The sequence below is a fragment of the Lissotriton vulgaris genome, chromosome 4_1 (genome assembly GCF_964263255.1).
Source record: "Lissotriton vulgaris chromosome 4_1, aLisVul1.2, whole genome shotgun sequence".
NCBI classification, from domain to species: domain Eukaryota; kingdom Metazoa; phylum Chordata; class Amphibia; order Caudata; family Salamandridae; genus Lissotriton; species Lissotriton vulgaris.
Genome location: NC_141691.1, coordinates 1,686,076,479 through 1,686,148,567, shown reverse-complemented (window position 1 = coordinate 1,686,148,567; position 72,089 = coordinate 1,686,076,479).

Here is a 72,089-nt window from a genome sequence, read left to right as displayed (position 1 = left end):
CCGTTTATGCACTCATGACCTGCAGGCACACGTAAAAGCACGTTTTACCATGAGTGAAACATGATTAAATATAAGCAAAATAACATTTGTGTGTGATGAAACTATTGTTTCTGTTGCCCATGTTAGTGTATACATAATGCAGAAAGTGACAGGCTCTGCATGTCGTTTTTGCACTCGTGACCAGCAGGCACACGAGAAACATGTTTTAACATGAGTGAAACATGATTAAAAAACATGGGTAAAGACACAGTGGGTTCTGCCCAAGTGGGCAAAGTGACACCCGGGAAAAGCGTCCTATAGATCCCCTGTGTGGAAGTAGAAGGTACAGTCTTTAAGGTTTGCTGGTTTGGCGCTGACCCCCACCCGTTTCCATGAGTGGTGGAAACAGGGATTTAAACTCAGAAAATAGACAAAGATGAAAAGGCTGATCTCTTCAGTACAAGTGGGGAGAAAGCTCTGTGCTTTATTCAGGAAAAGCAAGGCAATGTGGTCTAAAGTGGCGAGGTCTGTGTCATGGTTAAGTCCTATTGTCGTTTTGTGATAGGAGTGAATACAAATTTAAACAAAAAAATAAGTGTATATATGTAGGTTAAAAAATGTGCAAAAGATGGTGAAGCTAGATGTTATGCAGCTAATGGGTTTACTATTTGTGCGCGAGGGGTTGCTTTAGACATTATGATAACACTAAAGTGCAGTTACAGATGGACACTGAGTGCTTCATCAGCGTTGTGCCATTCGGAATCTTGGGGTTTAGCTGAATAATGTATTTGGACTTTAAACGTCTCAGTGCTTGTAGTCTGTTTCCACCTCTTGGATTTGGTGCCACATTGTCAATTACGAAATATGTGAGGTCATCTTTGTTACCCTTATGGTGTGCGTTTATATGTCTGGCAAAAGGGTAAGCGGGGTCATCATTGCTGATGGCGCACGTGCTGCAAGATTCTGACATGGACTGGATGGATCGTACTCCCCACATATAGTTTCTTATAGGTACAACTGAGCACATACACTGTCTGGTCAGTCTTGCAGGTCAAGGGTCCTTTGATTGTGTAAGGTATTTTCCTGAATGGAAATTCTACTGTTTTGGTTTTAACCCCATGTAAACAGGCTTTACACTTTGGGCACTTAAAAAAACCTTTCTGAGGCTGTAGCCAAGGCATGTTTTTATTCATGGTTTTGTTTATAGTGGGCGCATAGTTAACAAGTTCCTGTCGCATTGATATTGCTCTGCGGAAGGTTAACTGAGGTAGCTTAGCACAATTCTGTCCAATGGTGGGGTCCATTTTTATGAGTGAACAATGCTTATACATGATTCTACGGAGGTCCTTATGGTGTTTACTGTAACCTGCGATCATTCTGGGAGTGAAGGGTTTGCTGTCACTCAGGCTAGGTGCTATCTTTGGTTTCTCTTTTAGCAAGTCTTTTCTGGTGAGTTTTTCACTCTTTCTCTTAGCTTGGTCTAGAGTATGCTCTTTGTATCCTCTATCTCTCAACCTAGAAAAGAGGCTCTCTGTGCTATCACATAGGTCAGTTGCTAGACTACAATTTCTTTTCATGCGGAGGCATTCCGCATATGGTATGCTCTCCTTCAATTTGGCAGGGTGGAAACTTGATGCATGTAATATTGTATTACCTGCTGTCTCCTTTCTGTATGTTCTGGTTTCTATTCTTCCATCTCTCTGAAAAACTTCTAGGTCTTGGAATATAATTTTTGTGGAATCTGTGGTGCATGTGAACTTAAGGTTCAGACTGTTTTCATTAATCGTTTTGACAAAATCCCAAGCACTTTCCTCTGTCCCCTTTCACACCATAAAAATGTTGTCTATGTACCTCATGTATAGGACAATTTGGTTGAGGTATGTGTGGGTATGTTGGGCCATGAGAACTTGCTCCTCCCACCAGCCCATATGCAAATTCGCATAGCTGGGAGCAAAGCAAGTACCCATGGCCGAGCGAACGTTATTTTCTATGGCCTACGCAACATTCAAACTCCCTGCCTCTACACCGTACAGACTGCTTAAATTAACTCCACAGTGTTCCTTGTATACCCTATACTCCTTTCAACTGAGTCACAAAATGGCTGCCAACACTACCTAGTTTCAACCGATCACAGCCAATGAGCCGCACGCTCCATGCTCGTAACCGCTCAGCCAATCAGGTGTCAGAATTCTCAAATATCAGTATCTGTAAAATTTCATATTTCTCAAAAACTACTGAGCGGATTTACCCCATTTGAACAAAAGTGTGCTTTCTGGACCAAGATCTTTCTCCGTGCCAAATGTGGTGTAATTCCGTTTAGCAGTTTGACCTGTAGCCTTGTCTAAAGCTTCCTATGAAAATTGCATTAAGAAAACACGTTTTGGGACCCCCATTTTCTCTCAGCCCCCCTTGACCAATCACCCCCCAACTTTTAAAATAGGAGCTGATCAAATAAGAGACACTTTCTGGAAAATTTCGTAAAGATTCGTCAAACAACACTAAAGTTATACGCACATGAAAAAATGCTCTTCCTATGGAAACTTGGTCCTAACTATAACTACCTACTGGTGACTGCCAGTAGGTAATATATATATATATATATTACCTACTGGCGGTCGCCAGTAGGTATATATAGTTAGGATTTTTTCCCTATGGCATTTTTGAAAATTCTATGTCTAATAACTTTGGCGTTTGTGGACGGAATCGGCTGAAATTTTCAGGAAAATGGCACATTTTGTTTCTGAGCAGCTCCTGGAAATTTGGGGGGGTCGTCAAGGGGGGGCCGAGAAAAAAGGGGGGTCCCAAAACGCGTTTTTCCCATGTTAATTTCCATAGGGCGGTTGGACTCACTTTTAGCCCGAACGGCTGAATGGATTTTCACGAAACTTGGCAAAATTGTAGGGACTGTTAGCCCGATGTGCCTTTGCTAGGTCTCAATATATGTGCTCCAGTAGTTTTTGAGAAATTAACGTTCAAAACAAGATATATATCTGTAACAGCGCTCCGGGCAGCGATCCGGTCCGCTTACTTTTCGCGAAACGGAACTTTGCGCGCAGAAAGCTGATTGGCTCTCCGGTGTCTGTCAACATTCTAAACAGTCTGGAGCGGCCGCCATCTTATCTCTCGGTAGGATCGAGAGAGAAGAAGAGGTGAAAAACGAAGGGGGAATTTAATGAAAGGGGGCAAGGTATACCCCTCTTGACCCCCTAGGATTGTTGTTGGGGTTATTAAAGGGTCCCGTGGGGAAAATAAAAAAAAATGATTTTTCACGGTAGAAGCGCTTCACGGGCCGCGAACTGGGCCGCAAACTGGTAGCGAAACGGGAATTCGCCATTTTGTGCTTCGTTTTAATTGTTTAGAGACAAAAATTATCGCTGCACATTGGCCACAATGCATGAATATCGCTGAAAAGTCAGCGATATTCATGCATTATCCAGCAAATGCTCTTAGCCATGTTATCCACCTTCCATTGGATAACAGAAAGCTGATTGGCTCTCCGGTGTCTGTCAACATTCTAAACAGTCCGGAGCGGCCGCCATCTTATCTCTCGGTAGGATCGAGAGAGAAGAAGAGGTGAAAAACAAAGGGGGAATTTATTGAAAGGGGGCAAGGTATACCCCTCTTGACCCCCTAGGAATGTTGTTGGGGTTATTAAAGGGTCCCGTGGGGAAAATAAAAAAAAATGATTTTTCACGGTAGAAGCGCTTCACGGGCCGCGAAATGGGCCGCAAACTGGTGGCGAAACGGGAATTCGCCATTTTGTGCTTCGTTTTATTTGTTTAGAGACAAAAATTATCGCCGCACATCGGCCACAATGCATGAATATCGCTGAAAAGTCAGCGATATTCATGCATTATCCAGCAAATGCTCTTAGCCATGTTATCCACCTTCCATTGGATAACATGGCTAAAAACTGCTCTGTGCGTGAGCTTTTTTTTTTTTTTTTGCTGCGTGACGTTTGTTAACGTTCGATTCGATGGAAATCAGGAAGTGTTGACCACCATTTTGTCACTGCGAGTAAATATTTTGTTATAAATGAATCCTTATTGATAAACATTGTCTGCGCCATCTTGCGTTTTTGTCCAATGCCACAATTTTGTCGTGCATGGCAGCCATTTTAGATGCCTTGACCAGGGCCACTCTCTGCACGCCGCCGATCCTCAGCATGGCTCCCCACCCTCGCAAGCATCTCCCCCACGCACTGGTCACCCCCGCTCTTTCTCTCATGCATGGGCCATATACTTCCCCCCATCTGCGCTGCTCTTCTCTGAGAATCACACCCTGTGCCCGCCCGACACCTCCCTTTCACCCTATTCACTACCGCACCCTCTGACACTCCTCTTCCTCTGCGTCCGATTGTCCAGGCCAGACCTAGGCTATCACCTAGCCCTGCGGATGTAGTTTATGGCCCCAGCTGTAGAGTATCCAGACATGCCAACCTTCCCGATTCAGGCGTGAGACTACTGATTTCAGTGCTAGTCTCCCGCCTCCCGATTCCTGCAAGCAAAACCCGGGGGCATATTACCAACAACTAGCGATAATTTTTGTCTCTAACTTGTTTAGAGACAAAAATTATCGCCGCACATCGGCGAATTTTATCGCACATAAACCTCGCTATTAGCAAGGTTTATCGCAAATGCGATAAAAAACGGCCGCAATGCATGAATATCGTTAAAAAAGTCAGCGATATTCATGCATTATCCAGCAAATGCTCTTAGCCATGTTATCCACTTCCCATTGGATAACATGGCTAAAACTGCTCAGGGCAGGTGTTAGGTTTTGGAGATATTCGCGCTTAGCGCGAATATCTCCAAAAGTTGGTAATAGGAGATAGCGATGGTTAGGGACTGTTTCCAGTCGCTAAAATCTTGGCACGCCCACTTTGCATGTCATTAGTGATAAATATCACTGATATGCAAAGCAGGCCCAAGATGGTCGCTATCTCCTTTTAGCTGTCACTAACTGGTGTTAGCGACAGCTTGGTAATAGGGAGATAATTTTATCTCTTTTTTTTTTGGCTTTTAAAGCCAAAAAAGCGGAAATAACCCCCCTTGATAATATGCCCCATGATTTCTCGGGGGTTTCAGCTGACAGGGCTTGGTATTGTGTTACGTGCTAATTCTTCCAGGAAACGTCAGAGGGTCGATGCAGGGGTTCTAGAAGGGGTGATAAACCATTTAAGCCTCATGAACAAGCGCATGGTCTTTAAAAGATTTATGAAGTACTCGGGGCGGCGGTGTGTGTGTGCCCTCTTTCAGGAGCGGGCGGGGGGGGCACTGCCAGCAACTTGCCAGGCCAGGCAGTGTTCAACACGTGCATCACCCTTTCTCTGCCTGCTATTGTGGTCCATGCTTCGGAAAGGTAAGAAAAAGAACGTGCATTTGAGTTTGAAATGTCTGATCTTGTAGCAGTACACTTGCAAAGCCCACACATGACAATAATCCGATTCAAGGCCCCATTCACCCGATTTTTTAAACATATATAGCACTCAAACAAAGTTAGATTTTAAAACTTTATTAACATTTAACTATAATGAACGGAACAAAAACTGTAAAAACATTTAAACATTTTTCACCCAAAAAAGCAACAATGGTCAGAAGCTGTCTTTTGTGCGAATAGTCCCAAGGCAGCACAACGTGCAGAGTTCTGGACGGCACCCAGGTGATGTCGCCTGGGTGCCGCACTGGTTTTGGTATCCTACAATGCTGCTCCGAAAATTGGCGTGGGGCGTCCCGGGTGGTGCGGGGGGAGGCCTCGTCAGTAGCGGTCTGTTGTGCGAATAGTCCCAAGGCAGCAGAACGCGCTGAGATGTTGATGGCACCCAGGTGATGTCCAGTAAACTGCCGCACTGGTTTTGGTATCCTACAATGCTGCTCCGAAAATTTGCGTGCGGCGGCCCGGGGGGGGGGGGGGGGCGCGTGGGGGAGGCGGCGTGAACGGGCCTCCCCAGGTGGCGGCCATCCAGCTGAGTTGCGCCCGCTCTTGCGGCTACAGCGTCTCGCTCACCATGTTGTTGAGTTGCTCCCACTCTTGCAGTGCAGCGATAGGCGCCTGCCACATGACTCTTAAAATGGCGGACGGCTCTTCGGTTTTGGGCCTGGTCCACTGAAATGGCCCTGGGACACCTTGGAACTCGGACGCTTGCCTGCTAGGGCTTGGGCTCCATTCTCGAAAAGCGTCCCCTCAGCCGTGAAGATTCTACAAAAGTCTTGGGGGCCCCCGACTCCCGCAGGCTTCCGGTGGGGAGCGGCTGCCATGATTGCTCGCGGAATGACCACGACGGAGCCACGAGATGGTGGTGCTCTCATGCTGACGCCAGCTTCAGTCTGAATGATCCAGAAACAAGGTGGGGCTTTCATCGTTTGGGAAAAAAAAATGTTCTAAACCAATGAAAAGTGTTATTTTTAGGTCATATGACCAAGCCTTCCATCTTTAGGAAACCAAAAGTAAAATGATCCAATGAAAAGTTTTATAAACAAGTCACATGACCTGTTATGCGGCATAGGGCTACAAAAAGCGTAGAAAATCCGTTGGCACGTGAGGCGGCGTCAGTAGCGGACCGATGTGCGAATAGGCCGAAGGCAGCACAACGCGCTGAGATCCGGATGGCACCGAGGTGGTGTCAAGCAAATTGCCGCACTGGTGTGGCCATCCTACAATGCTGCGCCAAAAGACGGCGTGTCCAGCTGAGTTCCGGTCACTCTTGCGGTACAGTGAGTCGAACGTGCCGAGATCCGGATGGCACCGAGGTTGTGTCCAGCAAGTTGCCGCACTGGTGTGGCCATCCTACAATGCTGTGCCGAAAGTCGGCGTGGGGTGCCCCGTTGGCTTATGAGGTGATGTCAGTAGTGGACCGATGTGTGAATAGGTCGGAACCAGCACAAGGCGCCAAGATCCGAATGGCAAGTCCTGGATATTGAGTGCCATAGTTGAGAGTTCTGAGCAGTGCTTGTAAGACTATCTGAAGCTTATTTGCACCTGCTGCAGCTTCACTGTTGCCCAAGGTGGTGTCCAGCAAATTGCTGCAGTGGTGTGGCCATCCTACAATGCTGCGCCGAAAGACGGCGTGTCCAGCTGAATTCCGGTCACTCTTGCGGTACAGTGAGTCGAACGCGCCGAGATCCGGATGGCACCGAGGTTGTGTCCAGCAAGTTGCCGCACTGGTGTGGCCATCCTACAATGCTGCGCCGAAAGACGGCGTGACCAGCTGAGTTCCGGTCACTCTTGCGGTACAGTGACTCGAACGCTCCGAGATTCGGATGGCACCGAGGTGGTGTCCAGCAAGTTGCCGCACTGGTGTGGCCATCCTACAATGGTGCGCCGAAAGTCAGTGTGGGGTGCCCCTTTGGCTTATGAGGTGATGTCAGTAGTGGACCGATGTGTGAATAGGTCGGAAGCAGCACAAGGCGCCCTGCACTGTTGAGCTTTTTTCAATGCCTGTTTTTTGTTGTTTCCCCTCCATCAAAAACAAAAAAAAAATATAAAACTGTGCAAAAATACAAAAAAATGTTTAGAAAAGCAGTGCTTGTAAGACTGTCTGAAGCTCTTTTGCACCTGCTGCAGCTTCACTATTGCCCTGGTGTGGACAAAGATCGCCCATGACTTAGGCTGATTGAGAGTTTGTAGAAAAATGGCTTCAGATTTTCCACATATTACTCTTCAAAATTCTTCCTAAATGTAACAATGTGAGACTCACTAGGAGAACGGCTGTTTATCTTTCCTTTCAAAATGCTGCCAACAATATTTTCTGAATGGAAGACACCATCTTGTAGCATAAAGGGCCGAAAGGGGTTCTGGTCTGGCCGATTGTTGGTGGAGACATTTTGACTATATCTTGGACCTGCTCGGCCTCGCCCAAAATGGCGCCGGTATAAATGGGACTCGTAACTCCTTGCCCGCAAATGTATATCTAGAAAATTTTATTGTAAGTGGCCCTGTCTTATTTTAATTACAAAATGTACGTCCACCGATTCCGCAACTGTTAGACACCTTAGTTCTTGCAACCTAATGGCCCGCTCGTTACGTTCCTCTACAGTGTAAATGTCTCCTCATCATATACGATTTCAGTTTGCTCCGTGGCCGGCCCAGGTGGTTATAGGCCCGTATTTGTATACTGACATTTTCACAATAAAGGTTTTTAAATCAAACACGGTAGTAGTATTTACATTGGTAAAGTTTTTACTTTTAGTCACTGTTTTCGAATCAGTAAAAGGCAAGTGAAATAAAGCAGTCCAATTACATGACGGATAAAAGGTATAATATGTAGGAACGTAGTAAAGATAAATGGTCAAGGGCAGTTGTGTTTTCCACTCCTGCAACATAAAGTGATCGATAAGAATCTGATAATCAGGCGTATCGGCGACTAAGACAGCAGGCCCAGTCTCTTTTACTCAACGGCTCCGTCATGGAACGAAGAAACGCCCTTTTTCTCGAAAAAGGAATATATTTTACTTGCAGGACAGTTGTAAATTTTCCGGGAAAGTACATTAGCCTGGAATATTATAACATATATGTTTTAAAAAAAATAATGTTCGAAAAAAATAAAAAGCGTAATTTTTAGGTCATATGACCAAGCTTTTCATCATTAAAATAACAAAAGTAAAATGAACCAATGAAAAGTTTTATTAACAAGTCACATGACCTGTTATGCTTACGTTACGCGCTGCGCGCCGCGCCCCGGATCACTTCCGGGTGCGCTAACGCGGCGTGTCATATAACGCATTACGCGACAACGTAGGTCAAGAATATAGTCAAAATGTCTCCACCAACCAGCGTTCGGAACACAACCCCTTTCAGCAGTCCAAAAAGTTCTGTTAAATGACAACAGAGGGGACAGGCAACAAGAACCATCAGTCAAAGAGGGGAGGGCAAGTTCTTCTCTTCCGGGTCATGTTGGGGCGCTACCGGAACTGATCGAATTGGTAGTATACAGTGTTTCTGGATGTTTCAGACTAAAGCTGGCGTCAGCATGAGAGCACTACCATCTCGTAGCTCCGTCGTGGCCATTCCACGAGCAATCATGGCAGCCGCTCCCCACCAGAAGCCTGCGGGAGTCGGGGGCCCCCAAGACTTTTGTAGAATCTTCACGGCTGAGGGGACGCTTTCGAGAATGGGACCCAAGCCCTATCAGGGAAGCGTCCGAGTTCCAAGGTGTCCCAGGGCCATTTTAGTGGACCAGGCCCAAAACCGAAGAGCCGGCCGCCATTTTGAGAGTCCTGTGGCAGCCGCCTATCGCTGCACCGCAAGAGCGGGAGCAACTTAACTACATGGTGAGCGAGACGCTGTAGTCGCAAGAGCGGGCGGTAAACAGCTGAATGGCGGAAGAGGCACAGTGTAGCAAAAGCGGGCGGAATGGCAACTAAAATGGTAAAGGGGCGCCCCACTACAGCGTGTCTTCAGGTGAAACGGATTGTGGGACAAAGTCCAGAATAGAAGAGTCATCAAAAGGCAAAAAGTTCCGCCGGACCCCGGGAGCCGGCCGCCTATGTCGGGGGCGATCTCAGGCTACACCAGTGCTATAAGACTTGGGGAGGGGGTCGGAGCCAAGCGTCTTCTCCGAGTCAGTGTCATCACACCGCCCCTCGGGGGCCTCCGTCAAGCGGTTTAGGGAGGTACCATATAACATTGTTTTCAAATGCAGTCAGGTCCACAAACGACCCTCACTTACTTTGAGAATAGTGAAGCTGCAGTAGGTGGAAATAAGCTTCAGACAGTCTTACAAGCACTGCTTTTGTAAACATTTTTTGTTTTTTTTGTATTTTTGCACAGTTTTATATTTTTTTTTTGTTTTTGATGGAGGGGAAACAACAAAGCACAGGCATTGAAAAAGGCTCAAACTCAGAACTCTGAACTATGGCACCCAATATCCAGGACTTTCCATCCGGATCTTGGCGCCTTGTGCTGCTTCCGACCTATTCACACATCGGTCCACTACTGACATCATCTTATAAACCAACGTTATGTAAATAGTTATTTAATAAAATGTTTTACCCTGTTTCTTTGCTGGTGTGTTGTCTATATTTTTAATATTTGCATAGGGTTTGTCGTTATTTTGGGCGGGATGGGTGACGGAGCCGAGCTGTCTTGCAGCCCTCATGAAATCAATCAAATGGAGAGACAAGCAGGCAGGACGGATTACAACGGGGGTAAAGGCCTGGGTTAACTACTCTTCACTATCTGCAAAGAGAGAGTACTACTAAGAGAAAAGAGGGGAGGGGGGCAGCGTTCAAAGCACATCAGCGTGCATAAATACGAAAATGTTTTTATCTATCACGTACTTGACATTTTAAAGCTTTTCATATTTGCTATTAAAAAACCAATGAAATTCACAGAAAAAACCATAGGTTATAGTGCATATATAGTTAGGAATTTGCATTTACAAAACCTTGAAAATTCAATGAAAAAACCATTGGTTTTAGGCCATATATAGTTAGGAATTTGCATTTACAAAACCTTGAAAATTCAATGAAAAAACCATTGGTTTTAGGCCATATATAGTTAGGGATTTGCATTTACAAAACCTTATTTTACTCGCATAAAACCATTGAAATTCCATATATAGTTATAAGCGCTAACTATATATCGCGCACCCGCAATCCACTGATGATGATGTCACATATTACATCATTCATGACATGGTTAGTGACATCACTGATGACATCACTGATGACATCTCAAATGACATCACTGATGACATCACTGATTACAACATCCAGTGACTGTATGTTTCTGTAAAGTTAAAATATGTTTTACATATTGAAGAATGAGTGGATATATAAGTGTCTGGATGAAGGATTTACTAGGTGCATGACTGACTGACTGATTGAGTGGGCGACCAAGGGGACAAGCAAGAGGCAGAGCAGATCGCAGAAGAGAAGACTCAAGCTCCAGCAGAGAAAACGACAAGAGTTCAAAGCCGATGGGAACCAAAAGGGGCGGCTACCGAAGAAGGCGCTAACCATGAACGACGAAATGGTAAACAAAACTATCATAAACTTATCTTCTAGAACATTGACTCTAAAGGAAAAGCGTACACTCTGTCTAGGATTAACTTTCTGCCCTAGTGAATTGTTCAGCTATTCAGACACTAGAATAGACATCTACAAGTTTGGTAGGAAACTTAAGCTCCAAAAATGGCATTCACTTAGACCAGCTGTAGGAACACATATATCTACCATACCAACAGATATACCTGAACTTACCATTAATGATCATGACCTATTACTTGATGTATACTCATTGGGGGGCATACCAGTAGATAGTCAAACAGATAACTCCATTGTAGGAGTCAGGGACTCTAACACAAATAAGGCTGCATGTACCAGTTTCAAACCCAAGTCTATCTTTTACCCCATAATGCCACATGACCCCATAGACACCTTTCAAGAAGTGGTAAGCAAAGAACTGGTCAAACTTAAACACCAACAGCACAATAGAAATAACTGGAATAGGAACCTTACCAAACAAGAACGTGAGTTCATCCTTTCCTTAGCAGACGACAAGTCTGTGATATTAAGACCCTCTGACAAGGGAGGGAATATTGTGCTATGGGGTAGGGAATTATATGTCAAGGAAGCCCTTCGACAATTGGAAGGTGACATCTTCTACACCAAATCCAATTGTAATGAATACTACTCTAGTATAGAAGAAACATGGAATAGACTCCATGATTGGCAAAAAGAGGGGCTCCTCTCATGGCAAGAATTCTGTTTCCTTAAATGTGATTATCCCAAATTACCCATCTTCTATCTACTCCCTAAGGTTCATAAAAATCTCTCAGAACCCCCAGGAAGACCCATCATCTCCTCTATAGGGAGTGTCAATGAAAATTTGTCAATATACATTGATCACTTCCTCAAAGAATATGTCATCAAACTCCCCTCCTATATTAAGGACACTACCGATTTTCTCAAAAAAATAGACACCATCACACTGACAGAGGGCTCCATACTTATCACCATGGATGTCAGCGCCCTTTACACTATCATTGACCACACGCAGGGTATGGAGGCCTGTTACCATTTCTTAAAAAGCCGTGATATAGGATTTAGAAATCATACTGTAATGATAATTGAGATGATGAAGCTATGCCTACGCAATAATATCTTTATGTTTGATGGTAATTATTTCAAACAAATACGCGGGGCAGCCATGGGTTCGGCTTTTTCTCCCAACTTCGCCAATCTGTTTCTGGGAAAATGGGAAGAAGAAATCATGACAAATGTAGATCTCATGGAGGACTTCAAAAAAGTACACATATGGTCTAGATACATAGACGACCTCTTTGTAATTTGGCAGGGCACAGAGGCCGAAGCCGTGTCCTTCATTAACAAGCTGAACCATAACAGCTACAACATCCATCTGACCTATAATATCAGCAGAGAACGGGTGGAGTTTTTGGATACCACCATTGAGAATCATAATGGCACATTAATTTCTAAACTCCATAGAAAAGACACTGCAGGTAACAGTTTACTGCATGCCCTCAGCTCCCATCCTGAACCTCTCAAATGGAGTATCCCCTATGGTGAACTCTTAAGAGCTAAAAGAAACTGCACTAAAGAGGAGGATTTCATACATGAAAGTGACACCATACTCAAACGGTTTCGGGAGAGAGGATATCCTGAGGGGGTACTGACCAAAGCCTTCACGAAAGCCTCGAATGTCCCAAGATCAGAGACCCTTGATCCCATGCCCAAACCAACTGATCCATTAGATTCTCCCAGAATTATAACCACCTTTAACCAAAAGTCCAAACAGGTTCACAAAATAATGGTTGATAATTGGAAAATCTTAAAATCAGACTCCATTATAGGACCTACACTCCCTGAAAGACCATTGATCACGTATAGAAGAGGTCGTAATTTAAGAGACATGTTGGTAAAGAGTGACATTTCGGATAATAAGGGCCAACACATCAGAGGGCTTAGTGGGTTTTATCCCTGTGGACACTGCAGGGCCTGTCGCACCAGTGTGATGGTGAAAGAATTTGAGATACCAGGGACCAACGCTAGAAAACAAATCAAACAATTTCTGACATGTAGTTCATCCTTTGTGATCTATATTTTGGAATGTCCATGCCACAAGAAATATGTGGGAAGTACTTCATGTATGGCTAAGAAACGGGTCCAGGAACATCTGAGGGCCATCACCAACATGGACCCTAAATACCCCATTGCAAGACATTTCCAGACCACACACCAATCCAATAATGACCTTCTGAAATACTATGCAATTGAACAGGTCCATGTTGGCAAACGTGGTGGGAACCGAGAACTTGCTCTCAGAAAGAGGGAATCTAAATGGATATTAGAACTCGAGACGAAATTCCCTGGGGGACATAATTTGGATGAGGAGCTTGCAACTCATCTTCACATGGAGTAACCACACATGTCATAACCGTCCAATATCTTATGTAGGATCCCTGCAATTCTTTGTCCTTGAATTTGTAATCTGATTGTTTATGCATATTAAGTTGCTTAAATAAGTCTAACTGTTTTTAACCTATTTTAATTTACTTTTCTGTTACCTTACCTTTTAGGAGCCGGTTGGGGGCACCTCACTCCTTAGAAAATCTGAGCACTGCACTGATTGTCACAAACTTGAACTGAATAGAAGACTCTCACCTCATCACGATAAGATAAGAACTACACCACCACCTTATTACTTTTGTCTCCCCCTACCGCTTCGATCCTTTGGATCTAGTTGCACTCTCTTACCATGATTGTACTGTTTACATACGAGATTGACCCTTACGGAAGGACATAGATCTCAGAGACTCTATACTCAGCCTCTAATTAATTCCCTTCGGGCACTAGACCGAGTGAATATTCGTTGGTATATATGACCTCACAGGGGTATGACTCTACTGCTTAAAACACGATAATTCTTATGCATCGCATCTACCTCATGGGCACCCTTGTGTAGGATATGCATTAAGCTATGCAATGACTGTATTGTTTATGATCTGCCCAGGAATGTATTCTAGCCATTGGGCTACCAGATCCGGACATGACACGCAATTCTAATGTTGGGTCTTATGTTCCACAGTTTTACTTTAATTATGTGACATTAACATATATCAGTAATGTAATTCATGTATGAGTGAAGCATTCGCATGCCTTTCGAGAGATGACCCTTTACTGGCATTTTCCAGCTATCTTGTACATCAGATTCTCGCAATGCAGCTACTTTCTTTTCTTCTTTAACCTAACAATCCGTTAGGAAATTGAAATCTGTGTTATAATCTCACTCATTAATTCGCCGATATTATGGATACAAGATGCGTTTTTAGAGGCACAGATTACTCCTGTAGGCAACTGTCATATATCACACAGGAATTATTTGATCCTTAATGCTCTAGTATAATGAGTTTATGTCTCTTTCTCACGATTTGGTTGAAAGTCACATTTCATGTTTTTAACTCTATGATGTAATAGACATACAACGTGAAATGACTAGTCAATAATGGCCGACGCGACTCATGCATTGAATGTGTCCTTCTTTTATGTTTACCAAACTCTACGGTCATTCTTGTTTGTACATAATCTGTTCATGATTGGTTTGTGGTCAAACGTGTGATCAAGGCACCCTTGTGCTGAAACGCGTAGCGTTACCTCGTGAATAAACCCTTGTTTGCTTCACCTTTCCGAGTGCGTGTTTTTGCTTTTGAAAGCAATTCTCTGGACATGGTTAATACTCGGCGATGGGATTAGCCGAGCGGACACGCCACCTGACTAAGGGATATGGATCCCGGTAAATAATCCTTTGCTCCTTGTTGAATATATATATATATATATATATATATATATATATATATATATATATATATATATATTCACTGAAAAAACCATTGGTTATAGACCATATATAGTTAGGGATTAGCATTTACAAAACCTTAATTTACTCGCACAAAACCATAGAAATTCGCATATATAGTTAGTTGCAATAACTATATATCGCGCACCCGCAATCCACTGCTGATGATGTCACATATTACATCATTCATGACATGGTCAGTGACATCACTGATGACATCACTGATGACATCACTGATGACATCTCAAATGACATCACTGATGACATCACTGATGACATCATCCAGTGACTGTATGTTTCTGTAAAGTTAAAATATGTCTTACATATTGAAGAATGAGTGGATGTATAAGTGTCTGGATGAAGGATTAGTAGGTGCATGACTGACTGTATGAGAGAATGATTAAATGTGTCTCACTGAGTGTATGGGTTAGTGACTAAACTGTCTTAATTTGTGCATCATTATTTCTGTAGTTCTGTAAACTGCTGCATGTGTTGATCAGTAGCTATATGAGTAACTATATGGGTTATTGATTGGTTGCCCAAATATTTGTATGGGAGAGTGAGTGTGTGTGTGGGGGTGGCTGGGAGGTATGTGACTCTGTGCATAGATGTGTGAGCAGTTGATTCAGTAGATGTATGGGTTCAAAAGTGCATGTGGAAACAGCTGTATGGGCAGTTGACTATCTGCATGAGTGTATTGGTGAGTGATTGGATTTCTCAGTGCTACATGTCAAATTAAGTACATATGTAAAACACAGTACATGTAAGAGTTGACATATATAAATAACTGTGCATAAGAGCCAGTGAATGTGTGAGTGGCTGTATGGATCATTGTGAACTTGTATCAGTGATTGTATAAGAGAGTAAATATGTGTTAGTATATGTTTGATAAATTAAGGTGTGTATAACTGTATAGTTGAGGAAATGGAGGTGTGATTGATTCTTTGCATGACTGACTAGGTGTGTGAGTAACTCCATGGATGAGTGACAGTCTGTGAGTGTCTGTTTACAATGATTGTATCTAAGGTTATATTAGAGTCTGAAGAGGTTCATCGTATTATCACATGAATGATATCATCAGTGATGTGATCAGTAATGTCAAATGAGATGTTATCAGTGATTTCATCAGTGATGTCATTTGAGAATTCATCAGTGATGTTATTTGAGATGTCATCAGTGATGTCACTGACCATGTCATGAATGATGTAATATGTGACATCATCAGCAGTGGATTGAGGGTGCGCGATATATAGTTATTGCAACTAACTATATATACGAATTTCTATGGTTTTGTGCGAGTAAATTAAGGTTTTGTAAATGCTAATCCCTAACTATATATGGTCTATAACTAATGGTTTTTTCAGTGAATTTTCATGGTTTTGTAAATGCAAATTCTTAAATATATATGGTCTATAACCTATGTTTTTTTCAGTGAATTTCATTGGTTTTTTAAAAGCTAATATCTTTAGCTGTAAAATATATTCTTTATTACGTGACGTATCACGTAGCCACGTGAGACGCCTCATGACGCGTCGCATAAACGTGACGTATCGTCTCTGCAGCGCAAACAAAACCCGTAACGTAAGCGCGCCAGAGCACGCTTACAGATATATATATATTTTTTTAACCTTAATTAGACAAAATCCACACATGCACATATCTTGAGGCCTTGCAAAGGCACAACAAACAAACAGTCCCTACAATTTTGCCAAGTTTGGTGGAAATCTATTCCTTTAAATTTTATTTTACTCTTTCTCTTGGTTTTCCCCTTGTTACGCTTACCGGAACGCTACCCGGTACACCAACCGGACGCTCCAAAAACACAAGATGTCGGACTCCCGTTACGCTGCCGGTTAGCTGCCCAGTTGGCGTACCGGGAAGCGCCTCTACCGCGAAAAATCGCAATTTTCTTTTTTTTTCCTTTGCCCCGTGGGGCACTTTAATATTCCCCTCATCAATCCTAGGGGGTCAGGAGGGGTCTACCTTGCCCCCTTTCCTTCATTTCCCCCTTCGTTTTTCACCACCTCTTATCTCTCGATCCTACCGAGAGACAAGATGGCGGCCGCTCCAGACTGTTTACAGTGTTGACAGCCAATCAGCTTCTCCTCAGACTCCCATTACGCTGCCGGTTAGCTGCCCAGTTAGCTGCCCGGTTCACGTACCGGGACGCGCCTCTACGGCGAAAAATCGCCATTTTTTTTTTTTTTTGGGCCCCGCGGGGCACTTTAATATCCCCCTCATCAATCCTAGAGGGTCAGAAGAGGTCTACCTTGCCCCCTTTCCTTCATTTCCCCCTTCATTTTGGCCTCCTCTTGTCTCTCGATCCTACCGAGAGACAAGATGGCGGCCGCTCCGGACTGTTTAGAATGTTGACAGACACCGGAGAGCCAATCAGCTTCGCTTCGCAAAGCTCCGTTACGCGAAAAGTACGCGAACTGGTGCGCTATCGGGTACGCTGTCACAGATATATCTGTTTTTTTAAACGTTAATTTCTCAAAATCCACTGGAGCACATATATTGAGACCCAGCTAAGGCACATCGGGCTAACAGTCCCTACAATTTTGCCAAGTTTCGTGCAAATCCATTCAGCCGTTCGAGCTAAAAGTGAGGCCAAACGCCCTATGAAAAAATGAATGGGAAAAGCGCGTTTTGGGACCCCCCTTTTTTCTCGGCCCCCCTTGACGGAACCCCCCCAAATTTTCAGGGGCTGCTCCGAAACAAAATGTGCCATTTTCCTGAAACTTTCAGCCGATTCCGTCCACAAACGCCAAAGTTATTAGACATAGAATTTTCAAAAGTTCCATAGAGAAAAAATCCTAACTATATATACCTACTGGCTATCGCCAGTAGGTAATATATATATATATATATATATATACTTATTACCTACTGGCGTCAGCCAGTAGGTATATATAGTTAGGATTATTTGTCTATGGGATTTTTGAAAATTCTATGTCTAATAACTTTGGCGTTTGTGGACGAAATCGGCTGAAATTTTCAGGAAAACTGCACATTTTGTTTCTGAGCAGCCCTTGAAAATTTGGGGGGGGTTTTGTCGAGGGGGGGCCGAGAAAAAAGGGGGGTGCCAAAACACATTTTTCCCATGTTAATTTCCATAGGGCGGTTGGACTCACTTTTAGCTCGAACGGCTGAATGGATTTGCACGAAACTTGGCAAAATTGTAGGGACTGTTAGCCCGATGTGCCTTTGCTAGGTCTCAAGATATGTGCTCCAGTAGTTTTTGAGAAATTAACGTTCAAAACAAGATATATATCTGTAACAGCGCTCCGGGCTGAGGTCCGGTTCGCTTACTTTTCGCGAAACGGAACTTTGCGCGCAGAAAGCTGATTGGCTCTCCGGTGTCTGTCAACATTCTAAACAGTCCGGAGCGGCCGCCATCTTATCTCTCGGTAGGATCGAGAGAGAAGAAGAGGTGAAAAACGAAGGGGGAATTTATTGAAAGGGGGCAAGGTATACCCCTCTTGACCCCCTAGGAATGTTGTTGGGGTTATTAAAGGGTCCCGTGGGGAAAATAAAAAAAAAATGATTTTTCACGGTAGAAGCGCTTCACGGGCCGCGAACTGGGCCGCAAACTGGTAGCGAAACGGGAATTCGCCATTTTGTGCTTCGTTTTAATTGTTTAGAGACAAAAATTATCGCCGCACATCGGCCACAATGCATGAATATCGCTGAAAAGTCAGCGATATTCATGCATTATCCAGCAAATGCTCTTAGCCATGTTATCCACCTTCCATTGGATAACATGTCTAAAAACTGCTCTGTGCGTGAGCTTTTTTTTTTTTTTTTGCTGCGTGACGTTTGTTAACGTTCGATTCGATGGAAATCAGGAAGTGTTGACCACCATTTTGTCACTGCGAGTAAATATTTTGTTATAAATGAATCCTTATTGATAAACATTGTCTGCGCCATCTTGCGTTTTTGTCCAATGCCACAATTTTGTCGTGCACGGCAGCCATTTTAGATGCCTTGACCAGGCCCACTCTCTGCACGCCGCCGATCCTCATATACTTCCCCCCATCTGCGCTGCTCTTCTCTGAGAATCACACCCTGTGCCCGCCCGACACCTCCCTTTCACCTATTCACTAACGCACCCTCTGACACTCCTCTTCCTCTGTGTCCGATTGTCCAGGCCGGACCTAGGCTATCACCTAGCCCTGCGGATGTAGTTTATGATCCCAGCTGCAGAGTATCCAGACATGCCAACCCTCCCGATTCAGGCGTGAGACTACTGATTTCAGTGCTAGTCTTTCGCTTCCCGATTCCTGCAAGGAAAAATCCGGGGGCATATTACCAACAACTAGCGATAATTTTTGTCTCTAACTTGTTTAGAGACAAAAATTATCGCCGCACATCGGCGAATTTTATCGCACATAAACCTTGCTATTAGCAAGGTTTATCGCAAATGCGATAAAAAACGGCCGCAATGCATGAATATCGTTGAAAAGTCAGCGATATTCATGCATTATCCAGCAAATGCTCTTAGCCATGTTATCCACTTTCCATTGGATAACATGGCTAAAAACTGCTCAGGGCAGGTGTTAGGTTTTGGAGATATTCGCGCTTAGCGCAAATATCTCCAAAAGTTGGTAATAGGAGATAGCGATGGTTAGGGACTGTTTCCAGTCGCTAAAATCTTGGCACGCTCACTTTGCATGTCATTAGTGATAAATATCACTGATATGCAAAGCAGGGCCCAAGATGGTCGCTATCTCCTTTTAGCTGTCACTAACTGGTGTTAGCGACAGCTTGGTAATAGGGAGATAATTTTATCTCTTTTTTTTTTGGCTTTTAAAGCCAAAAAAGCGGAAATAAACCCCCTTGATAATATGCCCCATGATTTCAAGGGGGTTTCAGCTGACAGGGCTTGGTATTGTGTTACGTGCTAATTCTTCCAGGAAACGTCAGAGGGTCGATGCAGGGGTTCTAGAAGGGGTGATAAACCATATAAGCCTCATGAACAAGCGCATGGTCTTTTAAAGATTTGTGAAGTACTCGGGGCGGCGGTGTGTGTGTGCCCTCTTTCAGGAGCGGGCGGGGGGGCACTGCCAGCAACTTGCCAGGCCAGGCAGTGTTCAACACGTGCATCACCCTTTCTCTGCCTGCTATTGCGCTCCATGCTTCGGAAAGGTAAGAAAAAGAACGTGCATTTGAGTTTGAAATGTCCGATCTTGTAGCAGTACACTTGCAAAGCCCACACATGACAATAACCCGATTCAAGGCCCCATTCACCCGATTTTTTAAACATATATAGCACTCCAACAAAGTTAGATTTTAAAACTTTATTAACTTTTAAATATAACGAACGCAACAAAAACTGTAAATATATTTAACCATTTTTTGAAATTAACCAGAACTATAACGATAACAACAACAACAACAATAATATAACTTTTATGCCTAAATTACGTAAACATTTAGCTAATCTGCTAAAGGGGGGAGTCGCCATTTCTTTACAATAATCAATAATGAAAAATCCACATCAATAGGGTTGTCCGTTTTCTCGATGCAGCACTATAGTGCAACATACACAGCACCTGGGGTGTCAAGAGTGAACAGGTCTTTCTTTGTTCCTTAAGATGTTATCTGTGTCAACCTCTTCCGAGAATGCTGATGCGTTAGGATTTCCTTGTGTTTCTTAATAGCATTGGTGTCTGCACACTTCTTTGTCAATTCTGTGAAGATGATAACTGCTTCATAAACAGACGATATCTTTGTTTAGTCATTAGTGTTAAGTGTGTCTGAAACTACAGTGCCCTTCTGTTTTTTTTTCTTCAGGCTCTACAGAGTTTTGTGTGTTGTTCTTTTGAGCGACAATTATTCCAGAGGTTTCAGGTTTACTTGTTTTGTCCTGCAGTGAGTTAACAGCTTTAGAGAGTTCATGTTTATTTGCTATGTCCTGCTGTTCGTCAACTGCTTCAGAGACGTCAGCCTCATTTGTTATGTTTCAGTAGATCCTGGACGTGCCCGGCCGCGCCCAGATTGGTGCCGGTGTAAATGGGACTCGTAACTGCTTGTTGTGTACTGGTTGCCCAACCTTGATATCACGAGATACATATGCAGTTTTGAAGCACATGGCGGAGGCTTGTCTGCTGTAGTGGGGCGCCCCTTTATCGTTTCAGTCGCCATTCCGCCCGCTTTTGCTACACTGTGCCTTTTCCGCCATTCAGCTGTTTAGCGCCCGCTCTTACGGCTACAGCGTCTCGCTCACCATGTAGTTGAGTTGCTCCCACTCTTGCGGTGCAGCGATAGGCGGCTTCCACAGGACTCTTAAAATGGCGGCCGGCTCTTCGGATTTGGGCCTGGTCCAGTAAAATTGCCCTGGGACACCTTGGAACTCGGACGCTTGTCTGCCAGGGCTTGGGTTCCATTCTCGAAAGCGTCCCCTCTGCCTTGAAGATTGTACAAAAGTCTTGGGGGCCGTCGACTCCCGCAGGCTTCCGGTGGGGAGCGGCTGCCATGATTGCTTGCGGAATGGCCACGACGGAGCTACGAGATGGTGGTGCTCTCATGGTGACGCCAGCTTCAGTCTGAAACATCCAGAAACAAGGTGGGGCTTTCATCGTTTGGGAATTTTTTTTTTTTAATCCAATGAAAAGTGTTATTTTTAGGTCACATGACCTAGTCTTACATCATTAGGAAAAGAAAAGTAAAATGAACCAATGAAAAGTTTTATTAACAAGTCACATGACCTGTTATGCTTACGTTACGCGCTGCGCAGCGCGCTCTGGATCGTTTCAGGGAAGCTGCGCCTTGCGCACCGGAGCACTTCCGGGTGCGCTAACGCGTCGCGTCATATGACGCATTACGCGACAATGCAGGTCCAGAATATAGTCAAAATGTCTCCACCAACCAGCGGTCAGAATACAACCGCTTACAGCAGTCCAAAAAGTTCGGTTAAATCTTAAGAGCGGGAGCAACTCAACTACATGGTGAGCGAGACGTTGTAGTCGCAAGAGCGGGCGGTAAACAGCTGAATGGCGGAAGAGGCACAGAGTACCAAAAGCGGGCGGAATGGCGACTGAAACGATAAAGGGGCGCCCCACGACAGCGTGTCTTCAGGTCAAACGGATTGTGGGACAAGGTCCAGAATGGAAGAGTCATCAAAAGGGAAAAAATTCCGCCGGACCCCGGGAGCCGGCCGCCTATGCCGGGGGCGATCTCAGGCCACACCAGGGCAACACGACTTGGGGAGGGGGCAGGAGCCAAGCGCCCCCTCTCAGTCCGCGCCATCTCACCGCCCCTCGGGGGCCTCCGTCAAGCGGTTTAGGGAGGCACCGTATCACATTGTTTTCCAATGCAGTCAGGTCCACAAATGGACCCCACTTACTTTGAATAGTGAAGCTGCAGCAGGTGCAAATGAGGTTTAAACAGTGTTACAAGAGCTGCTTAGAACTCTGAAGTATGGCACTCAACAACCAGGACTTATGCCATTTGTGTAAGGCAGTGACATGGAAGCAACTCAGGGACAAAAAGCATTAACGAACATTCACGTATGAAAATCTTATTTGGGGAAGGGGTAGAATCCAAACGCCCCCTGCCAGTTCGCGCCACTACACCGTATGTGGAAAATCTGAAGCCATTGTTCTACAAACTCTCAACGCTTGCTATCAGTGCATGAGTTTCATGCTCGATCGATTGAGCTAGCCGGATCGGGCAATAAAAAGTATAAAATAGTTATGTAAATAGTTATTTAATAAAATGTTTTACCCTGTTTCTTTGCTGGTGTGTTGTGTATATTTATAATATTTGCATAGGGTTTGTCGTTATTTTGGGCGGTGTGGGTGGCGGAGTCGAGCTGTCTTGCAGCCCTCATGGTGTGGAGCTCAGTTCATTTCACTATTTTCGTATTTCTCATGAAGGGTTGTTCCTAATGTTTGTATTTTACCGAGGTCAAAAAGAGATGGAATTAGTGGTCTACTGATTTTGCTCGATTACTTTTATATTTTGACACGATTTTTCACTATCTGCAAAGACTAAACAGAGTATTGCGACTTTGTGCTTGTTTGTAAATAGAGAATGATCCAAAGAGAACCAATTCTAAAACAGTAAATGCTTGGATAATAATCAATCAAATGGAGAGACAAGCAGGTACGACGGATTACAACAGGGGTAAAGGTCTGCGTTAACTACCGTTCACTATCTGCAAAGAGAGAGTACTACTAAGAGAAAAGAGGGGAGTGGGGGGGGGGGCAGCGTTCAAAGCACATCAGCGTTCATAAACACGAAAACGTTTTTACCTATCACGTACTTGAGATTTTACAGCTTTTGATATTTGCTATTAAAAACCATAGGTTATAGTCGATATATAGTTAGGAATTTGCATTTACAAAACCTTGAAAATTCAATGAAAAAACCATTGGTTTTAGGCCATATATAGTTAGGGATTTGCATTTAGAAAACCTTATTTTACTCGCATAAAACCATTGAAATTCCATATATAGTTAGATGCGCTAACTATATATCGCGCACCCGCAATTCACTGCTGATGATGTCACATATTACATCATTCATGACATGGTCAGTGACATCACTGATGACATCACTGATGACATCTCAAATGACATCACTGATAAAATCACTGATAACATCTCATTTGACATGACTGATCACATCACTGATGATATCATTCATGTGATAATACCATGAACCTCTTCAGACTCTAATATAACCTTAGATACAATCAGTATAAACAGACAGTCACAGACTGTCACTCATCCATGGAGTTACTCACACACCTAGTCAGTTATGCCAAAAATCAATCACACCTCCATTTTCTCAACTATACAGTTATACACACCTTACTTATTCAAACGTATACTAACACATATTTACTTTACTCTCTTATACAATCCCTGATACAAGTTCACAATAATCCATACAGCCACTCACACATTCAATGGCTCTTATGCACAGTTAATTATAGATGTCAACTCTCACATGTACTGTGTTTTACATATGTACTTACTTTGACATGTAGCACTGAGATATCCATTCACTCACTAATACACTCATGCACAGTCAACCGCCCATACAGCTGTTTCCACATGCACTTTTGAATCTATACATATAGTGAATCAACTACTCACACATCTATGTACAGAGTCACACACCTCCCAGCCACCCATACACACACACTCAGTTTCCCATACAAATACTTGGACAACCAATCAATAACCCATACAGTTACTCATATAGCTACTGATCAACACATGCAACAGTTTACAGAACAACAGACATAATGATGCACTGGGGTGCTTAGCGCTTAGCGCAAATATCTCCAAAAGTTGGTAATAGGAGATAGCGATGGTTAGGGACTGTTTCCAGTCGCTAACATCTTGGCACGCCCACTTTGCATGTCATTAGTGATAAATATCACTGACATGCAAAGCGGGGCCCAAGATGGTCGCTATCTCCTTTTAGCTGTCACTAAGTGGTGTTAGCGACAGCTTGGTAATAGGAAGATAATTTTATCTCCTTTTTTTGGCTTTTTAAGCCAAAAAAGCGGAAATAAACCCCCTTGATAATATGCCCCAGGATTCCTCGGGGGTTTCAGCTGACAGGGTTTGGTATTGTGTTACGTGCTAATTCTTCCAGGAAACGTCAGAGGGTCGATGCAGGGGTTCTAGAAGGGGTGATAAACCATTTAAGCCTCATGAACAAGTGCATGGTCTTTAAAAGATTTGTGAAGTACTCGGGGCAGCGGTGTGTGTGTGCCCTCTTTCAAGAGCGGGCGGGGGGGCACTGCCAGCAACTTGCCAGGCCAGGCAGTGTTCAACACGTGCATCACCCTTTCTCTGCCTGCTATTGCGCTCCATGCTTCGGAAAGGTAAGAAAAAGAACGTGCATTTGAGTTTGAAATGTCCGATCCTGTAGCAGTACACTTGCAAAGCCCACACATAAAAAAAATATAGTACTCCAAGACAGTTGGATTATAAAACTTTATTAACTTTCAAATATAACGAACGCAACAAAAACTGTAAATATATTTAAACATTTTTTGATAAAAAAAAACAACAATGGTCAGAAGCTGTCTTTTGTGCGAATAGTCCCAAGGCAGGACAACGTGCTGAGTTGTGGAAGGCACCCAGGTGAAGAACCATCCCTTCTTTAAACCCCATGGTGACCAACTATAGTTTCAATGAGTGCTATGTCCCAGGTTTTACATAAAGTAGTGTTTACCTAGAGTGGTGCTGTGTAGGACACTCTGAATGGAAATTAACTAGAACTATAACGATAACAACAACAACAACAACAATAATATAACTTTTATGCCTAAATTACGCAAACATTTAGCTAATCTGCTAAAGGGGGGAGTCGCCATTTCTTTACAATAATCAATAATGAAAAATCAACATCAATAGGGTTGTCCGTATTCCCGATGCAGCACTATAGTGCAACATACACAGCACCTGGGGTGTCAAGAGTGAACAGGTCCTAGCTGCTTAACCAATGACTGACACATGCTATATTAAACACTTACTATGTATAATACTTGCGTTCACAATAGTTTTACTTTACAAAACAGAACAAAAGATGTCCCCTGTAAGTAAACCCATATTAGCTGTTTCAGTTATTGAACATCCTAAGGTTTTATGACATGGGGAACAGTGGTGATATCCTGGGCGGGTGATGGAACTGGGATTGTTAATGGAAAAACATCTACAAAGAAAACTATTGGTGAATTATACTTCTCCGGAAACTATAACGATAACAACAACAACAACAATAATATAACTTTTATGCCCAAATTACGCAAAGATTTAGCTAATCTGCTAAAGGGGGGAGTCGCTATTTCTTTTGATAATTTATTTATCCATCCGTAGCCTCTCTAATCTCCATTACAATATGTTTCTTGCTGTCGCTAGCTGATGAAAAAACTAAAGTGATAACTTCCTCATCCTTATTTTGTCTTTCTTTGTTCCTTAAGATGTTATCTGTGTCAACCTCTTCCGAGAATGCTGATGCGTTAGGGATTTCCTTGTGTTTCTTAATAGCATTGGTGTCTGCACACTTCTTTGTCAATTCTGTGAACATGATAACTGCTTCATAAACAGACGATATCTTTGTTTAGTCATTAGTGTTAAGTGTGTCTGAAACTACAGTGCCCTTTTGTTTTTCTTTCTTCAGGCTCTATAGAGTTTTGTGTGTTGTTCTTTTGAGCGACAATTATTCCAGAGGTTTCAGGTTCACTTGTTTTGTCCTGCAGTGAGTTAACAGCTTTAGAGACTTCATGTTTATTTGCTATGTCCTGCTGTGCGTCAACTGCTTCAGAGACGTCAGCCTCATTTGTTATGTTTGACTAGATCCTGAACCTGCCCGGCCGCGCCCAAAATGGCGCCGGTGTAAATGGGACTCGTAACTGCTTGTTGTGTACTGATTGCCCAACCTTGATATCATGAGATACGTATGCAGTTTTGAAGCACATGGCGGAGGCTCATCTGCTGTAGTGGGGCGCCCCTTTATCGTTTCAGTCGCCATTCCGCCCGCTTTTGCTACACTGTGCCTTTTCCGCCATTCAGCTGTTTACCGCCCGCTTTTACGGCTACAGCGTCTCGCTCACCATGTAGTTGAGTTGCTCCCACTCTTGCGGTGCAGCGATAGGCAGCTGCCACAGGACTCTTAAAATGGGGGCCGGCTCTTCGGATTTGGGCCTGGTCCAGTAAAATGGCCCTGGGACACCTTGGAACTCGGACGCTTGTCTGCCAGGGCTTGGGTTCCATTCTCGAAAGCGTCCCCTCAGCCTTGAAGATTGTACAAAAGTCTTGGGGGCCCTCGACTCCCGCAGGCTTCCGGTGGGGAGCGGCTGCCATGATTGCTTGCGGAATGGCCACGACGGAGCTACGAGATGGTGGTGCTCTCATGGTGACGCCAGCTTCAGTCTGAAACATCCAGAAACAAGGTGGGGCTTTCATCGTTTGGGAAAAAAAATGTTTTAATCCAATGAAAAGTGTTATTTTTAGGTCACATGACCTAGTCTTACATCATTAAGAAAAGAAAAGTAAAATGAACCAATGAAAAGTTTTATTAACAAGTCACATGACCTGTTATGCTTACGTTACGCGCTGCGCAGCGTGCTCTGGTTCGATTCCGGGAAGCTGTGCCTTGCGCACCGGAGCACTTCCGGGTGCGCTAACGCGGTGCGTCATATGACGCATTACGCGAGAACGCAGGTCCAGAATATAGTCAAAATGTCTCCACCAACCAGCGGTCGGAATACAACCGCTTTCAGCAGTCCAAAAAGTTCGGTTAAATTTTAAGAGCGGGAGCAACTCAACTACATGGTGAGCGAGACGCTGTAGTCGCAAGAGCGGGCGGTAAACAGCTGAATGGCGGAAGAGGCACAGAGTACCAAAAGCGGGCGGAATGGCAACTAAAACGGTAAAGGGGCGCCCCACTACAGCGTGTCTTCAGGTCAAACGGAATGTGGGACAAGGTCCAGAATGGAAGAGTCATCAAAAGGGAAAAAATTCCGCCGGACCCCGGGAGCCGGCCGCATATGTCGGGGGCGATCTCAGGCCACACCAGGGCAACACGACTTGGGGAGGGGGCAGGAGCCAAGCGCCCCCTCTCAGTCCGCGCCATCTCACCGCCCCTCGGGGGCCTCCGTCAAGCGGTTTACGGAGGCACCGTATCACATTGTTTTCCAATGCAGTCAGGTCCACAAACGGACCCCACTTACTTTGAATAGTGAAGCTGCAGCAGGTGCAAATAAGGTTTAAACAGTGTTACAAGCGCTGCTTAGAACTCTGAAGTATGGCACTCAAGGACTTATGCCATTTGTGTAAGGCAGTGACATCGAAGCAACTCAGGGACAAAAAGCATGAACGAACATTCACGTATGAAAATCTTATTTGGGGAAGGGGCAGGATCCAAACGCCCCCTCCCAGTTCGCGCTACTACACCGTATGTGGAAAATCTGAAGCCATCGTTCTACAAACTCTCAATGCTTGCTATCAGTGCATGAGTTTCATGCTCGATCGATTGAGCTAGCCGGATCGGGCAATAAAAAGTATAAAATAGTTATGTAAATAGTTATTTAATAAAATGTTTTACCCTGTTTCTTTGCTGGTGTGTTGTCTATATTTATAATATTTGCATAGGGTTTGTCGTTATTTTGGGCGGGGTGGGTGGCGGAGTCGAGCTGTCTTGCAGCCCTCATGGTGTAGAGCTCAGTTCATTTCACTATTTTCGTATTTCTCATGAAGGGTTGTTCCTAATGTTTGTATTTTACCGAGGTCAAAAAGAGATCGAATTAGTGGTCTACTGATTTTGCTCGATTACTTTTATTTTTTTACACGATTTTTCACTATCTGCAAAGACTAAACAGAGTATTGCGACTTTGTGCTTGTTTGTAAATAGAGAATGATCCAAAGAGAACCAATTCTAAAACACTAAATGCTTGGATAACAATCAATCAAATGGAGAGACAAGCAGGTACGACGGATTACAACGGGGGTAAAGGTCTGCGTTAACTACCGTTCACTATCTGCAAAGAGAGAGTACTACTAAGAGAAATGAAGGGAGGGGGGGGGCAGCGTTCAAAGCACATCAGCGTGCATAAACACGAAAACGTTTTTACCTATCACGTACTTCACATTTGACAGCTTTTGATATTTGCTATTAAAAACCATTGAAATTCACAGAAAAAACCATAGGTTATAGTCCATATATAGTTAGGAATTTGCATTTACAAAACCTTGAAAATTCAATGAAAAAAACATTGGTTATAGAACATATATAGTTAGGAGTTTGCATTTACAAAACCTTATTTTACTCGCATAAAACCATTGAAATTCCATATATAGTTAGATGCGCTAACTATATATCGCGCACCCGCAATCCACTGCTGATGATGTCACATATTACATCATTCATGACATGGTCAGTGACATCACTGATGACATCACTGATGACATCTCAAATGACATCACTGATAACATCACTGATGACATATCAAATGACATCACTGATGACATCACTGGTGACATCACTCATGATATCATTCATGTGATAATACAATGAACCTCTTCAGACTCTAATATAATCTTAGATACAATCAGTGTAAACAGACACTCACAGACTGTCACTCATCCATGGAGTTACTCACACAACTAGTCAGTCATGCAAACAATCAATCACACCTCCATTTCCTGAACTATACAGTTATACAAACTTTACTTATTCAAATATATACTAACACATATTTTCTCTCTTATACAATCCCTGATACAAGTTCACAATGATCCATACAGCCACTCACACATTCACTGGCTCTTATGCACAGTTATTTATATATGTCAACTCTCACATGTACTGTCTTTTACATATGTACTTACTTTGACATGTAGCACTGAGATATCCATTCACTCACCAATACACTCATACACACAGTCAACCACCCATACAGTTGTTTCCACATGCAGTTTTGAACCCATACATCTAGTGAATCAGCTGTTCACACATCTATGCACAGAGTCACACACCTCCCAGCCACTCACACACACACTCACTCTCCCATTCAAATATTTGGGCAACCAATCAATAACCCATATGGTTACTCATATAGCTAATTATCAACACATGCAACAGTTTATAGAACAACAGACATAATGATGCACAAATTAAGACAGTTTAGTCATTAACCCATGCACTCAGTGAGACACATTTAATCACTCACTCATACAGTCAGTCATGCACCTACTAAATCCTTCATCCAGACACTTATACATCCACTCATTCTTCAATATGTAAGACATATTTTAACTTTACAGAAACATACAGTCACTGGATGTTGTCATCAGTGATGTCATCAGTGATGTCATTTGAGATGTCATCAGTGATGTCATCAGTGATGTCACTGACCATGTCATGAATGATGTAATATGTGACATCATCAGCAGTGGATTGCGGGTGCGCGATATATAGTTAGCGCATCTAACTATATATGGAATTTCAATGGTTTTATGCGAGTAAAATAAGGTTTTGTAAATGCAAATTCCTAACTATATATGTTCTATAACCAATGTTTTTTTCATTGAATATATATATATATATATATATATATATATATATATATATATATATATATATATATATTCACTGAAAAAACCATAGGTTATAGACCATATATAGTTAGGAATTAGCATTTAGAAAACCTTATTTTACTTTCACAAAACCATTGAAATTCGCATATATAGTTAGTTGCACTAACTATATATCGCGCACCCGCAATCCACTGCTGATCATGTCACATATTACATCATTCATGACATGGTCAGTGACATCACTGATGACATCACTGATGACATCTCAAATGACATCACTGATGACATCTCAAATGACATCACTGATGACATCACTGATGACATCTCAAATGACATCACTGATGACATAACTGATGACAACTCAAATGACATCACTGATGACATCTCATTTGACATTACTGATCACATCATTGATGACATCATTCATGTGATAATACGATGAACCTCTTCAGACTCTAATATAACCTTAGATACACTCAGTGTAAACAGACACTCACAGACTGTCACTCATCCATGGAGTTACTCACACACCTAGTCAGTCATGCAAAGAATCAATCACACCTCCATTTCCTCAACTATACAGTTATACACACCTTACTTATTCAAACATATACTAACACATATTTACTCTCTTATACAATCCCTGTTACAAGTTCACAATGATCCATACAGCCACTCACACATTCACTGGCTCTTATGCACAGATTTTTATATATGTCAACTCTCACATGTACTGTGTTTTACATATGTACCTACTTTGACATGTAGCACTGAGATATCCATTCACTCACCAATACACTCATGCACACAGTCAACCGCCCATAAAGCTGTTTCAACACATGCACTTTTGAACCCATACATCTAGTGAATCAACTGCTCACACATCTATGCACAGAGTCATACACCTCCCAGCCACCCACACACACACTCAGTCTCCCATACAAATACTTCGGCAACCAATCAATAACCCGTATAGTTACTCATATAGCTACTGATCAACACATGCAGCAGTTTACAGAACAACAGACATAATGATGCACAAATTAAGACAGTTTAGTCACTAACCCATGCACTCAGTGAGACACATTTAATCACTCACTCATACAGTCAGTCATGCACCTACTAAATCCTTCATCCAGACACTTGTACATCCACTCATTCTTCAATATGTAAGACATATTTTAACTTTACAGAAACATACAGTCACTGGATGTTGTCATCAGTGATGTCATTTGAGATGTCATCAGTGATGTCATCAGTGATGTCACTGACCATGTCATGAATGATGTAATATGTGACATGATCAGCAGTGGATTGCGGGTGCGCGATATATAGTTAGTGCAACTAACTATATATGCGAATTTCAATGGTTTTGTGTGAGTAATATGAGGTTTTGTAAATGCTAATTCCTAACTATATAATGTCTATAACCTATGGTTTTTTCAGTGAATTTTCAAGGTTTTGTAAATGCTAATTCCTAACTATATATGGTCTATAACCTATGTTTTTTTCATTGAATTTCAATGGTTTTCTTAATAGCAAATATCAAAAGCTGTAAAATGTATTCTTCTTTTAAAGGAAAAATATATTTTATATGTATTTAATATAATTTTTTTATGTAAATACATTTTTTGAGGGAACAAATTTATCAACTATCATGCTGAAGAAGAGTGTGGGGGAAAAAAAACAAAGAGAAGGACTAAGAGGAAAGAACAATCAGTTCAAAAATACAATTGCTTTAAAGCATGAAGTGCTTTTCCACACATTTACATTTAAATAACCCATATTAGAACATACAAAATATCTACAGAGGAGACGGTGCACATTGAGTTTTAGACTCTTCATTGGTACCTACATGTTGGTACTTACATCACCCACACAACACAACAGCTCTATTCAGAGCTACCCTACCTCAAAGCACTCTAAAATAAGGCGCAGCATTGTAGGATGGCCAGACCAGTGCGGCAACTTGCTGGACACCACCTCGGTGCCGTCCGGATCTCGGCGCGTTGTGCTGCCTTCGGCCTATTCGCACAACGGTCCGCTACTAACGCCGCCTCACAGGCCGACAGATTTTGTAGGCTTTTTATAGCCCAAAGCCGCATAACAGGTCATGTGACTTGTTTATAAAACTTTTCATTGGTTCATTTTACTTTTGGTTTCCTAATGATGGAAGGCTTGGTCATATGACCTAAAAATAACACTTTTCATTGGTTTAGAACATTTTTTTCCCAAATGATGAAAGCCCCACCTTTTTTTTTTCACTCTAACTTGTAAAGCAAAGGACCCAGATGCATTTACAGTTTATCACTAACAATGTTCCAGGCTAATGTATTTTCCCGGGAAATTTACAACTGTCCTGCAAGTAAAATATTCCTATTTCGAGAAAAAGGGTGTTTCTTCGTCCCATGAGGGAGCCGTTGAGCAAAAGAGGCTCGGCCTGCTGTCTTAGTCGCTGATAGGCCTGAATATCGGATTCTTATCGATCACTTTATGTTGCAGGAGTGGAAAACACAACAGCCCTTGACCATTTATTTTTACAGCATTCCTGCGTATTATACCTTTTTACCGTCATGTAATCGGGCTGCTTTATTTCACTTGCCTTTTACTGATTCGAAAACAGTGGCTATTATTCAAAACTTTACCAATCTAGGTACTACTACCATGTTTTGTTTAAAAAACCTTTATTGTGAAAATGTCAGTATACAAATACGGGCCTATAACCACGTGAGCCGGCCACGGAGCAAACTGTAATCGTATATGATGAGGGGACATTTACACTGTAGAAGAACGTAACGGGCGGGCCATTAGGTTGCAAGAACTAAGGTGTCTAACAGTTGCGGAATCGGTGGACGTAAATTTTATAATTAAAGTACGACAGGGCCAGTTACAATAAAATTATCTAGATATACATTTGCGGGCAAGTACCATGGGTGACGTTAATTCGAACTTTCAATAGTACAGTAATCAATAACACATCAGAACTTAATATCAATAGGGATGTCCAAATGTTCAATCAGTACTCATCCCCGCCCGCCATGTGCTTCAAAACTGCATACGTATCTCGTGATATCAAGGATGGGCAACCAGTACACAACAAGGAGTTGCGAGTCCCATTTATACCGGCACCGTTTTGGGCGAGGCCGTGCAGGTCCAGGATATAGTCAAAATGTCTCCACCAACCAGCGGTCGGACCAGAACCCCTTTCGGCAGTCAAAAAAGGTTCCGTTAAATGACAACAGAAGAGATAGGCAACAAGAACAATCAGTCAAAAGAGGGGAGGGCAAGTTCTTCCCTACCGGGTCACGTTGGGGCTCCATTGGAACTGATCCAATTGGTAGTTTACAGTGTTTCTGGATGTTTCAGACTGAAGCTGGCGTCAGCATGAGAGCACCACCATCTCGTGGCTCCGTCTTGGCCATTCCGCAAGCAATCATGGCAGCCGCTCCCCACCGGAAGCCTGCGGGAGTCGGGGGCCCCGGTGACTTTTGAAGAATCTTCAAGGCTGAGGGGACGCTTTCGGGAATGGGGCCCATGCCCTAGCAGGCAAGCGTCCGAGTTCCACGGTGTCCCAGGGACATTTTAGTGGACCAGGCCCAAATCCGAAGAGCCGGCCGCCATTTTGAGAGTCCTGTGGCAGCCGCCTATCGCTGCACCGCAAGAGTGGGCGCAATTCAGCTGGATGGTGGGCAAGACGCTGTAGTCGCAAGAGCGGGTGCAACTCAGCTGGATGGCGGGTGAGGCACTGTGCCGCAAGAGCGGGCGCAACTCAGCTGGATGGCGGGTGAGGCACTGTGCCGCAAGAGTGGGCGCAACTTAGCTGGATGGCGGGTGAGGCACTGTGCCGCAAGAGCAGGCGCAACTCTGCTGGATGGCAGGTGAGGCACTGTGCCGCAAGAGCGGGCGCAACTCTGCTGGATGGCGAATGAAACGCCAAGGGGCGCCCCACTGCAGCTGAGGAGCCTCCACCTGTGGAGGCGGGGGAGGCCCGTTCGCGCCGCCTCCCCCACCCGGGGCGCCCCACGCCGTCTTTCGGCGCAGCATTGTAGGATGGCCAGACCAGTGCGGCAACTTGCTGGACACCACCTCGGTGCCGTCCGGATTTCGGCATGTTGTGCTGCTTCGGCCTATTCGCACAACGGTCCGCTACTGACGCAGCCTCACAGGCCGACGGATTTTGTAGGCTTTTTATAGCCCAAAGCCGACTAAAATACAGGCCAAAGCAGCCCATTGTTGCTACTCCGGGGAGGGAGGGGCAGGGACAGTGTCAAGCGGACGGTGAATGCTTTGAGATGGATGTTGCAGCAGGCTGCCATGTAAATAGTTGTTTAAAATGTTTTTTTTTAACGTGTTTACTTTGTTGGAAGTTGTATATATTTATAAGTTATTAAAGTGTTATAATCCTACTACTTTGTTGGAGTGCTATATATTTGTAATGTGGTAACCAGCACAAAGATGTTACTGTATAACCAGAGAAAGACATAGTCCAATTGTGCGTGATCTAGTCCAATCTGGTGACGCCGATAGTGGGTATCAGCAGACTTTCATTTGTATACATCACTGATGACATTTGTAATCTCCAAAGAGGACCAATGTATCAAGTAGCGACCAAGGCTAAACAAACCAATCAACGAATATTACTAGTATTTTCAAACAATTCCGATACAAACAATCAATCAAATAGTCAATCAGGTGGATAAAACCGTCCTGCCAATCAGACGTATAAAACGTCCTACTTAACCTTACCCGGACCACGAGGACAGTTCTTCGCCTTCCCCTTCCAGCGCCCGATCGTCCTCTTACTCCAGTTTTACCACAGCACTCCTGTGGGGTCCCAGTCAGGACAGCAGGTCACTCAAAAGAGGTCCGTTCAGAATCGGTGAAGTTCACTCGATCGGCAGCCAGACTAGGGTCCTCTCCAGGCAGGTATACTCCAATCGTTTAGACGTTCACCCCGTCATCAGGACCTCTCTTACTGAACCCACATGTCGCTGATGGGCCCCGCGTTGGGACGCCAATTGAGGAAAAGCAGCCAGTTACTGTCGAATGTCCAGGCTGGTGGCGCAAGGATGCCTCTAATTTCCCATAGCAAATAGTTACCAAATAAAGAGAAAGGCACTGGAAGCTGGAACGCAAGAACAGGGTTTATTTCTCATGAGGGGAGCCTGTCATTTTGGACACGCACACAGAATGTCTTCGGGAGGTTCTCTGACCACATCTCCGAGGCCTGGCCTCTTATACACAGGTTTATTGCTTTATTACATGTGACACATTCTTGTGAAGACTTTGATGTACAGAAAGGCATCCCTGGAATCTTCCGCTTCAGGCTCGGTCCCACACACCCTTACAGTGAGAATCCCCTCCCCAATCACAATACAGGATCATTATCAGATAGTAGGAACAGTAGGACATTCCGCTGATTCCCGGAATGTGTGTGGTGTGACGGATCTCATGGGGTGGGGGCCTTGATCTATTATAACTCCTTTGAAGAGGGGTGATTCTTTACAGTTGGGGCCATAAACTACATCCGCAGGGCTAGGTGACAGCCTGGGACCGGCCTGGACAATCGGACACAGAGGAAGAGGAGTGTCAGAGGGTGCGGTAGTGAATAGGGTGAAAGGGAGGTGTCGGGCGGGCACGGGGTGTGATTCTCAGGGAAGAGCAGCGCAGATGGGGGGAGGTTTATGGCCCATGCATGAGAGAGAGAGCGGGGGTGACCAGTGCGTGGGGGAGATGCTTGCGAGGGTGGGGAGCTGTGGTAAATAAATATTTACCGTATTCTTAATTTCTATGCGGTATAAGTTCAATAAAATAGCTCAATCAAAATGAGAGGCAGAGTCCGTGGCATCTGAGCTTATAAGGGTTTTATTCCATGTAATGGAATGGTTCGAACCATGGTATCATATTCCATCACCACGAAGGTTCAGGAAGGGATAGACAATGCTTTATTAACAGTGTACAATATATATAGTAAATGCATACAATGGTGATGGATACAGAAGGCGTAACAGCTGAAAGAAACGAGATAAGAACACATATGCGTAACAGAAGGCGTGCACGAGGGCGTACACGGAGGTGTGTGCTAGAAACGTCACATGAAAGTGTCACAGGTGGGTGGATTCATAGAGGAATCCTGCAGTGTCAGCAGAAATATAGGGCTGGATGCGCGCGCAGGCAACATGACGTGTGATTGACGTGGAACTGGAGGGTGAAGGGGGCTTGACATTTAGCACCAAAAGGGAAGACAGAAGTCTGGCGTGTCAGAACAACCTAATCCCAAATCATATCTGATATCTTGTGTTTGAGGAACTGTATTATCTAGAAGGAAAGGTCTCTCGGGCAGAGGCTATTCTATACTGACTGCTAGTGCATGCATATGTGACTACGTGTCTACGTGTAATGCGAGGGGCCATGGGCCTACCATGGTAACGGGAGCAATGAATTACTTGCACGGAGACAGAAAGGCCGGGCCCTTTGCTCTGCAGCTGGGGAGGTGTTTACCTAAATCTCTAGACAGGAATGTATTTTCGAGGAGCGGAGCAGATAACTTGAAGGCTGAATTGTCTTGGCAGGCAAGCAGGCCGAGCCGGGCACCGCTCGCCGCGCAGGGAGTAGGGTAAGGGTCATGGATGCAGGTCCAGGCTGCAGCTTTCCGAGGCAGAAGGCAGACAGGGCTTGATGGCAGAAATCAGGGCCTAGCTCGCCAGAGCCAGGAAAACGTGAAAGTGCACCATGTAAAGATGGTGGCACGGCATACTTAGGAACGGAATTATTGACCCATTCATGGTGGATCTGAAAGAGGACATGTTAACGTTGGACGCAAATGTATTTGCGTCTTCATAGCTGGTTGTGGAGGGAACATACATGTACTTGAAGCACGTACATGGAGCCGTTGGGGTCTACGTTAGGGGACACAATTGACCATAAAATTCATATTACCTCATTCCCTCCTTGTCCCCTACGGACCCTTCATGATATATCAATCTTCATTAGTCCATCTATTTGTTCATATGACATCATTTGCTCTTCCTTTTTCAGGCGAGATTTAGAACGTGGACTTGGATGAGGAATGCATGATGTGGCGCACAAGCCGCAAATCGCTGGCCCACACTGTAAACATAGGCAACAACTGAATACTATGAGAAGGGCTATTCCGAGGAAGGATAGGACTTTCCATCCCCAGGCTGATAACACGCTCCAGAGCCAACCGGATCAAGTCCAGGTGCCTGGATTCTGGTGTATCTGACTTGCAATCTTGTGGAGACGGGTTATGGCTCTATACACTGATGGTGCATTTTCTGGAATGAAAACACAGCAACTCGATCCGATGACTCTACAAGCTCCGCCCCTATCGGCCAGGATGACGTCAAGAACGAGACGATTCTGAAGAACAACAAGTCTCATAGCAGACTGTTCCTCTGTTAGGTTGCCTAGGGCGGAAGTAGTTTCATTCACTACTGCTTCAAGGGTTCTAGTTAATTTACGTATCAGTTTACTATTCGAGACAGTGCCTAAATAGGGAAAGAAACCTTTATTGAAGTCTGTATACTGCTCCCATGCCGTTTCAGTATAGTCGACAATCGGGAGATCTCTCTTGGGTCTATTGTGTACTAGATGGGAGTCCCTATGATAATCTGGTGGGGCTAGGAAAACAGGTGGCAGAAGGAATGCAATGTAACAAGTACCATCCCAATCTAGAGGTAAGCGTATATAAGCTGTATGACCACAAATGAAATAGGAATGACGGGAAGCTTTGAATGTAGACTTGCCTTTATCACTGAATTCGATCACAGTAGTACATTCACTATGACCTAGGTGTACTGAACCATTCTTTCTGACACATAATTCACCTTTGACTGGTAATACTGACATAGCGGGTAAGTCTGGTTTTGTATCGGACTGGACATTCAGAATCATGAGGTTAAGTGTAAAATTACCTAATCCATATACTTCGTTTTCTAGATCGGTCCCTGTCATTTGTGGAAGACCCTCCTTGTCAGGGAAACATGCCTTATGCAGAACTATGTTCAGATTTCCCCATACCCAATTGCCCTGGTAAACTATGGAATCAGAATCTAAGGAATTTATTAAACTAAACCATGCACCACAGGAACCATTGTGTGTGAACGGGTACGGAAAGAGGGGCAGAACTCCCTTGTACTTCTGATAGGGAGGGAGTCGGCCACATATCCAACAATTGGTAGCATTGCTGGTCTGATGGGAATGATGTAACATACTGATGAATGTATTGTTGCGCAGCGCAAGTCGGTATGATAACTCGTGAGGGGGCAATTCACTGAAAGTATGCTCGACAGTGTCATTTGAAGAAGAATGTGCACGTACGGAAATAGGAAAGTACATGTGTAATAATATGCTTGCAGCAATAATTATAAGACTCAGAAAAAACATAATCAATAATGTCACAATGCAGTGACTACGGAGAGATTTACAATATTCTCGTTTCTTGATCTGTTTCTGTCTATCTCTCTCTCTATTGGGGTCTAACTGGTACATGTCAGGAACCTGTCTAACCGCTTCACCTAGGGGAGGACTTAAACAATTAAACTGTCTGACTTGCTAGACCTCAATTTCATACGAAATTCTTGAGAAGGACTTTTCTCTACCAGGGGGAGTTTAGTATCAGTCTCTGGAATGGGGCAGGGCTGGGAGTCTGGTTTTGGCGGCAGTCCATGGTATTTCTTTATATGACTCGAGTGGAGCCAGCCTTTGCGGCCCTCCACCTTCACTGCGGTCCTTGTTGTGAGAAGAACAAGCTTCGGCTCCTGCCAGCGGGGCTCCAGCGGACTTCTCCTGTCGAAATTCCGAATAAAGACAAGATCTCCAGGGACGATCTCGTGTGACTTCACCTCGGTGTTGTCGGGAAAGGCTGCAGCTACCTGTGAACGACATGATTGTAGTGCAGACATCAAGGAGGCAAGGTAATCTGTCAGCATATTACAGTCAACATCTGTGATCTTACGAGGCAGAGGCGTCCCCCACATATTCGGTGGCCTACCAAAGACCACTTCGTACGGGGATAGCCCTGTTCTTGAATGGGCTACCATTCTCATGTAAAAAAGAGCAACTGGTAAAGCTACTATCCAATCTACGCCCTTCTCTTTACATATTTTAGCGAGACGAGTCTTCAGGGTCTGATTGTGTCTCTCTACGAGACCTGCTGCCTCGGGATGCCGGACACAGTGGAACTTCCACTGATATCCTAGCAGGAGTGATACCTGCTTCATAAGCTCGGACGAGAATGGCTGACCATTGTCTGAGTACACGATACGGGGCAAACCATACCGAGGGAAGAATTCACGTACCAGCTGCTTGGCAGTGGTCGGAGCAGTGTAATCTGGGACTGGATATGCTTCTGTCCATCGGGAGAGTGCACATACAACTACGAGGACATACTTAAATCCTCGACAACGTTCCATCTGGATATAATCCATCTGGAGGACTTCAAAAGGGTGATCGGGAGGATGAAATCCACCTTGCTCTACGGGAATGCCTTTTCCTGGGTTGAACTGACAACAGATCATGCAAGTACGCACTTTCTGTTTGGCTGCTGCTCGCAAATGCTTATTGAACCAAAGGTTCTGAATACTGTCTAACATGGCTTTTTCTCCTAAATGTGCAGGACTATGTGCTGTGTTAATGATAACTTGAACCATAGAGTCGGGGAGAAACCATGTGGCTTTTCCCTTCATCATCCATCCCTGTTCTGTCTGTATCCCTCCTAGTTCAGTCCATTTCTTGATTTCATCTGGTGTAGCATGTGTCTGTATGTCAATTACATCTAGGGCGGGATCCTTAACTGTCATGCAATGTGTCGGTGTCGGGACTACTGTCTTTGTCAGGTCAGTTGTGTGAGTATGAGTCTGAGCTGTGTGCTTGGCTGTTCGATCTGCCAGGTCGTTACCCTGGGAAATAGTATCTGTAACCTTCGTATGCGCTTTGCACTTCATGATAGCTATGGCTGTAGGCAAATGTATTGCTTCTAACAGAGCTTGAATGAGGGGACCGTGTTGGATTTTGGCCCCGTGAGAGGTCAAGAAACCCCTCTCTCGCCAGAGTACACCGAAGTCGTGTACGACCCCGAAAGCATAACGGGAGTCTGTATATATGTTAACTTTCTTATTTTTGGCTTGAATACAGGCTTGAGTCAGAGCAATGAGCTCTGCTGCTTGGGCTGACAGGGTGTCAATGCGATGTGTTTCTATGACTTCAGTTTCCGTCGTGACTGCATATGCGGCCACTAACTCTCCTGTACTTGTTCTCATACATGAACCATCCACATAAAGTGTCAGGTCTGGATCTGGTAATGCGGTGTCTGTTAAGTCTTGTCTGGGTTTCGTCGTAATGGTAATGACTTCAACACAATCATGTGCCAAAGATCTGTCTCACTTAATGGTAAAAGTGTAGCAGGATTCAATGTATTGCAACGTCTGATTTCTATGTGTGGCTGAAACAATGTCAATTCATAACCTGTCAGTCGTGCTATAGTCAAGTGCTGAGTCTGTGTTCTATTCAAAAGGACTTCCACGGAATGTGGAACTTGTACTGTCAATTGATGTCCTAGCACTATGGAATCACTTTGTCTGATCGCTAGAGCTGTTGCTGCTACAGATTTCAAGCATGCAGGCAAAGCCTGGGCTACTGGATCTAATGTACTAGAAAAATAAGCACACGGTTTGTGTGAACCTGCTTGATCCTGTGTAAGTACTGACAATGCAGTACCTTCGCGTTCAGTGACAAAAAGTGTAAAAGGCTTGCTGTAACATGGTGTTGCTAAAACTGGTGCTTGACATAAGGCTTTCTTTAATCCGTCAAAAGCTTGTGTATGTTCCTGAGTCCAAGGGAGGACAGTCGATGTCGCTGCCTCCTGTGTTGTCAATTGTATGAGGGGCTTGGCTAGAAATGCATATTGAGGGATCCATTGTCTACAGTAAGAAGTGAGGCCTATAAAAGCCCGTACCTCCTTTTGTGTCTTGGGTTGTGGAAGATGTGCAATTAACTGAATTCGTTCAGGTGTCAGCTGCCTACCCCACTTGGTCAGCAAGTGCCCAAGGTACACCACTTGCTGAACACAGAATTGCAGCTTCGAAGGAGACACTTTGTGTCCCTTGTCAGCCAGGAAATACAAGACTGTCAATGATGCTTGTTCACATTCTGGTTCACTACGGGCGGTGATCAATAGATCATCGACGTACTGGAGTAGAGCAGTGTTAGCAGGCATGTGAATACTGTCAAGTTGTCTTTTCAATGCTTGGCTGTAGATACTGGGGCTTTCTGTGAATCCTTGAGGTGCACGTGCAAATTTGAAGCTACGGCCATTTAAACAGAATCCGAAAAGATATTGGCTTTCCGGGTCAATGGGGACGCTAAAGAAGGCGTTCTTCAGATCAATTACAGTAAAGAACGTTGCCTCAGAATCAATAGCTGTCAATAATGAAGAGATATCTGGGACCACAGGATATTATGGTACAATGCATTTATTTAATTCTCGTAAATCGATAACTAATCGATAAACTGGAGGTGCATTTGGATCAGTACGTTTAAGAATTGGAATGATAGGGGAATTACATAGGTTTGAGTCGGTTTCTACAACCACTCCTTGTGCAATGAGCTCGTCAATGATTTTCAGTAAAGCCACTACAGCATCTGGTGGTAACTTGTATTGTCGAATGCGTGGTAGTACTACTCCTGGCTTCAGTGTGACACGATATGGAGTGATGTGCATACAACCTACATCAGTGGGGCCTTTCGCCCATAAATGTGCAGGAACATTCTGTAACCTGGAATCAATATCTCTCAACACATAATGGCCTTTGAAATCACGCAAAAACAGTCTTACTCCTTCCGGAGAACAACAAATTACAGCTCCTAGAGCTTTCAGGGTCTTTATACCCAGTAAGTTTTCTGGACATGATTTCGTGAGCAATAAATCGGTAGTGCGAGACAACGGACCAACTGCAAGTGGGACTGGTTTTGATACTTTATTAACAATAGGCTTTCCTGAAAATCCAAGGGACACATTCTGTGAGCCTGAGAGGGGTGCCCCTGGAACCTCGTCGTGACTGATTGTCGTTCTGCTTGCCCCTGTGTCAATCAAAAACTTTCTATCTTTCCCTAATACCTGACTATGTACATAAGGACCCTCTTGATCTACAGGAATCTCAATAAGAGGCAAGCCAACCTCCCTCTCTAGGCTGTTTCATGTGTATCGCTGGTAATCGGGATAATCAGTTTGTGCATATTGGTACATCTGCTGTGTTGCATGTTGTTTTGCGGCAATGGGTTGTGGCTGTGGTACCGCTACGGTCTGTACTGTCTGTTGTGGAGCATGCATAGGCTGTACATTCTGTGGTACGTGTTGTTGGACCTGGTCCTGTCTGGGAGGACGCGGTCTCTCTTTGGTTTTACCTGTAGATATATTGTGTTTCAAAACTGCACAATCGTTTACATAGTGACTTGGCTGTTTACAATAGTTGCATGTCCCTTTAACAGGAGCTGCTGAATTATTGGACTGTGTCATGCCCTTCTTCTGACCGTCAGCTGGAACTGACTGAGCTACTAGCATTTTCATTTTCGTGTCTTTCATACGTCTCTGTTCATGATCATGTTCTTCCCTGATCCTGTTCTGGTGATATTGTAACATTTGTAGCATTTGTGAAGGCGAATTAGCTTGCCATGTGCTCTCGACTTTCAATACACGATTCTTAACTTGGGGCAATGAATCTCGACTAATTTAGATACAAAAAGATGCGGGTATGACTCGCTACTTGCTTTCAGGCCACTATTAATAATAAAACATTTCTCAAATCGGGAATAAAAATCACTAGTGTCTTCATCGGGTTTCTGTTTGCAGGCTGAGATTGCATCCCAGTCCTCCTTTTTAGTTGCTAACAAACGTGGCAAAACCTGTACTAACAATCCTGGTAATGCTTTAGTTTTATCCCCAAGACCTAAACCTGGGGTTCGAGTCGTTTCTTCATTTTCTAATGCAGCCCAATCAATCTTTTGGTCTCCCACCTCCCATTCTTTTTCTTTGAGTTTCTCGTAAATACCGGCAGGCAATAATACTTTCAATATTTTCATAATGTCGGGATAGGTATAATCACCCATGAGTAACATGTCTTTTATTTCACGGTGAAAACCTGCAGGGTCTTTATCATGACTAGGCACTATTTTCTTCATTTCCAATAATTCCATTTTAGTTATAGGCGTGTATACATACACACGTGTAAGGGTATCATCAGTATTCCTGACTGGATGTACTTCTCGTAAAGGATTCTGTCGGTCTATGTAAAACATTTTCCTTTCTGGGGGTGGAGCTGAAACAAACTGTGGATTCAGGAAAGCACTATATCTGTGTCGATGTTCTAGAATTACTTTAATTAAATCAGTACCTAGGCCTCTCCATTTATTCATTAGTAACTCCACTAGTACATCAGGTAGGGGACCTGGATCAGAATGTTGGCCTTTATACAACGTAAGGAGGTGTTGTATCATGTACATACCAGCTAGTCGCTGTTCGTCTGGGGAAAGATTCAAAAAGGTTTGCGCTACTGCGTCATCATTATATCTATCGGAATTGTCAGCCCATTGTACTGCTGACCTGGCTAATTCTTGTTCATCCATGGAATTGAGTACATGGTACCCCATTCGTTCTTGAAGTACTTTATCGGTAGCCTGAAATAGATGTTCAGGAGTCCTCGGATTTGACATAGCAGAGTGAAAAAGTCTCTTGCTTTCTGGGCGTAACGCTTTATTAAAGGGTCTACCCTTACCTACATATGCCACCGTTTCTGTATGTTCTGGCTCATCCTCCTCTGAGGATTTATTCGTGTCTGTTTCTGCTTCCCTTGCATCCTTCTCTCTTTCATGCATTACTACTATTTCTTTACGGACCTTTCTGTACATGGCCTCTATACATTTCTGTCTATCATGTTTTCCGTCTGCTATATTCTGACTCCATGTAGTTAGTACCTCCATCTCTTCTTTATTTACACCAGGCCGATCTCGTTCTCTTATAAAACAGTTTACGAGGAATCTTAATATCATACTTTGAGTGTCTACTTTCTGATATGCCATGGCATCGTGAATACATTCAGGACCCTCCCCAGTCTGAACAAAACGATATATCCTGTCTAGATAATCTGGCATTCCTGGCAATAAAATTAAAAAATTTGCAGCACGTCTTAAACGTATTGAGGCTAACATCATGGGCCCTTGCTTGCCTGGAACGGGATCATATCTACAGTCTGTAAGATATTCTTTAAGCTTTTCTAAAGGGGCCCCTTTCGGGGTATGTTGTGCAGCTAAGTCTCTAATTGTCAATCGCTGTGTAGGTGGCGGGGTACGGTAACCTCCTGTAGCACCTCCTGTAGCGGAGGCTTGAGCATAACCTGGCTGTAGGGTCGGTACCTGCTGTAACTGGGTTGGGGCCTGAGCAGCGTCAGCCCCAAAAGGATTAAGTGGATGTAATTGTTGAATACCGGGGGGAACAACAGGTAAGGGTGCAGGAAGCGGACCGGGAGGGGTCTGCGGTTGCGGACCTGGGGGCTGATGATCATGGGATAGGTTAACGTCAGCAGGTGGTACACGGGCAGGTACATTGGTATATGCGGGAGCTACATCGTCTAAATAGGATGAAAGAAAAATATCTGCTGCGGTCTTATGACGTAATTTAGTCGGAACCAATGGAGGGGGCAGATTTTTCGGTGTTTCCGGGGTCGCCTTGGGCAGGCCCTCAGCCAGGACTGGATACAATCCTGTCATAATGGCATTACTCCGTCTATCGTGTTGTTCCATTCTAACTCGTTCTCCTTCTTCTAGAAGTTCTTTTTCCTTGGCTTTTTCAGAATCCTCTCTACTTTTCTCTGCTTTTCTGAGTGCTTTCTCGGTCCGTCTAGGTGATTCTTTACGCCATAGTTCAATGGCATCTTTCTGTGACTGTCTGGCTTTCTTCTTCCATAAAGCTTCTTCGACTCTCATGATGCACTCGGCATCCCATGTCCCTGTAGCGGGCCATCTCTGATTCTCTGCTAGATCTTTAGTGTAATCCACCCACAAGTCGAGATATAATACGGCATCTAAGCCGTGCTTGTGGTACATAAAATATCCAGGAGTGTCCCTGGGTGGGATGGGAACAGCTTCCTCGAGTATCCCTTTTCTAGTTCCTATCTGTCTCAGTTTAGAGAATAGAGGCATTCTGAACCTTGACACTTGATACTTGATACTTACTCGGACTTGAACATAACTAATACAATAAACACAGTAATGAAGATCAAACAATCACTCATACCACGACATTAAAACACATTTAAACATTTTAAGAACGAACAATAACTGGATAACTGGATACCGGATATACTGCTAAACAGTACAGATACACTGCTAAAACAGTGCAGACCGGGTCTGCGTACCCAAACCCGTCTTGACCGGATACAAATTAATGCACCCGTCTAGATGCATCCCCAGCAACGGTACTCACCGGGAAGCACGGAACGGAAGGCCTCGGAAACTCGACACTGGACTGGACTCGACTCGTGACGTAGGTACTTCGGAACTGGTGGGCTTCTGAATACCTCGGACCTTGCTCTCTCGGCTGGGCTCTGGTCGGGATCCTCCGCACTCCTCACCGCCTCGTCTGGGTGTCGATCGCAGTCTCAGTCACCTCCGTTGGCCTTAGGGAGATACAGGAAATCCTGCGGGTACGCGTAGTTGTCCGTCACGGCTGTGGCAGGGGGCTAGGCCTGCAACGCACCGCCGGCGTGTAAGGTGGGGTAGGGGTCCCTATTCGGGCGCCAATTATGTGGTAAATAAATATTTACCGTATTCTTAATTTCTATGCGGTATAAGTTCAATAAAATAGCTCAATCAAAATGAGAGGCAGAGTCCGTGGCATCTGAGCTTATAAGGGTTTTATTCCATGTAATGGAATGGTTCGAACCATGGTATCATGTTCCATCACCACGAAGGTTCAGGAAGGGATAGACAATGCTTTATTAACAGTGTACAATATATATAGTAAATGCATACAATGGTGATGGATACAGAAGGCGTAACAGCTGAAAGAAACGAGATAAGAACACATATGCGTAACAGAAGGCGTGCACGAGGGCGTACACGGAGGTGTGTGCTAGAAACGTCACATGAAAGTGTCACAGGTGGGTGGATTCATAGAGGAATCTAGGGCTGGATGCGCGCGCAGGCAACATGACGTGTGATTGACGTGGAACTGGAGGGTGAAGGGGGCTTGACATTCAGCACCAAAAGGGAAGACAGAAGTCTGGCGTGTCAGAACAACCTAATCCCAAATCATATCTGATATCTTGTGTTTGAGGAACTGTATTATCTAGAAGGAAAGGTCTCTCGGGCAGAGGCTATTCTATACTGACTGCTAGTGCATGCATATGTGACTACGTGTCTACATGTAATGCGAGGGGCCATGGGCCTACCATGGTAACGGGAGCAATGAATTACTTGCACGGAGACAGAAAGGCCGGGCCCTTTGCTCTGCAGCTGGGGAGGTGTTTACCTAAATCTCTAGACAGGAATGTATTTTGGAGGAGCGGAGCAGATAACTTGAAGGCTGAATTGTCTTGGCAGGCAAGCAGGCCGAGCCGGGCACCGCTCGCCGCGCAGGGAGTAGGGTAAGGGTCATGGATGCAGGTCCAGGCTGCAGCTTTCCGAGGCAGAAGGCAGACAGGGCTCGATGGCAGAAATCAGGGCCTAGCTCGCCAGAGCCAGGAAAACGTGAAAGTGCACCATGTAAAGACGGTGGCACGGCATACTTAGGAACGGAATTATTGACCCATTCATGGTGGATCTGAAAGAGGACATGTTAACGTTGGACGCAAATGTATTTGCGTCTTCATAGCTGGTTGTGGAGGGAACATACATGTACTTGAAGCACGTACATGGAGCCGTTGGGGTCTACGTTAGGGGACACAATTGACCATAAAATTCATATTACCTCAGAGCCGTGCTGAGGATCGGCGGCGTGCAGAGAGTGGGTCTGGTTAAGGCATCTAAAATGGCTGCTGTGCACGACAAAAGTGTGGCATTGGAAAAAAGGCAAGATGGCGCAGACAATGTTTTCCAATACTGATTAATTTTCCACAGAGAGAACGGGGGTAGTCAGAGAGGGGGGGTGTTCGTAGCACCAGGGAGACGCGCTGGGGACCGGCGAGGGGCAGAGGGGCCATAGCGCTTTCAAAATGGCTGCTGCTTGCTAGAGCGTATCCCCCCCCGACTGACACCCTCCTTTGCCTCAGCTTGTATCATCATTTGCTAAAGTGTTCGAAGACCCCACCGTGAGTATAAGCACAACCGGGGCCTTACTGCACACCCTGAGAAAAACTACGCAGCAAGACAATCTCTACCTTCTCCCTTTTCCATGTTCCAACGCTTTGAAATGAACAATATATTTACTCGCAGTGACAAAATGGCGGTCAACACCTCCTGATTTCCTTTGAATTGAACGTTAACAGACGTCACGCAGCAACAAAAGAAATTCCGCTCATGCGCAGCAGCTGGAAGACATGTAGCAACATATATGAGCCTCCTCAACCACCCTCAGAAAACCTAGGGGGTCAGGATACGTCTCCCGTGCCCCCTTATACCCATTTCCCACATTGTTTTTCCTCCATCTTGTGATTTAATTAAAACGAAACACAAAATGGCAAACTCCCGTTACGCTACCGGTGAGCGCTTCTACCGCAAAAAATCAAATCTTTTTTATTTGCCCCACGGGACCCTTTAATAACCCCAACATCATTGCTAGGGGGTCAAGAGGGGTCTACCTTGCCCCCTTTCATTAAATTCCCCTTCGTTTTTCTCCTCCTCTTGTCTCTCGATCCTACCGAGAGACAAGATGGCGGCCGGTCCGGACTGTTTAGAATGTTGACAGACACCGGAGAGCCAATCAGCTTCGCTTCGCGAAGTTCCGTTACGCGTCAGGTACGCTAACCGGAGCGCTGTCACAGATATATCTGTTTTTTAAAACGTTAATTTCTCAAAATCCTCTGGAGCACATATATTGAGACATAGCAAAGGCACGTCGGGCAAACCATATCTACAATTTTGCCAAGTTTTGTGTAATTCCATTCAGCCGTTCGAGCTAAAAGTGAATCCAACCGCCCTATGGAAAACTCAATGTTAAAAACGCGTTTTAGGACCTCCTTTTTTTCTCGGCCCCCCCTTGACGAAACCCCCCCAAATTTTCAGGGGCTGCTCAGAAACAAAATGTGCCATTTTCCTGATAATTTCAGCCAATTCCGTCCACAAACGCCAAAATTATTCGACATAGAATTTTCAAAAATCCCATAGGAAAAAAATCCTAACTCTATATACCTACTGGCGACCGCCAGTAGGTAATACATATATATATATATCATGTGAACAAGGCTCCGTTGAGCCGAAACGTCTTTGACTGCACCTCTGTAAATAAAGGAAACAGAAGCCTACCTGGTCCGCGTCCGAGTTTCCTTTTGCTGGTTGGCGAAATCATTGCAGCGCAAATTTTAAAGCGGGATACGCAATATATATATATATATATATATATGTATATGTATATATGTATATGTATATGTATATATGTATATGTATATATATATATATATTCACTGAAAAAACCATAGGTTATAGACCATATATAGTTAGGAATTCGCATTTACAAAACCTTATTTTACTCACACAAAACCATTGAAATTCCATATATAGTTCGTTGCACTAACTATATATCGCGCACCCGCAATCCACTGCTGATGATGTCACATATTACATCATTCATGACATGGTCAGTGACATCACTGATGACATCACTGATGACATCTCAAATGACATCACTGATGACATCTCAAATGACATCACTGATGACATCACTGATGACATCTCATTTGACATTACTGATCACATCACTGATGATATCATTCATGTGATAATACGATGAACCTCTTCAGACTCTAATATAACCTTAGATACAATCAGTGTAAACAGACACTCATGGACTGTCACTCATCCATGGAGTTACTCACACACCTAGTCAGTCATGCAAAGAATCAATCACACCTCCATTTCCTCAACTATACAGTTATACAAACTTTACTTATTCAAACATATACTAACACATATTTACTCTCTTATACAATCCCTGATACAAGTTCACAATGATCCATACAGCCACTCACACATTCACTGGCTCTTATGCACAGTTATTTATATATGTCAATTCTCACATGTACTGTGTTTTATATATGTACTTACTTTGACATGTAGCACTGAGATATCCATTCACTCACCAATACACTCATGCACACAGTCAACCGCCCATACAGCTGTTTCCACATGCACTTTTGAAACCATACATCTAGTGAATCAACTGCTCACACATCTATGCACAGAGTCATACACCTCCCAGCCACCCACACACACACTCAGTCTCCCATACAAATACTTGGGCAACCAATCAATAACCCATATAGTTACTCATATAGCTACTTATCAACACATGCAACAGTTTACAGAACAACAGACATAATGATGCACAAATTAAGACAGTTTAGTCACTAACCCATGCACTCAGTGAGACACATTTAATCACTCACTCATACAGTCAGTCATGCACCTACTAAATCCTTCATCCAGACACTTATACATCCACTCCTTCTTCAATATGTAAGACATATTTTAACTTTACAGAAACATACAGTCACTGGATGTTGTCATCAGTGATGTCATCAGTGATGTCATTTGAGATGTCATCAGTGATGTCATCAGTGATGTCACTGACCATGTCATGAATGATGTAATATGTGACATCATCAGCAGTGGATTGCGGGTGCGCGATATATAGTTAGTGCAACTAACTATATATGGAATTTCAATGGTTTTGTGTGAGTAAAATAAGGTTTTGTAAATGCGAATTCCTAACTATATATGGTCTATAACCTATGGTTTTTTCAGTGAATTTTCAAGGTTTTGTAAATGCTAATTCCTAACTATATATGGTCTATAACCTATGGTTTTTTCAGTGAATTTTCAAGGTTTTGTAAATGCTAATTCCTAACTATATATGGTCTATAGCCTATGGTTTTTTCAGTGAATATATATATATACATACATATATAAACATATATCATCTGTATATCTATATAAATACAAACATAAATGCATGCATACATATACTTATATGCATACAGATGCATGTTATTTACATGAAAGTTGAAAAAACACTAATAAAAGCAAAGCTAAAAAGCCACCTCATTACAAACAGAATGGCTTTAACTTAAACGAGGGCGAGATCTATTGCATTTTCAATGCTTGTTTACTTTGGTTCCATCAAGAAGGCATTCAGATGTGTCACACATTTGCCATGAATTCTGAATGTTAGCACTCTAGTTGCACATTAGATCACTGTAGTTAAGCTACTGCTCACCAGGGACGTCTGCTGCTGGTATTCAAAGTGCATGATTCAGTCTGCATGTCAGAATTTTTTTAATGAAATAGAAGAGGATTTGAGAAGTCACTCAAAATGATCCCTAATTTTTCTTTCTGAAGCACTAATCATACTTTCTATGGCAAAATTAACCCCCTCATGTTGTTCCTTTTTAAATTGAGTGTTTTCAGACTTACCACTTCATTCCAATCAAGATGGCTTCTGGTGTGCCATACTTTTGTCATAAGTAAGACTGTTAGTGCTCTAGTTGTTCTTTAGAACACTCTGGGACATTCTGTCATTGGGCTATACTTGGGGTACATCTGGGTGATATTTGGGCTACATTTAGGCTCTTTTGTCTCTGGTGGCCATCTTGGAGACTGTATGTCAGAATTTTTTATTGAAATTGAAGAGGGTTTGAGAAGTCACTCAAAATATGCCCTAATTTTTCTTTATGCAGCACTAATCATAATTCATATGGCAAAATATACCCCCTCATTTTGTTCCTTTTTAAATTAAATGTTTTAAGAGTTACCACTTTATTCCAATCAAGATGGCTTCAGGTGTGCCATACCTTTGTAATAAGTAGGACTGTTAGCGCTCTAGTTGTTCTTTAGAACACTCTGGGACATTCTGTCATTGGGCTATACTTGGGCTACATCTGGGTGACATTTGGGCTACATTTGGGCTCTTTTGTCTCTGGTGGCCATTTTGGGAGACTGCATGTCAGAATTTTTTAATGAAATAGAAGAGGATTTGAAAAGTCACTCAAAATGTGCCCTAATTTTTCTTTCTGCAGCACTAATATTACCTTCTATTGCATAATATACCCCCTCATTTTGTTCCTTTTTAAATTAAATGTTTTAAGAGTTACCGCTTTATTCCCATCACGATGGCTCCAGGTGTGCTATACCTTTGTAATAAGTAGGACTGTTAGCGCTCTAGTTGTTCTTTAGAACACTCTGGGACATTCTGTCATTGGGCTATACTTGGGCTACATCTGGGTGATATTTGGGCTACATTTGGGCTCTTTTGTCTCTGGTGGCCATTTTGGGAGACTGCATGTCAGAATGTTTTAATGAAATAGAAAAGGATTTGAGAAGTCACTCAAAATGTGCCCTAATTTTTCATTCTGCAGCACTAATCATACTTTCTATGGCAAAATATACCCCTTCATGTTGTTTCTTTTTAAATTAAATGTTTTAAGAGTTACCACTTTATTCCAATCAAGATGGCTTCAGGTGTGCCATACCTTTGTAATAAGTAGGACTGTTAGCGCTCTAGTTGTTCTTTAGAACACTCTGGGACATTCTGTCATTGGGCTATACTTGGGCTACATCTGGGTGATATTTGGGCTACATTTGGGCTCTTTTGTCTCTGGTGGCCATTTTGGGAGACTGCATGTCAGAATGTTTTAATGAAATAGAAAAGGATTTGAGAAGTCACTCAAAATGTGCCCTAATTTTTCATTCTGCAGCACTAATCATACTTTCTATGGCAAAATATACCCCCTCATGTTGTTTCTTTTTAAATTAAATGTTTTAAGAGTTACCACTTTATTCCAATCAAGATGGCTTCAGGTGTGCCATACCTTTGTAATAAGTAGGACTGTTAGCGCTCTAGTTGTTCTTTAGAACACTCTAGGAGGCTGCAGTAGAACACAAAGGAATCAACTGACAGTCTCTGTCCTTGTTGGATGTACATGTTTTACTGAGAATGTCAGACTTCATTTTCACATGACTGAGAAAGATAATGTGAATTTACAGAAAATATGTTTTCAGTTTAGCTTATAGATCCCCTTCCATACCACTGTGGGAAAATCATGAGATATTAGTTTTCTTTCAAACAATATTCATGATATCACAGCAGAAGGTTTTTTCACATGGTAAAATCACCTTAGAACCCACCACCATTCCTAAAACGAGTATGGTACCATCAACAAATGATTTATAATGTAACTAAAGTCCTAAAACCCTCTATTAACTACAATGCTTTTTAATGAGGTGCTATCATGTATATTGGTCCCAAGATGGCTGCCAACACTTCTTGGATGAAGTGCTGACAGCCAATCAGATCTGATGTGTGGTTAGGCTCCGCCCAGATATATATCTTTTTTTGAACCTAAATTACTCAAAATCCACTGGAGCACATATATTAAGACCTAGCAAAGGCACATCGGGCTAACAGTCCCTACAATTTTGCCAAGTTTCGTGCAAATCCATTCAGCCGTTCGAGCTAAAAGTGAGGCCAACCGCCCTATGGAAATTAACATGTGAAAAACGCGTTTTGGGACCCCCCTTTTTTCTCGGCCCCCCCTTGATGAAACCCCCCCAAATTGTCAGGGGCTGCTCAGAAACAAAATGTTCCATTTTCCTGAAAATTTCAGCCAATTCCGTCCACAAACGCCAAAGTTATTAGACATAGAAGTTTCAAAAATCCCATAGAGAAAAAATCCTAACTATATATACCTACTGGCGACCGCCAGTAGGTAATAAATATATATATATATATATATATATATATATATATACATAAGATGCATTTGTGGACCCAAAAGTTCTTTGTGCCAAATAAAGTTTTATTTCAAAGCACCCTGCATCTCCGCCATGACGCATTTCAGCCCCATCCTGGGCCTTGATCACATGACGCGTTGCGTTTTAGGAAAGACATTTTTAAAGTGCCAGTGCAGTTAGTTCAGAGTCAGCTGATCTGTACAATAGTAGATAGTAAAGACAGACTGTCGTGATTTCAATACAAGCCTAAATGCCGGCTGTGCAATTGATTATGATATACAATATAGTGCGTAACTTACTGCATAAATGCAAAGAATGTTCGCCACAAGGACTATATAAATATATAAATATATAAAAATATATATAAAAACAATTTATAGTAAGGGGCCATATAAATACATCTTGTATGAGCTGCACAGAATGTTTAATGAATTTATATCTGTAATTGTTATGTTTTATTCTGTAAATGTTTTAAATTTTATAATGTGCTTTTATGAGATTTATCTCGAATAAAGCTTATACAACAACATAAATACATCATTTATACAATGGGATATAACATGCAACATTTGTAAAGGCAAGGCAAGTTGATGTTTTTAAAAAAAATCAGGAATACAAAAATTAAAATGTAAACATGCTAAAAAATACCATAAAAGATACTACGATAATATGTATCCAGTTTTTTGTGCCCACCATGTCCTAAGTATTTCATAGTCTTATTGTGCAAATAAGCAAATACAGTGCAAATGTTAGACGCTGTCTAATGCAAGAGGTGAATGTTAATTCATCCTAAAGAAATAAAGCCCCAGAGGGCAGGTACAGATTCTCGGAGCGGCATCCGAGTACTTAACAGGTCTTTAAAAAGACCATTTACCTGTAAATGAGGCTTTGTTGTGTTTTCACCCCTTTTTAGAGCCCCTGCATCTCCACTCTGACTGGAAGAATTAGCCCTTCCCCTGAAATTTTTATCAGCTTTTACCCGAAATTTTCTCTAGTTGCGCCCCTGACTGGCATACGCGGGCTCTGCTTACTCCGCTTATGCTTACATAATTCTGTAAATTCTATCCGCCATATGTCAATTATCCAGCTGTGGAATATCTCGCAGCAGGATTCTGGGTCTTCTATTTTCGGTGCTCCACAGACCCAGCAGCTCGCTTTAGGGGACAAGTGGAAGGAACTCCGGGAATCCAACAGTCAGAATTTATTGATCCAGAGATCAATGACCTGAGAGGGTATCCACTGAATGAAAATGCAGTATTCCACAATGAGAATTCCAAGCTCTTGGACTCTGTTTTCCAGGCATCCATGCGGTATTCCCGCTAGCCAGTGGCCCAGATTTTAGTGGGTGGGAACCCAGGGTACAAGAGAAAAGCCTGTGAGGATCCCATAGCAAAGATGGCGGGTGCCTCGGAACCAGCACAGTGCCTATTCATGCTCCGTGCGTAGTGTCGGCTCTCCTGAGGCTTGGTTTACAATCCTGATGCTCCACCGGGGTTGCCACTGGTTGGCAGCCAATTAGAGCCAAGCTCGTACTTGGGGGTTAGGCTCCGCCAACACATGTACTTATAAAATCCATCCGCCAATTCCCAAGCATTTATAAATTCACCATACTCTCGCCTTGCAGTACTCTAATCATCCGGTCTCTACCCATGCACTCATAGAATGACCTAGACAAAGTTACATACCCAAGGTCTTCCCCACTGCCAGAGGTAACATGGTTGAGTGCGCAGTCAATAGCACAATGTAATATGTTAGGGCCCAGGGCCATCATGCATACATAATGAACACACAGACACAGTTAGATATACAGTGGACCTGGCTACGGGCATGGGCGCTCGGCCCCTTTTTATTACCAGGGTCACATGTCCAGTGACGCTGTGCTCGATGCGGGTGGGGTGAGTGTAAGCCAGCCCACAGGGAATGGTTGGTGCTGGCAACAACTACAACAGCGATCATCGGATCACACACAGAGCTTCAATCATTAAGGGTCCATGACTTGTGGTGCACTAAGGTAGGGGCACCAGATCTTAAATCACACACAAAAGATTGTATCGTAAAGGGTCCATGACTTGTGATACACTGAGGTAGGGGCACCAGAGATGAGCGTGCTCATGTGAAAAAATTGTTAATGTCCCTTCGGGATACTCGTGCTGCCTGAGGTGACATTGTTGCATCCGGTGTCTACAGCATGAATATCAATCATAAAGGGTCCATGAGTTGTGATGTACAGAGTTAGTGGCACCTGAAGAGCTTATTGTGTGCAGTTAGCAATGATGGCATGTCCTTGCAGGACAGGATTAGATTGGATATGTGTGAGACCTGCTGACCGCAATGTAGGCCGGAGGCAGCATTCAGCAAGGGCCCACAACCATGTATTCTTGACTTGTGGTGCACTGAGTTAGTGGCAACATTGGCGCTCAGTGTGTATGCAGCCAGCGATGATGCATGGTGTGGGTGGGCCGCACTGGGAGCAATGTACGTTGCCTATTGGACTGTGTCATCTGCAATCGCAACTCGATCCGAATTGTAAGCCCTGCCGTCCGCAGTGTTGATAGAAGGCAGTAGTCAGCACAGACATCAAGGAATGCTTTTTGTCACTTCCTTTTTACAAATTCCGAGGGTATAGAGTACAATTCACTCTGCAATTAATAAATCAAGATTAAATTCAAATTGTGAGCCCTACTGACCGCAGTGTAGGCGTATAGAAAAAAAGATGAAATATGTATGGAATATATTGTAGAAATATGTAGGTTTCAAGGATGTTATAGTTAGTTGTCTGTTGCCTACTGGAGTCTACAATAAATGAATCAAGACTCAATTTGAATTGTGAGCCCTGCTGACCGCATTGTAGGCCAGAGGCAGTGGTCAGCAAGGACTCACAGCCATGTGGCATTGACTTGAGCTGCACAGATTGGGAGCATTTGGTCTTCTTAACCGACTATACTCTCTTACACAATTTGAATTGTCACTAATATTGAATTGTGAGTCCTGCTGACAGCAGTGTAGGCTGGAGGCAGGGGTCAGCAAGGGCCCACAGCCATGTGGTATTGACTTGAGCTGCACAGAGTTAGTGGTACCTGAAGCACTCAGAGTGTAAGCAGCCAGTGATGATGTGGGGTCCGGGTGGGCTGCATTGGTAGTAATGTCTGTTTCTTACTGGACTGCGTCATCTGCAATCATGACTCTATCTGAATTGTCAGCCCTGCTGACAGAAGTGTAGGCCAGAGGCAGCAGTCAGCAAGGGCCTACAGCCATGTGGCATTCACTTGAGCTGCACAGTCAGTGGCGCCAGAAGTATTCAGTGTGTGCGCAGCCAGCGATGATGCATGGTCCGGGCGGGCCGCACTCGGAGAAGTGTATTTTGCCTAATGAATTCTGCCTCAATAAGGCAGCATGACAGTGACTTGTTGTGCACTAAGTAAGTGGCACCTGAAGCACTCAGCGTGTGCACAGGAAGCGATGATGCATGGTCTGGGAGGGCTGCACTGGTAGCAAACGCAACTCACTCTAAATTGTGAGTCCTGCTGTCTGCAGTGTAGGCCGGAGCCAGCGGTCAGCAAGGGCCCACAGCCATGTGGTGTTGAGTTGAACTGCACAGTTATTGGCACCAGAAATATTCAGCATGTGCGCAGCCTGGGATGATGCATGCTCCAGGTGTGCCGCACTGGTAGCAATGTCTGTTGCCTACTGGACTGCTTCCTCTGCAATCGTGACTCGATCTGAATTGTGAGCCCTGCTGTCCACAGTGTACATCGAAGGCAGTAGTCTGTACAGACATAACTCTGCAGTGCTGTGCTGCTGGGTTTACAGAGAGCCTGTGTTGAGGAGGCAGGGTGAGGGCCGACGCCCTGGCCGATGTGTTGGCCTTCCCATAAGTGAACCACGTCCAGAGCCCCGGCCTCTTTATTCACACTCCCATGCTCGAGTGTTGTACGTTGGACCAGCCCACCCCGCTTCTTCTTACAGGAGGGGGTACACAGCTACATGACCAAGATCTTCCGCCCTGCCTGAGGTAACATGGTTGCGTCCACTGACCACAACACTACAAGCACCAGCAGTACATGTACACATGGTGAGGTCTGTGCTCTCCATTGTGAGGTCTGTCCAGCACATCACCGCTACACTTGGCATTGTGTGCATTGTTATTGAAGGGTTACTTGCCTCCTTCACATGTACTTGGTGCCCACCTCTCTCAACATTTAGCTATTGTGTGGCTGATGGGCCATGCGGTTTTGGGAACGTACACTGTCCTGTTCTGCACTGCCTCGGTGGTCCTAGAGGGGGGTGGTCCGGTGGGAGGTCCTGGGGGTGATGGTGGTGGGTGTTGTGGCCTTCTTGAGTGTCGGAGTTGCATGATCAGTAGCTCTATGGCATGTGTTGGTCTTTAGATGTGATACTGGGCTGGGCTCCCTTTCATACTGTAGGTAGTCGTCTTGCTTTACACCAGTAAAAGGCAGATGTTAAATTCTTACTGCTCACGCGGCTTACCACCTGTTTTTGGATCACATTGCAGATTTGGCTGGTCGTTGAAAATATCGGGAAGTGGTGTTTTCATGTTTTTTACACGGGAACGCCTACTCTGCCTATCATTAGCGTTAGTTGTCACTCTCATTTGTGGCGATGTTTTTTGCAGAAGCTATCACTGGAAAACTGGTGATATCAGTAGTTTGTACCAGGTTGAGAATTGGATGATAATTCTTTCACCACTTTCACCACCATAGCCCAACAAGCCCACAGGAAAAATCACTGCTCAGGTGAACTGACTCCAAACAAGAGTGGAATGGGGAGGTGCAGGAAGATACAGGTTTCAAACTGGCACCACCTACCCCAATCGCAAACAATGTAACATCAAATCATCAGTCAGAGCAAAACAATGGGGGGGAAAGAAACAAAGAGCTGACTTCATCGAAAAAATTTAGTTGGAAACACAGAAGACATAGAGATCTCCTCATACCTGTGAACAGAAGAATGGGAAGGCCTTATTGCCGCTTATACCCAAGACAAAATCAGGAGTTGTCTTAACACCATAACTCATGATAAAATAATTGAATACAATCAGGAATCACATGATGGAGGAAAATTAAAAGAAGATCGAAATGAGATAACAAATCCAGCTGTAGAGGAGAAATCACCAAAAAATGCTACCCAGGAAACGGCATGGCCTAGTTTGTTAAAAACAGTACAACTATTCGTAGAGGCACTCTACTACCAGTCAGATAAGATGGACACGCAACTGACGCTTTTAGATACTCTGGCTGTTTTTGTGGTTGTTATCGAAGGGAAGCTGGGTACATTAAATACATTGCTACAAAACAAGCAGGTCCAGGCCCAAAGTAAGATTCTGGGTTGTGGATGTGGCCCAATAATCGACAAACTGGCCACACTACCATCAATGTTGAGCAACCTATGTACACTAATGAAAACGTCCCCGCGAGGAAAAGAGAGCCATTTGGGTGACGGACAAACCGATGCTGAAAAAGATATGCATTCCCTTGAAAGCTGTACCATGAATAAAACCGATAAAATAAAAAGCACAGGAATTCCAACAACTACTAAAAAAGTATACCCTGGACAAAAGGATACACAGATCCACAAGAACCGGAAAGAAGAGGCCAAAGAAACCTCAACAACAGAGGATCAACTGCCAGCAGTCTCATTGAAAGATAAGGATGTCAAACAACTGAATGCAAAACAAAGGGGGGCGAAGAAACGTAAAGGCAGAAATCAAAAAACAAACTTAGATCAAGAGGGATTTAAGCATCTCTTCGGGTCGACATCACAGCTTGACCAAGGTGAATCCGAATCCTCAAACAACATCAATAAGGATGAAGAAGGAGAGCCGAAAAAGGACACCAATAAGAACGAAGAAGGAAATGTTCTATATCAAGAAGAGATTAGCAGATACTCGCCCTTATCAATGAAAGAAAATAAAGCCAAAGATGCAGTTCAGAGCCAGCAAGTAAAACAGAACTTCATGAACCGTTCTATCATCAACTCTACAAGGAATTCTATTGAAACAAATGGAGTAAAGCGAGAGAGAGAAGGCGCCCAGCATATACTGTCCAAAATATTGAGGGAGGAACTGAAAGAGTTAGATGACAGCGAACTGGCTTCTGGTAGACAAACACCTATATCTATACATTCAAGGGCAGACCTGAGAGATGATATCCAGGTACACGTAAGGAGATGCGAACCAAAAATCAAACATAGGAGGACAACAAACACTCGGCCGGGAAGGGAGCAATGAAGTAGAATCTTCTATACATCAAGCACTATTAAGAGCATTGCAAGGACATGAATTTGGACAAGGAAGAAATGAAGAAAACAAAAATAATAGGAGCCTGGAAGACACAAAAAATACAACAACAAATATTGTTTGGTTTAACCCGGATTACATCTCGAGAGGAAGGCATGATATACTGAATAGAGGCAACATTTTACGGCTGTTATCGCATATTCCATCCCTGGCTGGTGTGACAACTCTGGACTTGGTTTCCATTGAATTTACAACAGAAGATGGAACAAAGGTGGAAAAAACAAAAGCAACATGGATAACACCTTTAGTTGCACATAAAATACTGGCAGAGATTCAAACCTTTAAAAATTGGGGAATAACAATCACCCCTTAAGTAAAACCAAAATATCCTGATCTATTAATTCCAGCAGTAATAGATGGAGATCAGAGCTCCTGCAACAGACCTGGTATCCCAGTACTCCGAGGAGCAATAGGGACTGACGGAGCAAGAAGTGTGAAAGATCCAAAAGTTAGGGGACATACACTAGATGGCGCATCAATAGGACCAATCGACCTGAGATGGATCACCAGAACGATAAATATTCGAGTAAATTGGCCAATAAATAACTTCCCTAAATCAAGCGGGCATAACCACTTCAGAATATGCTTGTGGAACATCAACGGTCAAAGAATTATGTAAATACTTGGAGGAAATTATATACGAAACACCGACAATGGATGTTATGATCACCGGGGATTTCAATCTTAATTTGATGGGAACCACAACAGATGATGAGAATCATTTTCAAAATATAGCCTGGAATATACCGCACCAAGCAACTTCTGAAATATCCAAATACATGAAGTTAGATAAGCAGGGGTTATAGAATCTAGAGTCCTATAACATCAGAGCACTAAATTTGAGATTCAGCGGAGACACTCCACCAGCGTGCACGTTTCACTCAACAAGATTCAGTAAAATTTTGGATCATACTTTTATGTCTCTATCCTTATTTAATCATATCGGGGAAAAAGCTGATATCGACAACTGCCCTCAGGAAATCATACTGAAGATCAGCAAGCCTAAATTTGAGCAATCCCTGGCACCTAAAGATTCGATTTATACCATTAACTATAAAAGGATAAAATACTCAACGATTGAGGGATGCCTGCAAGAAATGGCGAAGTTGCACTTTGATGGAAGAATTAGAATAAGCGAAGTTGAGAAATGGGAGAGTTTTATAACAACAATGGCAGGCTTCTCCACAACTCCAATGCTCCAAAAGAGACGGAATGAAGGCAACATGACTTATTTTTCAAAAGAACATAGAGTGAAGATTAAACGTACAAATAAATGCATCTTTCAAACAATGCGTCAACTTAGGTATTTCCCAAGAGATACGGCGAAGTATGACCTCCTACGAGAACTGAAGGCAGCTTTGAAAAAAATAAAATGGGAAGCGAATAGAGCAATGGAGGACAGCTTGTGGGCCAAACTATATGCAGACACCAAGCAGAATGACGGGGCAAAATTCTGGAAAACAATCAATTCCTTTATAAACCCTATGCATGACGGAGTATCCTCTAATATCACCGAAGAGGCATGGGCAAACTATCTTAAAGATCACTTCACACAACATAGAGACTCCGATTTAGAGACAGAAAATGATGACAACAAAACAAAGCCACTGTGCGTAATACGCTACAAACAAGAAGGCGGTATTACAACCATGAATATAGGAGAGATAAACCTACAAAAGATAATCATGCGTCAAATTAAAAAGGGAAGAAGAGAGGGGGCGCCAGGCCCGAATGTTATCCCTCCCATTCTTTACAAACAGAATGAAAGAGAATGGGCGGTAGCACTGGAGCCACTATTTATGGAAATTAAACAGTTTAATATACTACCTGGTTCCTGGAAGGGCTCTATTATTTCTCCAATATTCAAGGCAGGGGATAAGACTCTACCACGTAATTATAGATTGGTCGCCCTTATGGATAATGAGGCAAAGTATTTTGCCGGGATCCTGTTAGAGGAACTGCAGGCCGGGGCTACAGAAAACTCCTTAATTCTTGTGAATCAGACGAGTTTTGCCAAATCGGTTCGGACAACAACGAATATTTTATCCATGGGTCTGCTAATTGATAAAGCCAAAACAACTAAAATGTCAATCCACTTTTGCTTTATTGACTATAAGGCGGCTTTTAACCATATTAGTCGGAATCTGCTATGGTCCAAATTGAAGAGGTTGGAAATACCAGGGCCATTGCTAGACCTGCTGATTAACCTGCATAGTGAGACATGGATACAGGTGAAGCTGGGTGACGGTTCTCACTTGTCTAGACGAATCCCAACCAATAAGGGTCTCAAACAGGGATGTGTTTTGGCACCAACGCTTTTTAACTTGTTCTTAGGAGACCTTATTCCGATTCTTAACAATTGCAATTCTCACACACCGAAACTGGGAGGTCAAATACTGCCAACGCTACTCCATGCGGATGACATAGTTCTAATCAGTCATACAAAAATAGGGCTGCAAAATCTTGTGGATGCCACACAGAGGTATTCTGATGGAAACCAATTGACGATAAATTTGGAGAAGACACAAACAATGTCAATTAACAAGAAAGGGAAAATTCCACATGGCCGGTTTTGGAACAACATCTGTATAGAAGATACAACAGTGTATAAGTATCTAGGAGTTAAAATTGATAATAGTGGCCAGTTTACCATTCAGAAAGCCAGCATTAGAGGAAAAGGCATTGCAATAACTTTCCTAAAAAAACTAAATAGCAGACTTACCGGTCCATCTCTTCTACCCCTGGCACAAGTTATACGAGCCAAACTGCTGCCCACAATCACTTATGGGAGTGAAGTACTGAGAGGAAGAGATGCAGCAATTCTGGATAAAACTGTGACAGCTGCATATAGGATCATCTTCATCCTGCCAAAATATACTTCCCCCGCTCAACTTAGGCTAGAGTTTGGCGGCCAAAAACAGTCTCTGGCAAGACAGGGGGCCTACATAACTACGTGGGACAAAGTCCGGAAAGCAAAAAAGGGAACCTTAAACGGCTACTTATGGTCAGAACTAGAGTGGAATCAAGCTTCACCATTGGCTAAGTATTTCGAAAACAACCTGGCAAACCTAGGTCTACAGGAGCTGTGGAATATCCCTACTAATCATACTACGATCAAAAGATTAGTAAAGAAAACAATAAAACATCTTTCATGGATCGAAGATAAGGCACTCATTGCCAAAAGGTCACATGCGTGGATTATCCTAAGCTCCTACTCTAAGCAAGGTCAACAGAGCTACCTTGATTTGGGGTACTCAAGAACTACAAAATTGGAGTTTTTAAAGTATAGATTGGGTCTGTTACCTTGCATATGACATCTCCCACACTGGCTTAAGGATAATGGGGGATCCCGCTGTCGTTTATGTGGCAAGGCGTCTGAGGACATGCCACACTTGCTGTGCTCCTGCGAGAAACTGATGGAGGAAAGGAAACGTTTGTTGAAATTCCAATTTAATCAGTGAGGAATACGTTCATGAAGACATGCAGTTCTTGCCTGTTTGCACCCAATGACCCGCAGTTGAACTGTAACTTGGTGAAGTTTATGAAGGTGGTGGAAAAAAAGATGCAGAAACTTGACCCTTCATTTTGTTTTTAGAGGTTATTAAATCAAGCTGAAATATTAACGTTGTTTAAAAAGTATTAAATCTATGAAGGTGGCAGAAAAGAGAATGTCGGAACTCGACCTTTCGCTAAACTCTTAGCGGACATTAAAATCAAACTGAATCTTATTTAAAAATGTTCGTTAAAATGTATTAACTGCATGATTTTAAATAGGAAATGTGAAATAGAACACATATTTTTATGTAGATGTAATTTTATGTGTTTGGAGAACAGTGTGTTATGTGTAGAAGAAATTTATTTTCATGGAGAAATTGCAATGGTTTTAATTAACTATGCAAAAAGAAATGTACTTACTTACTTACTTACCTCTACAAACATATTTTCACTTACTCAACCTTGTTTAGAATATGTTTACCAACAGTAGTGCACTTACTGACACTTGTCAACAAAATTCTTAAAACATATTAAATATCTGAATTTGGAGCTGTTTCTTAAATGCAGCTGACAACACCAGTCTCTTTCACTTCCAAACTAAGTCAATCTATACTTCTTAAAAGCTATATTTAGAAATATACACCTCTACAAACACCTTTTCACTTAGTCAACTTTGTTTAGAATATGTTTACCAACAGTAGTGCACTTACTGACACTCCTCAACAAATTTCTTAAAACATATTAAATATCTGAGCTTGGAGCTGTTTCTTAAATGCAGCTGACAACACCAGTCTCTTTCACTTCCAAACTAAGTCAATCTCTACTTCTTAAAACCTATATTTAGAAATATACACCTCTACAAACACCTTTTCACTTAGTCAACTTTGTTTAGAATATGTTTACCAACAGTAGTGCACTTACTGACACTCCTCAACAAATTTCTTAAAACATATTAAATATCTGAGCTTGGAGCTGTTTCTTAAATGCAGCTGACAACACCAGTCTCTTTCAATTCCATACTAAGTCACATCTGGTGAGTACAACTCAAACACACTTCCTTCTCCTCCAAAACACCAAGGACAATCAGAGCTATCTCTGGCTCTGAAGCTAGCCACATCCCAGCATTTCTTCAACCATGTAATAAGAATGTTAACTATTGACTGACCACGGTCCTTTCTTTCCACTTCTCCCCATACGGTCTTGCAAGACTCTTGCATGCTCGTAAAAACACCTCATGCCAGGCCCAGTGATTTTCTATGCTGGTCTCACAGGAGTTTCGCAGGATCGAATAAGCCTCATGCAGCAAGATTCATTCCCCTAAGTTTGCGTTATATGCTGGACTCTTGCGAGAAGGCAATAGTATTGTAGGGAAATATTAGTATATGGAAAGGACTAGTCTCTCCAATGTCCATAATCTCTTGCATAATGGGTGTGCCTACTAGGGTGTGAGGATGGACTGCTATCTCCTCTCAAACCTCTCTCACAGATGACAGGTATTCATAGTAGGGTGTGTGAAGGGAACTGGCCTCTTAGCTGAGACCCCTCTCTTGAATGACAGCGGTGCATAGTAGGGTGTGGGGAGAAACTGGCCTCTCTGCCCAGACCTCTCTCTCAGGTGATAGATGTGCATGGTAATAAGTGGGGAGGGACTGGCCTCACCATTGAGACCTCTCTCTCACATGACAGGTGTGTATACTAGGGTTTGTTGGTGGACTGGCTTCTCCTTTCAGACCTCTCTCAGATAACACGTGTGAACAGTAGGGTGTATGGGGAGTGACTGGCCTCTCCTTTGAGACCTCTCTCTGAAATGATGGGTGTTTGCAGTAGTGAGTGGAGAAGAACTGGCCTATCCTTTCATATCTCTCTCAAAACACGGTGTGCATAATAGGCTGTGTGCATGGACTGCCCTCTCTTTTGAGAACTCTCTCCCAGATGACAGATGAGCGGAGGTGTGTGGAGGGACTGCCCTCTCCTTTGAGCCTTCAATCTAAGATGACGGGTGTGCCTAATAGGGTGTATGGGGAGTGACTAGCCTTCCCTTTGAGACCTCTATCTCAGATGACAAGTGTGAACAGTTGGGTGTGTGGATGGACTGGCCTCTTTTTCAAGACCTCTCTCACTCAGATGACGAATGTGCATAGCAGTGAGTGGGGAGGGACTGGCCTCTCCTTTAAGACCTCTCAGATGATGGGTGTGCAAACTTGGGTATGTGGAGGTGGTGGCCTCTCCACTGATACCCCTCTCTTGGATGATGGGTGTGCCCCTTAGGGTGTGGGAAGAGCCTTAACTGTACTCACTACTCTGCCCAGGTGGAGGGGCATAAAGAGTAGACTCTGATAAACACCATCTCCACTAAGATTCCTTCCTACAGTAACAAGTTTTCATACTAGAGTGTATTCAAAGATCACCTACTCCATCCTATTTTTAACGATCCCATGAGAGACTCATGAAATGTTAACATTTTTTTTTAAAGTAATTAATCTTCCACTCATCACAGTACGTTTTGCACAATTCCTCTCAATACCAAGTACCACAATATGCATTTCTAGTAGTAGAGTGTATTGCAGACTCACCTACTCCTTTTTACAATTCACAATCCCTTGAGAACCTGCAAGATTGTAGATTTATTTTCAAAACAATATACATTTATTTTCATTCAAGCAGTGATGCCTTAGATACTTTCTCTCCAATATTTTGTGTTTTGGGACTCTTCCCCCCTTTTTTATCTCCCTATTGGATGTAGCAAGTAGGGCGATCTGCATGCCCATTCTTCCTTCCCAGAAGATCAATCACCACTGGTGTCAACAGATGGTTCTCCACTCCTATTGTTTTTTTTATTCTGTTCACTGAACACGGAGTACTCATTATAGAGGACTGTGAAGTGGAAGACTATGACTCAGAGTAATGAAGATTACTGGTAAATAACCAAGTCAATTACGTATGAGAATGGTATTATCCTAGAGGCTTTTTGCCCCTCATTCACATTGAGAAATTGGAAATAACCTGATTAGGCAGACTTGCCCCAAGGTAATGTACTTTGTGCAAGCTAGTTTCTTATTGCTTAACTTGGTTCGCTTATTAAGATGAAGTAATTTCAAAGGTGAATCTCTTGTATTGTGTGAAAAACAAATATTTAATAAAACATTTGTATTAAACTTATAGTGACCTATTCTATATTTATAAATCAGATCCAAACATGTGAAGGAGTATCAAAGGATGTCAAGTGATATACATTCGATGGCTGTAAAACTGAATGTGAGTAGATTATATTCATTGGCAAATGTCAAATATAGGATATATCCTTGGCCATGTGATACAAGACTTTTTTGATATTCGATAATTTTCGGTGCTTCAAGAAACACCTGAAAGGAATTATTCTTGCTAAATTAAAACTATCGGCATGAAAAACACGATTCACAACTGAAGAATATAAATTGAGTCCCATGTTGAGGCCTCCAACTTTCCTTTATCACAGTGTTATGATTTTTGCAGAGATACAGCACATCGAAAGGCGGCGTGCACCGCTGTGCAAAACTATCTAATATAAATTTTGTGAGAATATATTGTTAAGAGAGCCACAAAAATATTAACTTCCTCACAAGACATAGGAGATTTTTGAATATCTGCTTAAACTTCAATACAAAATGTCCTTATTAAAAGCTGGTTTTGGCGTCACAGCTGGTATGACAGTGTCAACAATTCTCAATTAAAAAATTACAAAAAAATAAAGCCCATCAGCAGAGCATGCAAGACAGCTGTGGGCATGTTAGCTCATGCCACATGAACGCTCAAGCATATAAACATTTTCTTCTGATTCCCTTGATATGAACCCTATTTTTTTTAAACATCTTCAAGGTTCTAGTTAAAATTTATGTTCCATATGTATTTTGTCTAAGGTTAAAATAATGACTTGAAAGAATAAGAATCTATCTTTATTTAATTGCTAATGTTAAGTACCAGTTTTTAGGAGTGAATCAGTTACATACTTTGGCTTGTTTGAATTCCACCCCATGGATCCTAAACTTTCTCTACAGTGGTCAATTCATACAAAACACGGGGGAATTGTGGAGCATGTATTTGCCAAAATAGGGTGTCCCCTCCATTACGCAGCAAAGAAAAGTCACGGGCCATATTATCAAGAAAGGGCGATACATTATTGCCGCTTTCATCGGCAGGAAACTGCTGCTAGAGCAGCGATAATGAGCTTGATAATATGCCCTTGTGAATTCCCATGGAAGCCCAGGTTAACACCAGAACCTGGGTTTCTATGGGAATCCAGAAGGGCATATTATCAAGCCCATTATCGCCGCTTTGGCAGCAGTTTCCTACCGATAAAAGCGGCGATAATGCATTGCTCTTTCTTGATATTATGGCCCCACATCCCTTCAGAAGTAAGACAACTTGTGAAGTGCCTCTTTGGGTAACTGCAGAGCTGACCCTGCATAATGTCTGAACTATACTTCTGCATTTTACCGAGTGGAAGAACATCTACCAAACAACACTGAGCTTTCTAAAATATATGATATAGGCCCCTTGGTATATAATATATAATGGATAAATCTAGGAATTGACCTCAGTCCATCTTTGAGAGACCAACTGTATTAAGTGTTCTTGAGAAAGAAAGTGTAAGCTGACATTTTTACAGAGAGATTTGACTTGACTAGAAGTTGTGATAAAGTGCAGGTAGGTCTAGGATCACAGACAATGCAAATTGTCAGATCAGCTCATTCCATTTCACATAATTCCTTCTGCTAGACTCAGGCCCTCACTAATTTCAAGTACCCAATCTCAGAAGGTTTACGTCGCTATGTATGAAAGTCACCACCAAGAAAATGTTTCTGATGCAATAAAAGACACCACAAATAAAGAAAGGGACTTTATAATAATGATTCCTCTATATGAGCAAGAAACATTGTGTTGATTTATAATATCCTTATAAAGTACTGCAATTGATCCCATGTGTAAGACATGGATCCTGCACCATCTGTAAGGAGGTCCCTGTTTTGTTCACTATCTAGTTGTGATATTCCCATCTCACTTTTAATCAAAAACCAGTGGTTATCAAGGCCTCTAATCTTATGCTGTAGGCATATGGGTACAGGGCCCATAGTCAAAGTATTTTAGTATTACATTTCCAAGTAAATTGGGGCTTGTTATCAGGAACCATCCAGCAGCTCTCAGTGGGCATGCATGCCCAATACTGTATACTCAACTGCAATGAGTTTGCTTGGGGAAGAAAGGGTTGGCAGCGGTCCTGGTGTACCCATACTGTTTTGCAAAGGCTTTGCATCTCTGGAGTAAGCACTACGCACCAATGCCCTCAGGTCTTGTTATCAGAACCTGTGGATGTGTAGGAGCGAGTTTGTTTTCCAAGAAAAATAGGATCTATCACAAAGAAGCCTTTTACAGATGTGAAGAACTGATTCTGAGAGACATAGTTCTTCTAGTCACAGTGCATATATTATAGATGAGGTGGTGACAGGTTTTAGGGAAGGGATTAAGTGCTATCAGTGTGAGTTTTGATCATTCTGATGAATGTTTGTTGTATTACAGTTTATGAAAAAGCAACCTTTTGTGCATTCCATCACCACAGACAGAATATTAACAAAACAAATGAAATGTACATTCCCAGCAAAGCGAGCAACAGTTCTTTACAATGTTTGATTATACCTAACTTTACAGATAATTATTTGTGCTTTAGTTTTAGGAATATAATTTTCCACTAAACGCATTCTAAGTCAGAGACGTGAAGATATTCTGAAGGCATGTTACTGCTGTAATAAGTGATAGATGGTTCAATATGGTATGCAGGTATTAATGATATTCAAACAGAATCAGTTCTAGTGAGAAGCACTCCACGAGTGTCAGTGATTATTAGTCTATCAGAGTTATACAGGAGACATTCATAGCACAAGGTGCTGTTTCAGAGACCACAAAAGGAAGTCATATCAAGTCTTCTAATGTAGAAAATGATCTTCATTGTAATATAGTTTTTGGTTTAAAAAGATGCCAGTCAACCCAATGTGTTTTGTTCAGTTGAGGATCTTCGTCAGGTTAATGAGAACCTTCCACACCGGGTCGCAAGTGCCCCTCCTCATCATCCAATCCAATGAGGCCTAATATTTTATTCTGTCCACCACAACAATTATATTATTATGAAGCTGTGATAGGTTGGAAAAGGCTCCGAGTCAAAACAGCACCTTCCCTAAGTTCACAGCACCTCTTTAGATGTTCACTATGTTGACCCCAGTTCCTAGCAGCATGCTGAGTCCGAGTGATGAGATATAGTGTCTTTTTCTCCTATCCCCTTCCACTTTTCCTGAATCTACAGTTAGCCAACATATTGTATCTGTGTGTTGGATGTGGATATGGCAAAATGCCAAAACGTAATCATAGCATAACATAACATGACATGTGTAAAGGGTATGCTCTTCCAAGGGCATCTTGGCGCTGAATAACAGATGTTTATTATTACCCAACTCAATAGTTGGTGGCACATTGTCTTGTGGGGATTTCACTCAAATCTTTTGGCAGCAGACCCTGAGGACAGCGATGCTGTCCACCCGCGAAGTCTCGGGATAGCGGGTCTGGACAAGAGCCGGCGGGACTTATTTTCCCCGGCATTCCTGGCTGGCGCTTTACTGGCGCATCATCCAAAAGTGCCAGGAGGGGCTTAAGAATGCTCGGAGGCTCCCGCAGCGTTGGACGCCTCTACAACTTGGTGGCACATTGTCTTGTGGGGATTTCACTCACTTCTTTTGGAAACAGACCCTCAGGACCTGGACGCTGTCCACCCACAAATTCTTGGGATAGCGGGTTCGGACACGAGCAGGCGGGAGTACCTTTCCCAGCATTCCCAGCAGGCGCTTTACTGCTGCATCATTCAAAAGCGCCAGGAACGTAGCCAGCAGGAGGCAGGGCAGGGCCATCCCCCTTATATTGGACGATCCATGCTCCTAATGACTTGGTTAGTGCTGCTGCATTGAAATTTAATCATTTAATTATTGTCCTTATTACTGTTATTTTTTGTTTGTGTCCAAACCCATTTATTGTCTGCCATCATGTCTGCTTTATGCTACAGTTTACAGCAGCAAGTAGCACCGGGTGCTGCTATCTTGCCGCCATCATCGGGGACAACAGAGAACTATATTTTCCAGCTCTCTACGCAGCAGTTCTGCCACGCATTGCGAGAACAATCAACAGGAGGTGCTGACTATGGGGCTAGGGTGCCCGTTAAGGGCAGTTGGAGGTAGGGTTAGGCTATCCTCCTAAGTTGCTGGATTGAGTACGGGACTCTGATTTTCGTATATCTTTATTTTGTGTAACATATTTGGAAATTTGTTCTGACCTAACCATGAGTAAAGGCAAAGGAAGGTCTGTGTCAGTGACATTAGATCCTTTTCTGTTGAGGGCAGAATCTGTCCTCATCCATGAAATCCAGCTTACGGAGTGAAGACTGTCACTTGAACCGCCACTTCCTCAGAGTAGACTCTCCCTGACTCCCACACTTACGGTATCAAACACAGCACCTAATAATAAGATTTCACCATCATTAGATTGTACTCCAGTCCAATTTGTAACAGACTCAGTTACGAACACTGTTATATTAACATCTCCTGAAATCAGCCCTACTAGGCCAACGGTTACAACTAGAGGGCAAAAGGCAAAATGCAAACACAAGCATGTACAAAATGCAGAATCTTCATTAAATATCACTAAAGGAAAAGGTAAAAATATTTCTAAGCAGAGTAAGGCTGTTACATGTGCACGGGGGAAAAAAGGGAAATTGGTTGAAGGTGCACGCGAACCTATGGAGCACTCAGCAAGCTCCATTGAGCAGAACAAAGTAAACAATCCTGAGCACCTATTGCTGATGTCGATTCTTTTGAAGCCCATTCATTTAAAAATTTCGAACATAGTAGCAAGTCTAGTAAAAGTTGAGGAGTTGGTGCAAGGCACCCATCAACTGGTTCAGACAGCTGCTCCCAAACCAACAGTATGCTCGCTATCTTGTAAAGCGAAAGAGCATACTGCGGGCCCGTCTTCTAATCCCGTAATGACTGAGCAAAAGAAGTGCAAGGATGTGACTATTACATCAAATGCCAATAAGTAATCACAAGGGGGACAGAAAGGGGAAGTAATGATGTAGCTGCAAATGGTATAAATCAACGGGGACATTGTGAGAATCTCTACAACTCATCACAAAATTTAAATTTACGCCCAGAAACTACCCCATACACGGTTGTTCTGGCCAATGTTCCTCCTTTGGCATCTAATGTATTTGAACACTGGTCAACCTTGAGGAATAAGGCACTCCTCTTCCTAACTACTAGGACTGGTCTGAAATATCACCTCTTTTCGGAGTTTAAAATGATCCGTAGGATCGGATGGGTTGGCTCTTCTGCAAAGCTATTAAGAGGTGATTGTGTTGTTATAACATTTAGGGCACCACATCTGATACACACTATTATTGAGAGGGGTCTAAATGGGCCTGTTACACCCACTGACCTGTTACACCCACTGACTCTGGAGACCGGGGAGACCAGGCAGACCGTGCGCACAAGATTACACCGAGAGCCCAAGCAGCACTACATTGAATACGCGCCCCGCGCTCCATACTGACTCTGGAGACCGGGGAGACCAGGCAGACTGCGCGCATATAATTCAACCTAGATGTGAAGTCTGCCTAAAACAAGCAATTTACTTGTAAGAAGGCTCCCGAATGACCTAAGTCGACCTATACAGAAAGTAGGCGCTTTGAGGAATGTCCATCTAAATTCCTGGTATCCCACATCGTTACCAAAGCCTCTAGATTGAACAAACAGAGGAGAATACACAAACTAAAGGAAATTTTCGCTCCAGGATCAAGACTGGTATAGCAAATTAAAAAAGCTTGAAAAATTTATGAAGTTTTAATCATTAGTCCTGAAGAAGGTGTCTTATCCGACTAAGCACCGAAACGCGTCGACAACAGTGTTCTTTTATCATGTTTTCTTATGTTTTTATATTGTAAAATTTGGAAGAAAAGTATATGTATGTATTTGTGATGATATTGTTTGAATTCTCTAGCATTTATACTTGTGTCTTCCTTTTTTAATAAATGTGACTTTTGATACAACTTTTTGTTTATATGCATATATAATTTTGAGGATATTGTAAAACATCTACAAGTTAAAAACTGTTTCACAACAGGTGTCTGGTACTATTGGTTGGATCTACTGTACGAGAATTATGCAATAACCACAGAAAGGAAACCCCCCTTTTTTAGTGCCTGTTACACCCCACGACATAAATATTAAGTATGGGCAAAATTTGCCAATAGGTGTTCCGCGAATTCTCGCGAAATCGAATTCGCAATCCGCAAAATCCGCGAATTTGTGCGAATTTGCAGATTTTTGGGGTTTTGCGTGTTCGTGGGGGTTTTTGCGCGTTCGCGGGCCGCTTGCATGGCGAAGTTA